General features: G+C 42.4%; 2 protein-coding genes and 1 long non-coding RNA gene across 3 annotated transcripts; 1 reads left to right on the forward strand and 2 right to left on the reverse strand.

The window, feature by feature from the left end:
* The first annotated feature begins 18,590 nt into the window (after nucleotides 1-18,590).
* Nucleotides 18,591-38,056, forward strand: LOC135497142 (uncharacterized). The gene is made up of 3 exons (XR_010448772.1): nucleotides 18,591-18,641; nucleotides 32,676-32,719; nucleotides 37,947-38,056. It is a non-coding gene; the product is annotated as an uncharacterized LOC135497142 (long non-coding RNA).
* A 12,069-nt stretch (nucleotides 38,057-50,125) lies between these two features.
* On the reverse strand, nucleotides 50,126-51,856 carry LOC135497265 (ATP-dependent DNA helicase pif1-like). Its single transcript, XM_064787027.1, has one exon. It carries the CDS (start codon nucleotides 51,854-51,856, stop codon nucleotides 50,126-50,128), a length of 1,731 nt encoding a protein of 576 aa, XP_064643097.1.
* A 43-nt stretch (nucleotides 51,857-51,899) lies between these two features.
* LOC135497266 (uncharacterized) lies at nucleotides 51,900-54,263 on the reverse strand. Its single transcript, XM_064787028.1, has one exon. It carries the CDS (start codon nucleotides 54,261-54,263, stop codon nucleotides 51,900-51,902), a length of 2,364 nt encoding a protein of 787 aa, XP_064643098.1.
* Between the last annotated feature and the right edge of the window lie 17,826 nt (nucleotides 54,264-72,089).

The raw sequence follows: 72,089 nt of genomic DNA on the forward strand, positions 1-72,089 counted from the left end.
ATATAAGACATGTTGATCAATTACTACATGAAATGGAAATAAAGGCCAAGTATACATGACGTCATGATCTAAACATCATTAACCAAAACCTGTGTGACACTATTTCGTGCAAACAACGCATGTTAGTTCATAACCTTGCACATACGGCTTACACGGCAGTGACCCACATGAGCCCTGAACATGGTACATCAATGCGCCGTTGTCATTCCTGGCGCCACCTTCGCTACCAGATTCCGGGGCGTTGTCCACGCATGCGAATTCGGTCCTTCCCTTGTGGCCGTAGTGCTCAGACATCAGATATCCCCAGTACTCCATGGTCCAGCCGGGAACACATTCTTTCGTGCCTGGTATCATAATATGAAACGATGGACATGGAAAAGTTGTTATTGTGTAACTTCTTTTTCTTTTGTCCAAATATTTAATGTTAAAGAGACATAACTTATGATTAAACACCATTCGCAGCAACAAGCAATTTTGCCATTTGTTAGACGATTCATTTGTTACAGGTTAATGAAAAGGACCCTACTTTCGCCTTCAGTTGAAGAATGGCCTAAACCCAATGGCGTAATTGGCATCTATTGTGGAATTAATTGATTATAATTGAAAAAGATTGCTGAAACATGGATTTCGCAAAGTGAAAAACTGAGTTGAACCTTTTGTAATGCAATGATTAAGCTACAGGTAAATCAGATCCCCGACTGACTGAACCGGACATGGGCATCATTACCCCAGCAAGAACCCAATGTAACCCCAAAATAGGGTCGTTTATAATGTTTGAGACATGTTTATACAATAACAATGCTGAAGCCATTGCCTGCAGTGACCTTGCTAATGATTTTTATGTGGGAGGGGCCAGGGACCCTGACTATTGATAAAGTCCTCACGATATTATATTCGTCAACAATGGGGCACAGACTTTCAGATATATTCGTGACTGACCTATATTACCAGTACAGTCCAATATACAGTAAATGCTCAGTTACCTCGGGATAGGCCTACTTCAGATCAACTTAGTTTTTGGTATAAAATGGGGCCCAGAGAGGGTATTCATGTAAAATGTGACACTGATTTTTTAGTGAATAGAAGTGTACAGGCCTATGGTTGATTGGTTTTCTGAAAGAGGACTTGAATGAGACGTGTCCTTTGCCAAGGCCTGGGTCTATTTCATACTATTGTAGGAGAAAAAGAATTAACCCTTTCTTGTTTTTTAGTGAAATTGGTTTCAGTCATTCAATACGCAGACCTCTGACCAGTGACAATGATTACAACTTTTATCCACCTTTTCGTGTTGTTTGTACGTTTGGTTGTCTGCATGGATATGCCTAATGATGGTGAGGGTGATATGGAAGGTCATCGTCCTGGTACGTCAAGGCGACTCCATGGCTACCCTGTGGAGGCACGTCTACGGCATGCATTAGACTGTCAGCATGCTATTGAACATGGTCAGGTTTTGAAAGTCGCAGAGTATGCAAGGAGGCATAGATTGGCCAATTCAACTTTGCGCGGATGGATTCAGGACATTGACCACCTCATGGACCAGGCAGAACACAATGCTCACAGTCGAAGGGTGCGCATTGATCATGATGGATTATGGCCTGAGGTTGAAGATGCCGTGCACCAGTCATTTCTTGAGAGGAGGCAGAGAGCTCTGCCTGTATCCAGGTCTGATCTTCGCCAGGATGCTGTTGTAGCCTTTGAAAATTGGTGGGGTGAGCTTCCTGTCGAAAGACAGGATGAAATGAGGCACCAGCGCCCTGAAAGAGTGAACTTTGTTGCTAGTGATGGGTGGTTGTCAAGGTTCATGGCCAGAAAGTGCATCACGTTTCGTCGAAAGACCAAGGATACTGCCACATTACCACGTGATGCTGAGGAGAGGGTGGCTAGATTTCAAGAGGAGGTACGGACTACTGTTCAGGAAAAAAACGTCCACACTATTTTTAACTTTAATGAAACTTTTACCCAACTTGATTTTCCGCCAATGTATACTGCTGCAACAAAGGGGTCAAAGAACATTGATGTGCGGACATCGAGGGGGAACCCAAAACTGGGTTGTACGGTTGGACTTACAATTGGGTCAAATGGAGAGAAAGCTCCAGCTCATGTCGTTTTCAGGGAACCCGGTTTTGTTAGGGAAATCAGAGCCCTGCATGACATACCAGAAAATGTAAGGGTAACGTCTTCAAGGTCTGGGTGGGAGAATGCAGGAACACTGCAGCACTGGCAGGAAGAAATCTTTTTTCCCTTTGTTGGAGACTTTAATCCAAATGAAATTTTGCTTTTGGTAGACAGATTTCGCCCAGATCAGGCCGAACAATTCTGCCAGCCTCTGGTTGAAGCTGGTATTTTACTTGATGACATCCCTGCCAGATGTACATCTCTCGCCGAGCCTCTAGACCTAACCGTCATGAGGGGGTTTAAAACCTTGGTCCGTAAGTACTGGAAGGAATGGAAAACCCAGCATACTAATGCAGATGGACAGTGTGACAAAATCCCTCTCCTATCAGTTCTAGGAATTCTAAGTCATGCATGGGCTGATGTAAGTCCCAATGCAGCAATTCGGGGATTCCAAGTAGCTGGACTCATTCCACGTGAAAATGGACAATACGCCGATGCTCAGGCGGAAGGAGGTCTTCTCCTTGATGAAGATGAACTGTCTGATGTGGCAGAGGATATTGTGTTTCATGATTACAATGAAGACAGTGACTGACTTGTAACAGAAGTCTGAATTTGTCATAAAGTGTTGACTTTTCGGCTCATGAGACTCATTCCACCAATCAATGTTGAAATTTGGTCTTTTTTAGTGTTGTAATGAGTTGTCTAATGCTGACTGATTTTGACTTTTCATTCAGTGTTAGGATACACTCCAATGCAGACAAGAGCGACCTATTCACTTTTATTCTATTACTCAATGAACTCCCAAGGGGTCTGACTTGAATAAACGAAATGAGCATGATGTTCTGACTTCATGTTAATTTAAACACCTATTGAAACAGCTGTCACCATAAATAAGTGGTCAACTTTCTCTCCCCCATAAAGGCCTCATATTATGTGTTTGCAAAAATTGGCTGATCCCGAGGTAACTGAGCATTTACTGTATATTTCTTTTTTTGACTGACCTCTATTACCAGTACAGTCCAATATATATTTCATTTTTCGTGACTGACCTATATTACCAGTACAGTCAAATACATATTCTATTCTTCGTGACTGACCTATATTACCAGTACAGTCCAATATATATTTCATTTTTCGTGACTGACCTATATTACCAGTACAATCCAAAGATACTATTTAGTCTGTATATTATTCTAGGGCTGGGGTGGGGGATGGGGAAATTCTCCAGTGACAAACTTTTCGATTGTCATTCTGGTAAAAAAAACACGTCCAAAGAAGAAATTAGTCTCATAACTTTTAACAACGCTCGAAAAAAACTTTTAAAATGTTCATGTGGCGAGGTGCCACATGTACCGACTATACCTGTGGATCTAAATATATATATGTCATCATTGAAATCCTCAGAGAAATTAAACCAAGACAAAAAAGGGTTCCATGCCTTTGGTTTCCATGTACCGCGAACGATGCTAACGATAGGATTTAGCTGACAGGATTTGGCCACATGAACCCCTCCCTGTCCAGAAGACGCGGGGGTCGTCAGATCAATTTGAAACCGCCATGGACATCACTTCTTCCCCTTTACAAGTCGGTCGCGATGACCTCCATGTGCAAACCATTTTTGCTGTGGATGCCCTGGTAACCCATGTCGCCTAACCAGACATAGCGCGCTGCCTGACTAGAAGTTACCGCCTCTGAGACCCAGGGTTGAGACACTGGGGTCTGCCCCTAGCTGACAGGTGGCTGGAGATCCATATCAAAGAGCATACCAACCGTACATAACCGGCTGGACTGGTACACCCTATCAGGCTCAGACTCCCCAACCGAGTCTATTGAGCGCAGCCGCAGCGCCAGCTAATATGGATGGATTTACGTCGTTAAATAACTGTCGACCTGATGAGCATTCGTTCACGGTACATAGAGTTTATCGGGGTTGGGGGCGAAGAGACAAGACCAGGAACTCCTATGGGGTCGCGGGCGCAATGCAACCCGAGGAACGAGATGCACCCAAAGTACAAACTCGAAAACAACTGGCTCATCCTTCGCCATAGGTGTCAAGTATGTACCACTTATACAGACAGGCGTCATTAACGTTGGGTAACACCTCACAAGGAGCAATACCAGCCTTTTCAAGACCTGATATTTAGCGAAAAGGTGCGACAACAATGATAATACAGTAAGTTCACAGTTTATCGGTGGTGAAGGAAAATATTTCTAAGTCAAATAGTAGGCCCACAAAGGGAGGCCTAGAATGGCAAAGCCAGTCAGATCACATCCATTACATAGGCCTTGCTTCTTTTCGGGCCAATGCACTTATCACCAAAGTCAGTGATCAATACTGGTAGTGATCTCTGATCAGTTTCACAAAGGCCATATAAGGGTAATTCATGGTTGCCAAATCCACCAGTTCCACATTCTGTGGTGGTGACACAGTCATTTGAATGATTTATACCATGTTGTCCCGAGCTGTTTTTTTTCGATTCTGGGCTACCTTGTCATCTCAAAGGCAGGTAGCCTTGGTGTAACGGAGATGGAGAGTGATGCTGATTCGCCTGGTGAAGAAACAGATAATGATGGTACGACAGAGATAGAGTGATGCTGATTCGCCTGGTGTAGAGACTGATGATGAGACAGAGATGGAGAGTGATGCTGATTTGCCTGGCGTAGAGACTGATTATGACGGTACAACGGAGATAGAGAGTGATGTTGATGGCGATGATGGACAAGTGGCTGCAGCTCCTGTTGGTCTTCCCCGAAGACACAACAGTTATACGGTTGAATCACGACTTCGCCATGTTTTGGACTGTGAAGCTGCAATAGAGCAGTATGGTGCCAAGTGTTGCAGAATACGCGAGGCAATACCGATCGTCAAACACAACGCTGAGGAGATGGATAAGCACGCGTGAAACCCTGATGGCGCAAGCAGAGCATGATGGATTTCGTAGGCGTGTTCGGCAGGATCACGAGGGTTGCTGGCCTGAGGTAGAGGAGGCGCTGCACGAGAGGGTTCTTGATTACAGACGGCGAGCATTACCAGTTACACGTGCTGATATGGTTAGAGATGGACTACAGGCATTCCAAGAATGGTGGATTGGTCTGGAGCCGCAGACACAACAGGAAATCAGGGAAAACAGGCCAGAAAGATTAGACTTTCGGGCATCTGCTGGATGGATTACTCACTTTATGAACAGAAAGAGGATTTCATGTCGCAGGAACACAAGGGACACGAGTGCCTTACCAGCTGATGCTGATCAACAAGTTGCGAGATTTGCTAGAAATGTGCGAAGGACCGTTTGTGACAAAGTGCATCAAGGCCATCGGTACCTCCGGGCAAGAATTATAACAAAAGCTGGTTAAAATAAACTGAGTGATTATTTACAAGAATAAACGTAGATAACGAATATTAAAAACCCAAGAAAAATAGTTCATATGAGCACGTTACTACTACTTCTGGCAACAGTCCAAAAATTCTTCTGGAGACAAGTGTTCAGTGTTCAGCAATATCAAAGGGACAGTTCCGGTGGGGGTATGAGCAACGAATTATGATAAACACAGGATGACATTCGGCCGGCCGAACCTCGAAGAGACACAGTGCAGGAATTGGGTGCTTCGACCCGGTATGCCCTCAGGCAGGAAGATATTCAAAAGGATATTAACGGCACCAACGCCAGGAACAGATTCTGACCACGTCCACGACAGTGGTCTAGCCGCGTTTCACTACGACTCGTATGGCACCCACGCCAAGAACGGTACACTGCAGTCTTGCAGTCACAGCGGCACCAACGCCAAGAACGGTACACTGCCGTATTGCAGTCACAGCGGCACCAACGCCAAGAACGGTACACTGCAGCCTTGCAGTCACAGCGGCACCAACGCCAAGAACGGTACACTGCAGCCTTGCAGTCACAGCGGCACCAACGCCAAGAACGGTACACTGCAGCCTTGCAGTCACAGCGGCACCAACGCCAAGAACGGTACACTGCAGCCTTGCAGTCACAGCGGCACCAACGCCAGGATATAAGTCGGAGCTCCTTCCGTAAAACAGATCCTGCTCGGTCCTCGGTGACTTCCAAAGTGACCCAGCCTTCTGCTCACACACCCCACATTAGCTCATACCCCAAAACATTTCATAACAGGGAGTTTCCAGCACAAATCACAACAGGCCTAGTTGAATCCTTATTCCTCCTGAATCACCTAACAATGTTACTACATGCAACAGAGAGTCAACTTCTAAAGCACAATTTTATAATATTTATAGGAAAGTCCATTACTGATGTAATACGCACATAATTCATGTTACCAAAAAAACTCTCAACTTCAACCAGCTTACCAATATAGGCCTACCTTAAAATAGGCTACAGGGTGTCCAAAAAAAAGAAAAGAAAAGGCAACTTCGCCACACCGTTGCTCGAAACAATGTGGATGCTGTATTCAATATGAATGAGACATTCGCGCAATTGGATTTCCCACCTCTTTATAAAGCAGCAACTAAAGGGGACAGGAATGTGGACGTTAAAACTTCAAGAGCCAATCCAAAACTTGGATGTACTATTGGACTAACAATTGAGAGTAATGGTGAAAAAATGCCGGCTCACGTGGTGTTCCGTCAGCCAGGATTCATACTCGAAATCCGGGCACTTCAGGACATCCCCGAGAACACTCGTGTTACATCATCAAGATCAGGATGGGAAAATGGGGAAACACTCCAACACTGGCTAGAAAATGTGTTTTTCCCATTTATGGGAGAATTTCCAGATAATGACAAACTGTTGCTTTTGGACCAATACTGCGCGCATATGACAGAGGAATTTTGTACGCCACTTATTGAGGCAGGGGTCTTGCTTGATAACATCCCAGCCCGATGTACCTCACTTTCTCAGCCTTTAGATTTGACGATAATGCGTGCTTTCAAATCTGCCATGAGACGGCACTGGAAAAACTGGAAACAAGAAAACACTGATGAAAACGGTGTCTGTCGTCGAATTCCTCTGTCAGATGTTTTGATCATAATCAGTCGTACTTGGGAGGATGTGCCTGCAGATTCTGCAGCTAGGGCGTTTCAGGTGGCTGGGCTGACGCAAGATAATGAGGGTAATTTTCGAAATGTTGGTGATGAACTCCTTGAACATGATGATGAACTTGAAGCAGATGTTGACACAGAATTTGCAGATGCTCCCAACGATGCTGGTAACGATGCTGGAAATGATGCTGGTAATGAATCTGATACTGAATCTGATGGGGAACTGATGTAGGGTTGAGGTAAACGGATTAATAACACTTTGAACAGGTCATAGAAATTGTTGTGGTCTTGGTCTTTTAAAGTAGGTCGCGTTATGATTACACCATTTCTAACCAGCTGATCCATGGTCATGTAATGCAGGGAATAAGCAGGCAACGTCAAAAATGATTATGCCATTAGGGCCTATCATCAGGGCATGGGGATTGCATGTTGTGGTCAACTTTAAAAGTGTCCAAAACCGCAAAAGGCTTTAATATTAGGCCTATAACTTGGCACCCATTCTGGGCCTCTTATTTTGGGTTTTATTGGGACTTTTTTTCCTGAACCTTTTGGGCACTGTAGTGTATATTGGGACTTTCAGTCAATCAGATTTCGACAAATACATAACGTCAGAAGTGTTAGAAACTTTAGAGCAGTTGGTAGAGCGCTCGTCAGAAATGGCAGAATGCGATGTTCGATCCAAAGCTCGTGAGTACGAATCCGGTTGTGGACAACATTTTTCTTTTTCTTTTTTACTCTTTATATTTTTTTTTTATAACGCGTTTCTTTTCCCTTGTTATTTAGATTTTAGATATTTTAGTTATTTCTGCTGCCTGCAACATACCTACAGAAAGGACAATAACGATAGCCCATCTCCAAGATCCAAGAAATAGTCCTTCAGATATCATATTGAGCATGAATATACAATGAGACTTGTCTCATGTGAATGGTCTTCCTCCAGTAGGAATATGTTTCTCTGCAATGAGACTTGTCATTCGATACTACCTCGTGTGTATTCCTCCAGTGTATTTTGATACTGTATGCTTCAAATTTGATCCTGCACAAAACAATACAAGCTTACTTCTAAGTTTCGTGATGACGCCCCGATGACGACACAGATTTATCGGATTCTGATTGGCTGAGAACCTGTGTACAAATGTACACTGTACTGCCCGAAAGGTTCAGGAAAAAAAATTCGCGGGCCGGCGATTAAGCAGGCGCATACAGTTAGATATTAAAATGGTAACAAAATGGCCGAAATTTATCTTCGCACACCATCTTTATACTTGTATAGGAGCTATAGGTAAAACTCAATGGTGACGAAATAGATTTTAAGTAGCCTAAGACTTTTGTTTGCTGCTGGTTTGCTGCGGCTTTCAGCAGCTTCCTACCGACGGCACAAGGATATCTTTGAAAGCCACCACGTGACCGCAGGGCCAATGCATTGGTGTCATTATTCACATATCATCTTCGTGACCACGCGAAAACATACTTAAAGCTGACATGCATGCATAAAAACCCAAACGACAAAGATAGAAAACACAAACGCCCGACCACCAGAAGACAAACTGCACTTGAAACATGATAGATACCCAGCGACAGGTCTCACTTGACTGCACAAACACAAGTTCATTGACGAGACAGGTCACAGAGAAAGAAAAAAACAAAAAATTATTCCTCGAGCGGGTTCGAACTCGTAACCCTCGCCACTTCATCCTTTCCGTCTTTTCTTAATTTGGCCGTTAGGGTTTTTATGCATGCATGTCAGCTTTAAACCTGGGCGTGGGATTTCCCTGGCCAGGAGGATAATACCTCTGCTTTTCACCATGCGCCGCCACTTATCCCAAATAACGATTTTCGCCAGTGTGCGAGGTAGTTTTGGACATGACCTGTGAAATTCAGGCAGGCCTAAGGTTACACCCAGTTTTTGTGCACTGTTTATTGCAGTTCAATGATGTATTTCAATTTTCCTGTTTGGACTGAGAAGTCAAGGTTCTACTGGAAGCCATTTTTGTAGGAAAAACCACCATATCTCATGCCACAGTCGTCCATTTAATAGCACTGAATACAAGAGGGGTAGGCTATCACTAAACCATGGTCATTTCATAACACAAGCCTGGGAACAACTGGCAGGATTTATCAAAGCTCTGGGATGCTGATCTCCGACTGATCCTCGATCGTCGCACAGTTGGCAGCACAGAGATGAAATGAGACGATTGGTGATCACTAAATCCTAAAGGCCAGATGGAGGTAATTGCGCATTGCGCAGATGACTTGTGCCATTCTCTGTCGTTTTTATTCAATAGGTCACTGGATCTTGGATCTGTACCATCAGCATGGAAACATGCTAATGTGATTCCGATCTTTAAGAAGAAGGACAGGAATATCGTTGAGAATTATCGCGGGGTGTCCCTTCTTTCAGCAGTATCCAAGGTCATGGAAAAATGCTTATTCAATCATGTGTATCCATACGTTGAACCATTATTAAACCAGGGTCAGCACGGTTTTCGTAAGGGCCGTTCTACAGGGACGCAACTGGTGGAAATATTCTACAAGATAGGCCAGGAACTGGACAAGGGTGGCGAAGTCGACGTTCTTTACCTTGACCTATCCCGTGCGTTCGACAGTGTCCCCAGCAACCTCCTGTGTCATAAGCTCCGCAGTTTTGGTATTCATGATCAACTCTTGAAGTGGTTCGGGTCGTACCTGAACTCACGGACCCAAAAGGTGGTGCTTAAGGGGGAAGAGTCTACGCCCGCACCCGTTCTTTCGGGTGTCTCCCAGGGCTCTATTTTGGGCCCTCTTCTTTTCTCCTGCTATATAAATGATTTACCGGATGTTCTTACGGAAGAAACTCTTTCTGGTCTCTATGCAGACGACGCTAAATGTCTTCGCATTATGCGTGATATATTTGACTGTATCGCCTTGCAAGGAGACTTAGACGAGCTTGCTGTTTGGTGTAAAAAGTGGGGTCTAAGTTTTAACAAACCTAAATGTGTGATAATCTCTGTTACTAGGAAGTCAAACCCCATCCTATACCATTACAACATGGGCGGAACTCTGCTTGAAAGAGTACGAGACGTAAAGGATCTAGGTGTTATTGTTGAAAGCGATTTAACTTGGAACAAGCATGTTGATCAAATTGTGTCTAAGGCTAACTCAGCCTGGTACGCGGTCAGAAGGGTGACTGGAAATTGTAAAAAAATTGGGTGATATGAATAAAGACTAGCAAATGCTTTTATCTTAAACTCCATGTACAATTTGCACCAGACCTTTCTGTACAAAATTGAAGTAAAAGCATTTGCTAGACTTTATTCATATCAGCCAATGAGTTATTGAAAACTATGTATTGCAGTATTATCCGTAGTAGACTGGAATACTGCAGCGTTGCCTGGGATTCTTCGTCTAAACGTAATTTGTCACATTTAGAAGGTGTTCAACGTCGTGTAACGAGGCAGATTTTGGGCAATGAGACTGTTTACACAGACAGACTGTCGACCTTGGGCCTAAGTTATGCCGTTGTCTTTCCGCAGGGAAATATTGGACCTCCTCTTTTTTCACAATTGCTTGACAGGAAATTTTACTTTGCCCCTGCATGATTTTATCGAATTTTATTCAAGAAGAGGGGACGACTGTCTTTTACGCCTTCGTTTATGTAGGACTGAAACGTTTTTAGCATCTTATTTTAATAGAACTGTTAACCTGTGGAACGACCTCCCACGTGACTTGCGCGTCACGCACAATCACAATTGTTTTAAACGTCTTGTAAATAAGTTTTATGATAACAAGTTTTATTCGTTCGATGTTTACAATAGTTGCTCTTGGGTAGGCTTTTGCAGATGTGCTAGCTGCAGGCCTACGTGAGATGTTTTTTTATACTTGTATTTTTATTTTGGTGCTAATTACTGGCAAGGGAAACACATTAAAGAGGCTAATTTTTCGCTTAATGGGTTTCCCGTCTATGCTCTGCTGTTGTTCTATTACCGCTTAGAAAAGTTTAAATAAATAAATAAATAAAATAAATAATTATGATATGATCTCAACCGCCCGACCTGATGACGTCATTACTGGAATTCAGGATGGGAAATACCCCAAGTATTTACATCACAATGGCGGCAACTTCAGTTCTGAAGTAATCGATGAGCTAGAAGTTGCCACCCGGAATTCCGGTAATGACGTCATCGGGTCGGGCGGTGGAGATCATATTATAATTACCTCCCTCTAGCCTTTAGGATTTATGCAAGTATCAATTCGTGTCTTGTATCCCCCCTCCTCAAGGGTACGACACCTAATCACCCTATAACGACATCTTAAGGCTCAAGCATCACCCTTTTTTCACCAATGCTACTTTTTTTTCGTCAAGACATCACCATCAACAATATATCAGTTATCACCGTCATATAAAGTAACCGAACTAATTTTACTGGGTAAGGCTGTATGTTCGACAAGACATCGACACATTAGCATCCTTATTCTTTCCAGCTTCGCCAAATTTTCACTAAAGGAAAAATAAATACTACTCAAGCATCGGCAAAGATTGGTGGTGATAGCTTAACTACCCTTGAGGAGGGGGGGGGGGGTACAAGAAACGAATTGATACTTGCATTAGTGATCACTGAGACGATTGGTAATTTCTGCCATGTCTTCATGTAAATGTCTCTGAACTTCGATTGTATGCCTTATCTTTCTGATCCGATCAAGGTCCTCATCATACATATCACATGTCACAGTATCAAGGGCTGATTCGTTCAGAGATAGAATGTGTTATGAGCACGTGACACATTGCGCCAAGCACGTGGCGTGTGACGTCATAAAACATGGCAGACATGACCGATCGTCTCATTTTCTTGCTGCCAGAACGATATAGTACCATAGATAGGGTATGGGCTAACAGTGTCCTCCTTTCAAAGGTCAGCTGAGCCAAGTGTGGAAATATTCAGAACAGCAGTGGCGGATTAAGGGGTCCCGCATGAGTCATCCCTCTTTGTATTTTAGGGCACCTCTCCTCAAGAACCCTCCCCCTGATTTTCAGGATTGCACCTTCGGCTCTATCATGAGTTCTCATTGGTGGGGCAGCGCCCCCCCCCCCCCCCGCTCCTTTCCCAAATTGCTGGATCCGCCACTGCTGCAGAGATGAGAAGTTTCAAAAGAATACATGTATGTGCGATCAGGGAAGTTTCGATAGAGAAAAATAACTCACCATGGTGGTGTTCACGTCGTATCTTGTGATAAACCGGTTGGGCAGCATTGGGTGTGCTAGACAGGACAACGTGTCTGGCGTCTGCAAGAAATGAAAATGAAAAGATTAGATAAGATTGTACATTGTATAAGACAATAGTCGCAAAATTTGGGGAGAAAAAGTTGTGGAGAAATCAGGCTGAACTCACCAATGTTGAACCAGTGCTTCGAGTACTTGGCGTCGACACAACTGAACGCTTGTGTTCCCAAAACCGGTGTAACATCTGTGGTTGTTTCCCATGTGTCAGTGTTTCCAAACAATAGGCAGCTAGAGAGACCATGACTTTTCAATAGGGGGGATACACAGAAAAACTCGTCAATCTATTTTTGAGCGTTCCCAAACAATGAGGGGAAACACTCAAAAACAGAAACACTCAAAAACATTACACCGGTCTGTCATACCAGAAGCACAGCCAAATTCAACGCCCCGTATTGAGTACGTTACGTCAGAGAGCTTACCAAACCACTCATCTATTCAAATTGTGATTTTCAATCAAATTCATTGACCCATACACGAAAATGCTCTCGATATAAAGCTGATTGATCAAATACTGAGGTCACAGTCGGATGAACAGGAGTCGGACAACAAGTGACATAACTTCGTGGAAACTTGGCTTTTGTGGTATTTTTAAACGAGTCTACGTGACGTAACATGATTGTTGAAATTTATAGCCAGTAGTATTCACACATGGCAAATTTTTTAAAATTCAAGTTCAAGTTTGCGCACCGAGCGATTGAAAGTGGTCCGTTTTTGCGTACGTTGGGTGCGCTCAGATGAATTGACAGCTAAAGCTAGATTTACATGTATACGTTGAAACGGATGCGTGATACGTTTCCATTTCCAGCATCCGAGTTTCCGATACACATTTATACGTAATATCGAGCGCTTTATTAAGGGCAAAACTTTTCTATAGATTCCCATGCATTAAAGCATTTTTTTGAATCGTGGTAATCAGCATGCTTCGGATTGTACAGGAACGGACGATCTCGGACAGCGTTCACCAAGTCCTCCACGAAATTTTTCTTCAACACTGTCTTATTGGCATGGTTTCGTAGACAAGGGTCGACTTCAAGGAAAGTATATCCCAAAATGATGTCATTTCAAAGGAATTTCTATCCGTTCACGTGCCTCATAGCAAGGATGCGTTGGATTCGACCAACTTATGCGCTTAAACGAAAAAACCCATTACCTACATCAGCCCACCCAACTCTACACTCCTGACGCAGTGGACTGGTCTCGTCTAGGGGAGTCTATCCAACTCCTAATCAACATAGATGAAAAACCTAGCACGTTCACCATGCAGGACCCTCCAAAATCCGAGGGGTCATAGACCAGTGAATTCCCCCTCATTACATGATTGCAATGTCCATTTATTAACTCACACAACGTAGTGAGTGTAATGGTTACGTATGTATATAAAGTGTAAACAAAATTCATATATCCATCATGTCCATCGAATCTGAAAAAATTTGTGCAGACCCATGACAATTCTGATTCCGGTACAGTTTGTCGCATTCCATACGGGCCGCGCTTGCCGATCCTGCTTTCACGACGCACCGCAACCACAGTTCCCATGATTCCCATTGTTTCCTTCCTCGTGACGCAATTATTTCATGACGTCATGAGCCATTGACCATTCACGCAAGTAGATTTATTCACACCGGCGCCACTGAAGTGCGGGTGTGGGACATCATGTATTTAAAAATCGCCTGCTAGAACATACAGGACAACAACGTCGGCGGAGACAGTTGTGACATTTCATTGCAGACGAAGTAAACGTCCTCTTCTTCTCGATTTACGTACTTTACTTCAAAAAAGTCAGTTTTAACACTACTGCACAAATATAGAGTGGTCATAATGTTCCATTTGGATAGAGATTTGACGGACTGATTTGGAAATTCATTCCAACCATGCAACTGTTTCAGAAATGAGAAACAGCTCCTGGGTGTCATGACATGCATGGTGTGTCTTGCCTCTGCATTTTTGTACTCAGGCATGTCAGAGGGTTTTCAATTTTCATATCATTGAAGAAATAATTCATTCGAATCTACAAGTATATCAATCACATCATTTATTTAAAAATCGTCTGCTAGGACATACAGGACAACGTCGGTGGAGACAGTTGTGACATTTCAATTTTCATTGCATAGAGATTTGACGGACTGATTTGGAAGTTCATTCCAACCATGCAACTGTTTCAGAAATGAGAAAAAGCTCCTGGGTGTCATGACATGCATTCAATTATTATTTCACCACAAAGAGCTGCTTCTTCCAGCAGATATGAGACAGCTACCGGGGCGGGGACTTTTTCTTTATGGGGCCTGATTGTTCAGCGTCTCCAAGGAATTCTATTTTTAGAGTCCAATGGGGGGGGGGGGGGGGGGGGGGGCTTCCCCCCAATGTACTGACTAAAACCTTTCACTTTCAGAGAACGGGGGAGGGGGTTTGGGGGACTCATCCCCCAATGTACTCGCTATATATGTCAGAAGGACGGGGGTTAGGGGGGCTCCCCCATGTCAAACACTAGAGATTGCTCTTTACATATTAACTCACACAACATAGTGAGTGTAATGGTTACGTATGTTGTAAAGTGTAAACAAAATTCATATATCCATCATGTCCATCGAATCTGAAAAAATTTGTGCAGACCCATGACAATTCTGGTTCCGGTACAGTTTGTCGCATTCCATACGGGCTGCGCTGGCCGATCCTGCTTTCACGACGTACCGCAACCACAGTTTATACCACGTCGGACGTGATTCCCATTGTTTCCTTCCTCGTGACGCAATTATTTCATGGCGTCATGAGCCATTGACCATTCACACAAGTAGATTTATTCACACCGGCGCCACTGAAGTGCGGGTGTGGGACATCATGATTTTAAAAATCGTCTGCTAGGACATACAGGACAACGTCGGCGGAGACAGTTGTGACATTTCATTGCAGACAAAGCAAACGTCCTCTTCTTCTCGATTTACGTACTTTACTTCAAAAACGTCAGTTTTAACACTACTAAATCCAGATCCAGTCACGTGATTTCTAGTAACTGCCAAACTCGACCCAGTGCCGGAACTGTGAAGTAATGATGTAGGTCACGTGGTCAGAGTGCAGGAGTTCCCCTTGGGAGTTCCCGTACCGCCTGGCTATCCGATTTAGCATCTACCGTTCCGGAACGACATCAGCGCCTCTAGTGTCAAGATCGTAAATTTGCCATTCTTGATTTTGGCGCCAAACGAATAATATGTAAAGAGCAATCTCTAGTGAACTCACACAACTGTTTGACGTGGGGAGCCCCCCAAACCCCCGTCCTTCTGACATATATAGCCAGTACATTGGGGGATGAGTCCCCCAAACCCCCTCCTCCGTTCTTTGAAAGTGACAGGTTTTAGTCAGTACATTGGGGGGGGGGGGGGGGGGAGGCCCCCCCCCATTGGACTCTAAAAATAGAATTCCTTGGAGACCCGGAACAATAAGGCCCCATAAAGAAATAGTCCCCGCCCCGGTAGCTGTCTCATATCTGCTGACAGAAGCAGCTCTTTGTGGTGAGTTAATAATTGAATGCATGTCATGACACCCAGGAGCTTTTTCTCATTTCTGAAACCGTTGCATGGCTGGAATGAATTTCCAAATCAGTCCGTCAAATCTCTATGCAATGAAAATTGAAATGTCACAACTGTCTCCACCGACGTTGTCATGTATGTCCTAGCAGACGATTTTTAAATAAATGATGTGATTGATATACTTGTAGATTCGAATGAATTATTTCTTCAATGATATGAAAGTTGAAAGCCCTCTGACATGTCTGAGTACAAAAATGCAGAGGCAAGACACATCATGCATGTCATGACACCCTGGAGCTTTTTCTCATTTCTGAAACAGTTGCATGGTTGGAATGAATTTCCAAAATCAGTCCGTCAAATCTCTATCTAAATGGAACTTTAAGACCACTCTATATTTGTGCAGTAGTGTTAAAACTGACTTTTTGAAGTAAAGTACGTAAATCGAGAAGAAGAGGACGTTTACTTCGTCTGCAATGAAATGTCACAACTGTCTCCGCCGACGTTGTTGTCCTGTATGTTCTAACAGACGATTTTTAGATACACTTCAAGACAGTGGCGCCGGTGTGAATAAATCTACTTGCGTGATTGGTCAATGGCTCATGACGTCATGAAATAATTGCGTCAACAACGGGAATCATGGTAACTGTGGTTGCGGTGCGTCGTGAAAGCAGGATCGGCAAGCGCGGCCCGTATGGAATGCAACAAACTGTACCGGAACCGGAACTGTCATGGGTCTGCACACATTTTTTCAGATTCGATGGACATGATGGATATATGAATTTTGTTTACACTTTATATACATACGTAACCATTACACTCACTACGTTGTGTGAGTTATAAAAAACCCGTTAAAACAATAAAGAATATATCAGCTACAAAAATTCGTTATTAATTAACTGGTGAAGAAACATACACAAATATCTTGGCTAGCAGGTGGAAAATGCAATTATTAACTCACACAACGTAGTGAGTGTAATGGTTACGTGTGTGTATAAAGTGTAGTTCATATATTGGTGTAGTGTAGTGTAGTTCATATATAGTTGGTGTAGTCAAGTGTATGGTGTCAAGTATATGGTGTAGTCAAGTGTAGTTCATATATAGTTCATAAATTCATATATCCATCATGTCCATCGAATCTGAAAAAATTTGTGCATACCCATGACAGTTCCGGTTCCGGTACAGTTTGTTGCATTCCATACGGGCCGCGCTTGCCGATCCTGCTTTCACGACGCACCGCAACCACAGTTACCATGATTCCCGTTGTTGACGCAATTATTTCATGACGTCATGAGCCATTGACCAATCACGCAAGTAGATTTATTCACACCGGCGCTACTGTCTTGAAGTGTATCTAAAAATCGTCTGCTAGAACATACAGGACAACAACGTCGGCGGAGACAGTTGTGACATTTCATTGCAGACGAAGTAAACGTCCTCTTCTTCTCGATTTACGTACTTTACTTCAAAAAGTCAGTTTTAACACTACTGCACAAATATAGAGTGGTCTTAAAGTTGCATTTGGATAGAGATTTGACGGACTGATTTGGAAATTCATTCCAACCATGCAACTGTTTCAGAAATGAGAAAAAGCTCCTGGGTGTCATGACATGCATGATGTGTCTTGCCTCTGCATTTTTGTACTCAAACATGTCAGAGGGTTTTCAACTTTCATATCATTGAAGGAATAATTCATTCCAATGGTATATCAATCACATCATTTATTTAAAAATCGCCTGCTAGGACATACAGGACAACGTCGGTGGAGACAGTTGTGACATTTCAATTTTCATTGCATAGAGATTTGACGGACTGATTTGGCAATTCATTCCAACCATGCAACTGTTTCAGAAATGAGAAAAAGCTCCTGGGAGTCATGACATGCATTCAATTATTATTTCACCACAAAGAGCTGCTTCTTTCAGCAGATATGAGACAGCTACCGGGGCGGGGACTATTTCTTAATGGGGCCTTATTGTTCAGCGTCTCAAAGGAATTCTATTTTTAGAGTCCAATGGGGGGGGGGGGGGGGTTGGGGGGGGCCTTCCCCCCAATGTACTGACTAAAACCTGTCACTTTCAGAGAACGGGGGAGGGGGTTTGGGGGACTCATCCCCCAATGTACTGGCTATATATGTCAGAAGGACAGTTGTGTGAGTTCACTAGAGATTGCTCTTTACATATTATTTCACCACAAAGAGCTGCTTCTGTCAGCAGATATGAGACAGCTACCGGGGCGGGGACTATTTCTTTATGGGGCCTTATTGTTCAGCGTCTCCAAGGAATTCTGTTTTTAGAGTCCAATGGGGGGGGGGGGGGGGCTTCCCCCCAATGTACTGACTAAAACCTGTCACTTTCAGAGAACGGGGGAGGGGGTTTGGGGGACTCATCCCCCAATGTACTGGCTCAATATGTCAGAAGGACGGGGGTTTGGGGGGCTCCCCCATGTCAAACAGTTGTGTGAGTTCACTAGAGCTTGCTCTTTACATATTAACAGCGTAGAGACTACTTCAATGGGCTGGGGGGGGGGGGGGGGGGGGTCATCTGACAACGTTTTTGGTGCATTCGCAGTTCCCGCGCAATGAACTCAAAAGACGGCCACCATGTTACAACTCCCGGTCGGCATGGAAAAACACTAAAACGACTGCAACAGCATTATTATTATTTCGAGTCTCTGAAATTATATCCATTTCAAACTTATTTTCGGTTAAAAAACACTGATTTATAACGTAAAGGTAAGCCTAGTTGGTAAAGTAAACATTTTAGAACCCGTCCATCGAAATGAATTTCAAATCTGATGTGATATGATCAAGATATCGAAGTTTCGAACAGTTTTTCCACGTGTAACGCTACAGTTACACATGTAGGCCTACAATGCAATGCACTATTGTAAAATGTTGTCAATAAAATAGACAACTTAAAAAGCAAACGCGCATGTTGGTCTAAAAATAGGCCCGAAAAATGGGAACAAAACAAACAAAAGACCACTCCATGACCATGCTCATTGTGAAAAATAATATGGGGAAGGCTCAGGCCTTGAATGCTTGATAGGACTGGTGAGCGAGAAGACTCGGGTGGTGGTGGTGGTGGTGGTGGTGGTGGTGGTGGGGGGGGGGGGGGGGGTATATACTTAGGATGATGCCATCATGGCAGTTGACCGAAGAAGCAGTTGGCTAGCATAGCACACAATGTTAAGCGTGAATAGTTTGAGGGTAGCGCGTGCGTTTGAGTTAGTGTGCATGCGCTTTCTACAGAAAATTGATATGGCTTGTGTTGTGGACTTCAGGTTTCAGGTTTCACGGTAGGATCTTGTCATGGAAACGGGGAAATCAACATTGAGACCAATGTACTTTCAAGATTATTGCATTAATATGAGGAAGGCTCAGGCCTTGATAGGGAGCTCTTCGTGAATAGGGCTGGTGAGCAAGAAGACTCGGGTGGTGGTGGTTGGGAGAGGGGGTATATAGTTAGGATGATGCCATCATGGCAGTTGACCGAAGAAGCTGTTGGCTAGCACGTCAATGTAATGATGGCGAGTAGTTGGTGGTTGGGAGAGGGGGTATATAGTTAGGATGATGCCATCATGGCAGTTGACCCAATAGACGCTGTCGCAGTATAGAAAATAGGTGGGGAGAATGTGGAAAACTAAACACAACAGGAGAAGGATAGGTATTTTTGCCCGGAGATAGGCATTTTTAGCCGACCCCCTGTCCTGAATAGTTATAAGGCATAGAGGTGAAATTTTTCAAATATTGCGTTATACAGGGTGTCTCATGCATTGTGCTACATCAGTCTATGCATGACTGTATGTCTAGACGACGTTGAAACTTGGTCAGATGTATTCTACAAGAGACAAGCTATTCAGAAATGTATAGGTTTGTGTGAGAGTAAGGTACTGCCAAGTCTACAGCCGCTGGAACAGGGGTATGCATGAAATGATGTCGCGTCATTTTTGGAGGCAGGTAGGCCTGGCCTCCGCACTGGCTAGTGAGACCTGAGGGTAGCGCGTGCGTTTGAGTTAAGCTAGTGCGCATGCGCTTTCTACGGAAAATTGAAATGTTGTGGACGAGTGGTTTCAGGTTTCAAGGTAGGATTTTTAGCTCAGCTGACAAAGTCAGCGGAGCTAGTCAAATAGCTAATTGATTGGTGTTTGTCCTTCCATCCTGCCATCCATCTAGCCATGTTGGGCATTTTGTAACCGTACAGCCGAGGCACTTCAAATATGGTTTTGTATATAAACACCGCAGAAAATATTGCTTACAGAAAAAAATTTGGGCGATTCAACTCAAATTCAGCTCCCCAGGGGGCAAAAGGCGTAAATGAAAAAACAATTTTTTGACGCTCTATTCGAGCAGATAAAAGCTTGAAATAAAGTTGAAAATGTCTTCATGATACAGAAGTTTTGATATAAAATAGATTAGTGTGGATTTATATCACCAGTTGGCGGTAGTGAGCAAAACTGTTGTTTGACCCCAGATGACCCCGCTTTAAATTTCCCGCCGCGAACTGACATGAAAACCTCGAACCAGGGAATACCGGACTGCTGGTATTGCCAGTGCATTCACTGTATGAACGGCGCGTCTGGGGTAAATTGACGAGGCGGCTCGACCCTCCACTGCGCGGTCGAGGTTACCTGGAGTACTATTATCAAGGAATTGGCGGTGACCTTTTTATTTCTACCGGAGCGATGATTTTGTAAGTGACAAATTTTCTTATTTAAGCCTTTACGGAAATGTATTTTGGTACGAATCTTCACACGTTTATAGAAAAGATCAACGAGAATGTGTTCAAATGCCCTCATAACGATGAGTTCAACGGAATTTGGTCAAAACAACCTTTGAATGGAGTCAACTTCCTTTGCGAAATTGAAGCGACGACCTCATTATTTATCGTAATTTATGCAGATCTGAGTCCAGCTGATGCGGCGGGCAGAAAATGCATGCTGCATACCGTCTGCAGACTGGGGGTTTTCTCATGAGTCAATAGAATCTAAGGTTTGGAATTAGGGGACCATATCAGTAGTTGCTTTGCGCCAACTTTTTTTCAAAGTTTGTTTTCTTATTAGACTTATAGTTGAATTACCTGTGAATCATCTTGCAGGAAGATTTTTTTTGGGTGTGCATGACAGATGACGTACTTAATACAGAACATGTATTATCGGCCTGTTGTGCCTCGTGCGCCTGGTTGATTGGCCGGCAAGGTTGGGTTCGTTTCAAAGGCAGCATTTCATGATAAAAAGTGCTGAATGACATGGGTAAATATAATTAAAGATAACAGAATGAAGAAACCCAGGGAACAGAAAACCATTGTATATCAAACACCCACCTTGACAGTTCTCCTCTGTCTCTTGATGTTAAGTGAAAATACCGGCCTCTTTGACATTCTAAACAGGTGTTGTTAGGCCAAATAAAAAATGTTTTCAGGCAAATGTTTATTACTACAGTCCTGGTCACAAGATACATCCTAGCTGATTAGCATCATGTAGGCCCTACGTGCTGCTAAATCCGTGCGAGTCACACATATACATGTAGCGTGCCAGTGGATGCACTTGGTTCACAGTTAAAGGAATTTAGGCCTACACCCCAACTCGTGGTGTATCGCAAAGCCTGTTTGCACAACGGCCTAGATAATCTTTGTTCTACCGTTTGGCATATACCTAAAATGGCCTCTTATTTTTTAGTGTGAAAATCACATGGCAACTGTTGAGATGGTCCCCTAATTCCAGATCTTAATTTTAATACATAAGTTGGCTGAAAGCAACTGCTGATATGGTCCCCTAATTCCAGACCTTAGATTCTATTGACTCATGAGAAAACCCCCAGTCTGCAGACGGTATGCAGCATGCATTTTCTGCCCGCCGCCAGCTGATGGGCAAAATTAGCGATGGTTTCAAAACAGTCTCCCAGACATGGGGCAATCTCTTCATTATCATAATGGGATTTGGAGGCATGTTTACAGATTTTACAAGTTCGAGACCTGTAAAACCTAAAACTCGCATAGATCCCCATAGATCCCCTCTATTTGTCGAGTTAGCGCCCCTGTAAAATCATGCATTTTCGGACACTAGAACGAAATCTTCCTGCGGATATCGCGGTTTCGGTGATGATTTAAGGAGAAATTGACTGTTCTTAGAGTTGTATGGGACAGAAATGAGTTCATACTTCATGAATACATGAATATATTATGATATGGGCGGGCTTCTAAGTCAAAACAGTAACAAACTCAACTGCATCTCTACCGTGTATCGCGTAGTGCATTGCCTAGTGTATTTCGTAGTGTATTTTAGCGTAGACATTATTTCCACACTTTGGCCACGCCAAACGTCTTTTTTATTCGTGGAAGTTAATCTGCTCTGTAAATTTTATTTTACACAGGAAGAATCCATACAAGGTATTGCAATATTTCATGTCTATTGGTGTATTTGTGTACAGGAGCGCCAGACAGTGAGACGTGGAGATGTGTTTAGTGCTGGTGCTGTCAGTAGACTGAATCTGATTGGCCATAGCGATCAGTAATATGGGTCGTGATCACGTGATGTGACGTCACCGCGGTATCCTCCTTGGCTGATGGGTGATGTTCTGAGTTGTGTTCAAACTATTGGAAACTTCGGAAATTAGTTCTATTAGTTCTACTATTCTGCAGGAGTATATTATAGCCATTGATGTTGACAGCTAAAAGCACGAAAACTTTGTTTATTTATCAAACTGTATCGAGTGTTATCGAATCGAATGGATGTGTCGATCGTCGGGGCGGATTGATATGTGGTTGTGCGTCCAAGGCGATTAGGTCATTCAGTTAGTTTGAGAAAGATCATGATCATGAAGATGCGTGTTGTGTTATCATAACCGGAAAATAATTTGAAGTTATTAGTGGTGTTGTCATTGCCATTTTTTGCATGGAATGATAGTTCGAGAGCTCTCATCGACGTATTCAGCATTGGTGGAAAGTAGGTCCGGATTTGGCAAGCACTGTACAATCACTTTCCATCTTGACGTCTTGTAAATGTAATAATCTTTGCCAAATCAGTGATTCTTAATCTTATATAATTTACTCCATGATTGCAATCAGCCTTTGTTAAATTCCAATCACCTGCAGGTCAGGTCAATCTTTTAACAATAAAGTTAATTTTCTTAAGCACCTCTTTATCTTACTTCTTCACATAAGCTGCGCTTACACCACGAAATATTGGTGGACCAATTGCACTTACACCACCACATTGCCGCGACAAATTGGTTCGGCAATCCATTGCCGATACAAATTGCCGAGCGAATTTGTCCCACCAAGCTTGATGGTCCAAATTCGCCCGGCTTGTTGAAAGCTCGGCTTTGTCGTGGTGTAAGCGCAAATGGATCGGCAATTAGCTAGTTAGATGGTTCGGCTCCAGGTGGCGTTTTCGAAATGGCGCTTTCTGCTTATTGTTTGCGCGCCATCTGTAGCCGGATTTTATAACTAGCTGCAGCGCTGGTGTAAGCGCTTGGTGGATTTTCGATGGTGCTGCATTGGTTCCCGAACCAAGATTGGTGGTCCATTTTCAGGTGGTGTAAGTGCGGCTATACAGGGCATCCCAAACACTTTGCTAAATCCACTAAACCCCCCCCCCATTTCAAGTTGGTATTGCACCAGACCCAAGCTCAATGGTACAATGATCATGTAAGTGTCCAAATACCTTTTCAGGACATACTAGTATGAGGACATCAGTTTTGATACCAGAAGGAAAACCAATCCTGTCTGTGTGTCACTGTGACATAGATCCTGGCTCTATTGGAAATGTCGCACTCGCACTGCATTACTTCATGTGATGTCACTTACATCTTTCACAGTTGACAAATTGAAGCATCCATGGTTATTGTAACTATATATAGTCCTTGCCAAATCTATCTAAAAGTATCAGTAAAACTGCTAAACTATGAATTGTATCTGCTTACTCAGCTGAGCGCCAGGCCCTTGGGCCTCTTGTGTCATGGAAACGGGGAAATAGACATTGAGACCTATGTACTTTCAAGATTATTGCATCATAAATGGAACCAGACCGTCGACATCTTGCCACACCCCATGATATTGACGAAATCGTCGTCGAAACGGGCAGCCCCGGACCGATCATGTTGGTGCATGCGTACTACGGAAAAGTTAGCAGACTGAAAATCTTTTGCGGAATTTTGCCAGTTCAAAGCACGATTTCTTCGCGGAAAGAGAAAAATAATCTCTGGCAGCGATGCAGATTGTTGTTTAACGCTTTACGATTCGCCCCAGGGTATCGTCACACTTTGATTCGGCCCTGTTTTGACGAAATCTTCAACCGAACAGTGGCTTCTCTGCGTAAACATCGTAGCGTCCCGCTAAATTGTTTTGAAAAAGAAAATATCTCCCCAGGTAAATTGCTGTGCATTAGCGTATATGATTCGCGTGCAAAAATGTCACCTGGGTGCAGAGGTTTTCTGGTTCCGGTCAGCCGGGTCAAGTTTTTTTCGTTGACGGTATACACACACACATTCGACCCTTAACCATAAAGCTCGCTTAAGAGCTCCCTATAAATGGGACCAGACCGTCGACATCCTCCCACACCCCATGACATTGACGAAATCTTCATCGAAACAGGCAGCCCCTGACCGATCATGTTGGTGCGCATGCGTACTATGGAAAAGTGAGCAGACTCGAAATCTTTTGCAGACTTTTGCCAGTTCAAAGAATGATTTCTTCACAGAAAGAGAAAAATAATCTCTGGCAGCGATGCAGATTGTTGTTTAATGCATTTCGATTCGCACCAGGGAATCTGCACACTTTGATTCGCCCCTGTTTTGACGAAATCTCTAACTGAACAGCGGCTACTCTGTGTAAAAATCATCGGTCCCGCTGTATTGTTTTGGAAAAAGAAAATCTCTTCCCAGGTAAATTGCTGTGCATCGGCGTATACGATTTGCGTGCAAAAATTACACGGTCTGGGCGTGGAGGTTTTCTGGTTCCGGGTCAATTTGTTTTCGTTGACGGTATATTAGGGTGTTCAGGTCACGTGACTTTTCACGTCCCGTCGGCGAATTTTAGCGTCATGCACGAAAAATGACTCAAAAAATTTCACCTAATTGTAGAAAATCGATTAATTTCGGCGTTTTATTGTTGATGTATGAAGAAACCAAGAAGACCCAAGGTAACCAGGTATCTAATCTTTCATTCTTTCAAATTTCAACGAAATTCATTCACTATTTGCTGAGAAATTACAAATTACGCACAACTTTCGCCGCGGCTTCGATCTTTGCGACCGCCATAATGATATGCAAATAAGCGCGGCATGGGGGCGTGGCTACCTGTCACTTGCTACTCAAAACTTTGGCGCCTTTTCCGCTAATGGGTACGTGACCTTTATAAATTATTTCAACGGAAATGACCTCTGCTTCTCAAACTTTTGAGGTTGGCAGAAACTTGTGCCGATTTTGCTCAATATTTCCCGATTTTAGACGTTTCTAAGTTTTGGTAGCTCGTATAATCATATGTTCGTCCTGCATGAAACTTCATAGAAGTGATAATAAGAAGAATTAAGTAGTCATTATTGATATCGTGAACAGTTTTAAAAAAAAAAGTTTGACAGTTCCCGCAGAAAAAACAATTTTAAAATCCAATTAGTTCCAACCCTGCCGCGTGGAGCGCACGGCCATTTTTCTCAACATCCGGGTACTTCGTCAATTAAATTAAGCTTCTCTGGTCAGCTGTTTCCAATGTTTTGATATCGTTTGGGAAGGTTTCTGTAAGGTTTTGAAGGTTTTTCAATCTTTTTAGCTCACCTCTTAGCAGAGGTGAGCTTATCCCATACCGTGGCGTCCGTCGTCCGTCGTCCGTCGTCGTCGTCGTCGTCGTCGTCGTCCGTCGTCCGTTAGCAGGGCACGTTTCGTAACTGTTAGAGCTATTGAGTTGAAACTTGGTACACATGTACCCTTTTGTAATGACACCTTGGAGACCAAGTTTCGGTCCGATTCGTTTCATGGTTTGGCCACCAGGGGGCCAAACGTTAAAAGTGAAAATATGCAATATCTCCCTTAATAGTAGTCGGGAAATTTTGAAAAAAATATGGTAGGTACTTCTAGCAAAGGTGCATCATATATCCTCCGGGTTTTTGATTTGACCTCCTTTTCAAGGTCACAGAGGTCAAATGGTGTAAATTGGCCGTTAGGATGTAACGATGGCACGTTTCTAAACTGCAATGACTATTGATACCAAATTTGGTACACATTTACCCCTTAGTCAGGTGATCTCAGGGACCGAAGTTTGGTCCAATATGATTCACCACTTGACCACCAGGGGGCAAAATCCAAAAACCTTAAAAATGTGATTATTCCTTAACTTCTTGCCCGATTGCCACCAATTTGATATCATGGATATATCTAACCACCATACAGTATATGTCACACAGGTTTTTAATTTGACCTTCTTGTCAAGGTCACAGAGGTCAAATGGCGTAAATTCGCCATCAGGCCGTAACTATGGCACGTTACTTAACTGCAATGACTATTGATCACAAATTAAGTACACATGTACCCCTTGGTCAGGTGATCTCAGGTACCGAAGTTTGGTGCGATCTGATTTGCCGTTTGGCCTCCAGGGAGGGGGGCCAAATCCTAAATTCTTCAAAATGCCATTATTCCTAGTAATGACTTGCCCGATTGGCACCAATTTTATATCATAGGAACATCTAATTCTAACAACCATTCAATGTGTCACCCGGGTCTTCTTTGATTTGACCTACTTTTCAAGGTCACAGAGGTCGAATGTACTGTAAATTGGCCATTTTGGGGAAATTGTAATTGCTTGGACCTACATTAAACCTAACACTACATGACACAAGACCATGCTCTTTATCCATCTTTCCTCCACATGAGGTGAGCACAATGGCCCTGGCCATTTCATTTTAGCTAGTGACAGTTACCCTAGTCCCTTCTGGACACTTCTTACGTTTGACTGTTGTGAATATTTAGCTTTTGTAGCGAAAATTCAGTGAAAAAATTGTAATTGTATTTTTTCTTCACTTCCTCTCTTGTCCTATTCATATTGTATTGAAATATCTGTTATCTGTTGCTTTTCTCATCTGTCATCTCCTCTCTTCAGCTACTCTTCTCTCTGATATTGGTCATGGCTACCTATGGTGAAGCATATAAGATTTGGGAGCGTTGGAACTCCTCTGGTGACAGGCAAAGACCAAATGGTTATATAACACTTGTGTCGCTCTTTACTGAGGCGTATCCTCAATTTAAATCGTACTGCACCGATGACTCCAAATCAAGAACTCTTTCTAGTAAAATACAGAAAGTAGAATTTGACTTTCGCATGAAAATAGTCAAAAACAAGAAGGACAAGGATGAGTTTTTTGCGAGATTGTTTGCCGTCCCTGTCGCCAAAGGCATTGAACCTACGGCTTCTGTAAGTAGGCCTGCAGGTACCGATGCAAACGGTGACTGCATTCGTAATCGTAACCGACAGAATGCTATTCAGGTTAGGGGTTTGAAAAGAAAATTGAAAGAAATGGAACAAGATCAATCTATGAAAGAATTAGAAGTCATCCAACTTGAAGCTGCTCGTGATCAGGCGCTAGCAGTTGAGCTTAAGTCCCAAGCGGATAGGGAGAACTTGTCTTCGAAGTTCAATGCATTGTCAGTCCATCACACTGAAGTGAGAGCGCAAAATTTTGAAATTCTGACTGAAAATCAAACCCTCCTATCCTTGAAATACCAGAGTGCCAAAAACAAAGAATCAAAGGATAAGTATTTGTCAGAAAAAAATCTTACCTTAAAAAAGCTGTCCCGCCGCATTGTCATGATTGTTTCTCTTGATAATTGTAAAAGCCAATTAGAACAACAGAAGCAAATTATTGACACACTGCGCCGTCAAGTTGCAGAGAAGGAAAGTTTTCTGATGGAGAAGGAATTGGTCCTTGGGCAATCCAAGTCCAAAATTGTTGAGCATGAATCCGAAATTTCCAAGCTGCGCTCAAGAATATTCAAGCTTACCAGAGAATTGAAGGTCGCCTGTCCTTCTGAAGTTCAGGTAAGAGACAATGAAGTTATTTTAAAACTCATTGATGAAAAGAAAGACTTGGAGATAGCCAATAGAGAGCTACATCGCGCTGTGGCTCTACTAGAAGACCAAGAACAACTGGTTGAAGTCTTTGAAAATGGCAAATTCAAAGATGCCCTCCGTGAATGTATTGTCATCTTGGTAACAGATTGCAAGGTGAGTCTTCGCAATGTCTCCAAGTCGATCAATAGCGCTTTAAAACTTGCCGGTAAAAAGCTTGGCCGCGAACCATCAATTGGTGTCATGCAGCAAATCCTTGGTGAAGCAAAAGTTGTCATCAACCAGCAACTTGAGGACGAGTTAGCTGAGTCTTCTTGCATTGACCCATTGCAAAATATTGGTCACACTTTGCATGGTGATGGTACAACTAAATTCTCAAAGAAGTATCAAAACTTCCAGGCTACCACTTTGGAAGGTAAGACATTATCTCTCGGCCTGCGTGAACAAGCAACTGGTTCTCCCCAAGACACATTGGATAACTTCATATCTATAGTGTCCGACATTTGCTTACAAGTGAAAAGATCTGAGCCAGAGTGTTTGAAGAGAGTAGCAGAGATCATGACTTCTTTTAAGAACACCATGTCCGATCAAGGTGCCGCCAATCCGTTGTTTAATGCGAAATTTGCTACTATCCGTGAAGAGTTGTTACCAAGTGTCATTGACAACTGGGATTCACTACCGAGGGAAAGCAAAGATGAAGTCATCAAGTTGGGCAACTTCTACTGCAAAATGCACATGCTGGTGAACTTTGCAGGTGAGTGTGATAAGACCCTGCATGTTTTTGAAGAGCTGGCCTATGACAAAATGCCCGACTTGGGAGCTGCAATTCAAACTGCTGAATCTGGTCCAGTGCGCTCTATTAGAACCTCGGTGAAATTGCTCCACCCTCGCGGCTCCGATGAAGCTGGGATAGCTAGCTATTTTCAACCGTTCTTGACGGTAGTTGATAAAGCTTGGAATCAGTGAAACCTTGGAACCAGTGATAAACCTTGGAATCAGTCCTTAAAATGCATAAAAACATGAAATAATGCCATGGGAACCTAAGGTGGTTACGAATCAATATTTGGAGATTATTTTTACATGATCAGATCGGAATTTGACGGTAGTTTAGAAATCAGTCGCATATCCGATTCAACAATCTATATTTTAGAACAACCCAGTCATACCTCGCCTCCAGTGTACATTACTGATCTCCCAAATATGGGCATTCACGTCACGACACGCCCACCACACACCCATAATATGGACCAATCAGCGCTCCGCTTACTACGCCACCACACGGGGCCTATTTGAGCTTCGGAGCGGTGTGATCATACAGGGTGATACAGAGAAGATTGACTACATCATGCAGTACCGGCTGGCACTTATCCGTACATCACCTTATACATGACAAGAAACGTAGATGAAGGTTTATTACCGAAGGTTTTGAAAGGGTTTGGAGATGAAAAATGTGAACAAATTCCTTCGCTGTGAGCGATTTCGTACATCTTCATGTAGGCCTGCACATCGAGGGATGTAGATATCTTTTCGTGATGTCACCAGTTCTAAGCGGTTTTTTTCATTCACGTGTGTGTTTGTCCTATGATCTCGTGCATCTAGTACCGAGCATAATACTTTATCGTCTATGGAATACAAAACAATCATAAAAACTAATTTTTGCTTCCATTGAAGAGAAATAAAATATTTTAACGACCACAGCGCATTGCCAATTGATGACGTCATCCTGCACATTAAAAATGTTGGCTTCTGAACTAAGGTCTCACTAGCCAGTGCAATGGCCGGGCCTACCTGGCTCCACAAATGGCGCGACGTCATTTCATGCATACCCCTGTTCAAGTGGCTGTCGACCTTGCAGTATATCACTCTCACACATAAACCTATACATTTCTGAATAGCTTGTCGCTTCTAGAATACATCTGGCCAGCTTTCATTGTTATCAAGTAATTCAGTCATGAGAACATGGGGGCAGCACAATACATGAGAGTTTGAGACACCCTGTACATCGATGAAAATTTTGAAAATTTCACCTTGCCGCCTTATAACTTGACAATTAACATGGATGGTGAAATAATATTTTTATAAACTTCTACTTATCACCTTGAGAAAGCCAAATAATAACAATTTTAAATTTTGATACCAAAATAGGGTGCTGTTGCGGCTTTTCTTTGAGCATTTTGACCACGAAGTCTCATCTTGAGAACATGTGCACTCTGACAGGAACCAGTTCATGTCAACATCCGATTGAGCTATACATAGCATGCGAGGCCTGGTCACTGCGGACGTGCACAGAAGAAGCTGATATTTTCCTCAAATAATCGTCAGAGCTACCTCTTCACAAAATACCCAGGACACCGACATTTGAACATGCAGCAATAGCGATATGATAGGCTCATCTGTATCCATGGTAATCGCCTGAGATTGAAGAACTTTTTTTTTACCAATGGGACCAATGTTGACCTGATCACCACTGGCTAGTGAGACCTAACTGGCAAATTGCTATCAATAAAGTCAGCTGGGACGAGACTGTCAGTTGGGAGGGTATAAATCGTGGAAGGAACGCACCCGATTTCCCGCGCTATTTGCACAGTGATTCCATGGTTTACATTGAATATTACAAGGTTTATCAGTGTTTCCAAGGTTTCACTAATTCCATACTTTATCAACTACCGTTCTTGACTGTAAATGGCAGAAAGAGCCACATCTCTGCGTTTGAAGGCAACCGGTTTAACATCGTGTACGAGGATGCCGCCGCTCTGTATCATCATCGCAATGATATATCCGAGTTCTTCGTTGTTTATGGTAAGGGAAACAGACTTGTTAATTCTGTCCAAGAAGACCTGGACAAAATGCCCAATATTGCTGGTATGCGTGCGCTGGGCATACTGTTCAAGCTTGTGACCCAACCATTCGAAGGCATGTTAAAGAAGGGTGGCAACATTCTTTCCACTAATCCGTACCTGGAGCAGCTCCAGAAGTGCCTGGAAAGATTCTGTGAAGATGCATCTCCTCTTTTGCAACAGTTCGTGATTTTCGATGATATTCCACAGATAAAATATGAGGTGTACTGGAGCCTTTTCGAAAACTCGAGTGTTCAAATGGACTTGTTGACACAGCAAGCGTTAGAGTTAATGTGCTCATCTCTCTTACTTATATTGGAGAGACAAGCAAAAGATCATCTGCTAGGTGGTAAGTACAGTGATGGCTCTCTCACAGTTGCTCTCCGCAGGCAAGCTGCATCAGTACCAAAGACAAATATCGTGTCAGAGAGGGACTTCGCTGTCCTTGATTATCTAATCCGCCTAAAACCCGCCGCAAATACTGACCTGTATGAGACAATGATCCTTTGGACCGCCAATAAAACATCAGAGTGGCTTGATAGTAAAACTGATGGTGAAAAGGTACAAATCTGGGATGAGGCAAGAAAGCAGCTTCCTGATATTCGGCGGAAATATAGGGAGAGGAAAGAGCAGATTCGGAGGGAAAAGATTAAAATCTTGATGAGTAGGAAAGAGAAGAAGGATGCTGGTGAGATGAAGGCACAGGATGATAGCATCAAACTAACGAATGACCTCGCAAATTATGGAATGGTTTGGACGACGAAAGAGCAGGTAGACCAAATGGTAGATGAATTCACAGAAACATCTGAAAAAAAAGCAAAAGATGCTCTGATTGCTCAGTTGAAGTACCGTAAAAAGGTTATAAAATGTAAGGGTGAGGCAAAGTTGTTTTACCAGACTCGGAATTCCAAACCCTTGACTGTAAACGAGTTAAAAAAGAACTTATTAGAAGTTCTAGAATTGAATGCAAATTTTGAGAGTGTGGAGCCCGATACTCCTTATACCATAACGAGCCCCGCCGCACGGGAAGAAACAATGGCCGTACAGAAGTCGAAGCTTCATGCCAGATTAGCCGAACAACGCCACAAAAGAATAACCGAACTCAATAAAGAAAAGCTGCCGTTGTATCTGCAAGATCCTACCAAGCTTGAGGGCAAGAAGATCAGCCATAAAACTCGCGATTCACCTGGAGAACCATTCGAGTGGTTCTCTGCCACTGTAGTTCAAGTTGAGGAGGAAAGTGACACCAATGTGATAAAAACTGAGTATCTGGTCAAGTACGACTTGGATCCTGATGACACATATGCTTTCCCTCTTCTTCAAGAATTAAAGAATGGATCTCTAATTATCTATGAATGACACTGTCTCTCGCGCTGCGCCGTCTGGTCATTTGTTCTGTCATATCAGTTCCTGTGTGTACTGCATCTATCCTTCCACTTCCAGCAATCCGAATTTGCCACTTGTTTATAGCGAAGTTTCATCCTGTATCTATCACTTCATTACTCCTTCGAATCCACTAGTGTTTTCATTGTCTCAGTGTCAGTATTTCAATCGTTGTGGTTTCAATCTATCCATGTGTTAGGCCTGATGTTGATCCTAAAGAGGAAATTAACCTCAAGGCGTCTTGCCTCACAGGGGATATTTGATCACTTTCTGTTTCTCTGGATTTATTCTGTGTTGGCCTGATGTTGATCCTGATTTTTCAGGCGTCTTGCCTCATGGATTAGATTCTCCGTCCGTTTTTTGGTTGTCTTTTTCCATTCTGCCTGATTTTACAGTTTAGGCCAGATGATGATCCCACTGAAAGTATATAATCTGTATTGTGATTTAAATTATGAAAATATCGAAATTTACTTTTAAGTTTCATTTTTGCAGGAGAAAGAATCATCAGCTGTTGGATTGATCAGAAGCCATGGATTGTAAGTACAAGGTAGAGGTATCGGGCATTTGTTCAGCCAATTTGTACGGCAACTGTAACCGTGACTGTTGCAGATTCACCCACATAAAATCTGGGCGAATCTTCGACAGTCACTGTCACCTTGACATAATGAAAGAGAAAGGTTTGAATATGGAGAGGCTGCCACTCCCCCCAAGGTTTGGTGGCTGTATAGCAAATTTTTGCCATCCGTGGCGTTGGGATCAAATTGCTGGGCTCCAAAAAATTGCTGGGGGTCTGTTGGAATACATCCGAAATCGGCTGATCAGTTCGATTTGGATGTATTCCAACAGATGAAGGAGATTATTGTGAGCAATGTAAAAGTCATTGCAGTTGGGGAGGCAGGGCTCGACAAGAGCTGGCACTCACATGCTTCTAACCCATGTCAAGGGTATGTGTTTGCCAAACAGTGTGAACTGGCCTGTCACCTCAACCTGCCTCTTATTGGCTCACCGTAGGGGAGTCTATACGATACCGCAGTGTCCGTCGTCCGTCGTCGTTGTCGTCGTCGTCGTCGTCGTCGTCCGTCGTATCCTAGTTCAAAAACAGTGGCACGTTTTTTAACCGCAAGGCCTATGAACTTAAAACTTTGTACACATGACCCCCTAGGTCAGATGACCCGTGACACTAAATTTCTGTCCGATCTGATTCTCTACTTGGCCACCAGGGGGCCAAATGTGGATATCTAAAAAGTGTGATATCTCGCTTATTAGTGACTTGTTTTTGATAAAACTTTTGTGGTAGGTACTCATAGCAAGGATACATCATATATCTTACGGGTTTTTAATTTGATCTACTTTTCAAGGTCGCAGAGGTCAAATGGCGTGAATTGGCCGTTTGAGTGTAACTATGGCACGTTTCTCAACCACCAAAGCTATGAGCTTGAAACTTGGTACATATAACCCCCTATATCAGATAACCTCTGGTGCTGAATTTCAGCCTGATCTGATTCTTGACTTTGCCACCAGGGGGCCAAAACAGAAAAAGTAAGAAGTGCAATAGCCTGCTTATTAGCAAATTGTTTTTGATGAAATTTTTATGGCAGGGACCCCTAGCAAGGTTACCTCAGATGTTGCACGATTTTTCGGATTTGACCTACTTTTTAAGGTCGCAGAGGTCAAATGGCGTAAATTTGCCGTTTGAGTGTAACTATGGCACGTTTCTCAACCGCAACAGTTATGAACTTGAAACTTTGAACAAATGACCCCCTAGGTCAGTTGACCTTTTACACTGAATTTTGGTTCGGTCTGATTATTGACTTGGCCACCAGGGGGCCCAAACTCAAAACTCAAAAAGTGTGATTTCTCGCTTATTACTGATTTGTTTTTGATAAAAGTTTCATGGTAGGTACTCCCAGCAAGGATACATCACATATCTTACGGGTTTTTGATTTGACCCACCTTTCAAGTTCACAGAGGTCAAAGTTGAAAACTTTACCGTTCTTGGTACGTTTTGTCGTTGTTCAATGTAAAGAGTTTTAATTTTGTGTAATGATGCATCTAAGAAGCCACTATTTGTATGCCAAGTTTCAGCCAGATCGGAATTCAAATATGGCCGAAATTGCATGTTTTGTGGGTTTTTCCTCGTATTGTGGCAATCCAAAGGTCGTGAGTTCAAACCCCGGTCAAGGACAGCCAAAAATATTATTATTTTTCATCTTTTCCTTTTTTCTTTTCTGAGTTCTATCTTACATTTTCTTCATTTTTTGATTTATTTGGTGCCATAGATTTAACTAGGCGGCCATCTTGGAAATCGTTTTTTGCCGATTGCTGTAGTGTAACGAGTGATGAAATTGTTATGGTAAGGTGGATGTGTCTACATCACATGTCACCCTGGTTTGTTATTTGACCTACCTGTCAGGGTCACTGAGGTCAAAGTTAAAAATATATTCACCATTGTCATGGAGTGGCACGTTTCTTCACTATCATTTTCACCTAGACTCTACAAGCTTGGAACCACAAGTCTCGGATTCACCACTTGGCCAGGGCCGGCTCTGAACTGGTCACAGATGCATGTATAAATTATGAGAGGCCTACATACTGTAGCACTTTCTGTAACTGTCCACTAAAAATACTTACGGTGAGCACAATGGCCCCTGGCCGTTTCATTGTTCACTGCAGGAATGCTGATGAGGAATGCTTGGCGCTGATGAAGGATGGAAAATCGAGCGCCTATACCCATGTTTTCAATATCAAGGAACATTTTTGGAGCATCAGAAATTCGGTCAGATGGCGGCCATCTTGGATTTCAAGGTGGCCGCCATGTTTTTGACATTCCTCTGTGTCTCTAACACTATAAGTGTCAGAAACAAAATTCTAACGCTTACTGCGTCTACAGAGTATATGTGAGTCATTAAATAATAGACCCCCAAAATACGCCCCCTAGTGGCCGCCATCTTGAATTCCAAGATGGCCGCCAAAATAATCTAGTGTCGTCTATATCTCCCGTTCTAAAGCACTTAGGATGGAAAAACGAGCGCCTCTACCCATGTTTTCAATATTAAGGAACATTTTGGAAGCATCAGAAATTCGGTCGGATGGCGGTCATCTTGGATTTCAAGGTGGCCACTATATTTTAAATCTGTGAGAATGCAATTACATCAGTCACCATTGCATAAAATTGTTCACCTTTTTAAAAGGAAAGCATATCACACCGGTCCCTACGAATGTCCATATAAGGGTCTGTGTCAATGTCTCAATGATTGATATTTTCAAAACAGAATGTCCATAATGTCTCAAAATGTTAATGATTGATATTTTCAAAACAGAATGTCCATGTAAGTGTCTATGTCTATGTCTTAAAATGTTAATGATTGATATTTTCAAAACATAACATCCCTAAATCGCTAGACCTTATAGCAACTGCAACCACACTTGCAGAGTGCAGTACAACCACCGTCAAAGTTCTTCTTAAAGCATTTGCAGTTTCCTTTGCATGACTTGGTGCATTTACAGGAGATGAGTTCGTGACATGCCTCTTCAGCTGCAGGTAATGTTGTCCACTTCGGCTTGTTACCACTCTGAGATGGTTTCCAACCCCATTCAGTTGGTGTCGGTACCAATGGACACTTTTCCAAGGACTGGCCCCAAACATGTCCTGCCTGGTAGGTGGCTCTACTGACGTGCTGTACAAGGGCGGCCCTCGTTGGTGGTATGTTGTCGATGTTTCTCGACATTTTCGAGAACAATGTCATCCTAGCTGAATTCACAGACACTTCGTCACTTGTCCTGCAGTACAGCAACACTGTAAACCATTCCAGTTCCAGGTCACCTTCTCGTGGTTGACTGGGGATGTATAAACGCGAGAATGAGGAGCAGTCGCTCTTCAGTTCGGTTAGCTTTTCCTTGTCCTTTGATGGGGCCTTCTTGTTAGGCCTGCTGAACAGCGGGAGCGCATTTCTTGGTATTGTGGCACTTATTGCTTTGTCGTTTTTTAACAGTCTTTCATTGATGAAGGTTGAATACTGTTCGTTCCCGAGTTGGTGTATCCCTTTCATGCTACTCGGCATTATTTCTTGAGTATCGATGGTGAGAAGGTCATTGCTACGATCAAGAAACGGATTCCCCAGTTCCTCCATGGTAGTGACGAAGGCACGTACGTCCTCGGAGAAGGTCCTCTGTCTGCTGTCGCTCTGCTCATGATGTTTGCCATGGTCGCTGTCGGGGTGTGGGTCAATACTGTCTTCGTACTCTGCAATGATTGCGGACAACTGTGGTCCTGCCACCATCCAGTGTCGTAGGGCTCCAGGGTTCTCGGTTAACCCGATGGCTCCTCCATTTCCCTTGACCAGCGCATTCATCTGCTCATGTGCTTGGTCGAGTCCGATTGCAGAGAATGAATTTCCATTTTTGAGGTAAACGCACCACCCATGAAATGTTCATAAACCTCTGGACATCTCTGACGGAGGTTAGTCATGTCCCTTATGTGCGCAGGAATCCACCGAGCATAGTGCATATGGTCCAAAGCAAAGAACCATGGAGCAAGTTGAGCCATAGACTCAACATACAAATCGAAGTCGGATGTGCGGAGGGCTCGAACGAAAGCCAGGAGATTTAACTCTAGTTCCAAAACTATGCTCCAGAATTGAAACATGGGATGGGAAAGACACATCTTTTCGCACCATGCAGTGAAGGCCGAATCAGAGAACGTATCACTATCAGCTGAAGTTTCTTCTTCCATCTCAAACGCTTGTCTCTGAAGACAATACAGCGATGCAGCAGTGATTTGATGAGCCCTCCGTGTCTTCGTTATATGCGAGGCACGAATGAAACTGGTGTGATATGCTTTCCTTTTAAAAAGGTGAACAATTTTTTGCAATGGTGACTGATGTAATTGCATTCTCACAGATTTAAAATATAGTGGCCACCTTGAAATCCAAGATGACCGCCATCTGACCAAATTTCTGATGCTTCCAAAATGTTCCTTGATATTGAAAACATGGGTAGAGGCGCTCGTTTTTCCATCCTAAGTGCTTTAGAACGGGAGATATGGACGACACTAGATTCTTTTGGCGGACATCTTGGAATTCAAGATGGCGGCCACTAGGAGGCGTATTTTGGGGGTCTATTATTTAATGACTCACATATACTCTGTAGACGCAGTAAGCGTTAGAATTTTGTTTCTGACACTTATAGTGTTAGAGACACAGAGGAATGTAAAAAACATGGCGGCCATCTTGAAATCCAAGATGGCCGCCATCTGACCGAATTTCTGATGCTCCAAAAATGTTCCTTGATATTGAAAACATGGGTATAGGCGCTCGTTTTTCCATCCTAAGTGCTGTAGAACGGGAGATATGGACGACACTAGATTGTTTTGGCGGCCATCTTGGAATTCAAGATGGGGGCCACCAGGGGGCGTAATTTTTTGGGGTCCATTTTTTTTAATGATCCTTATGTGCTATAATACCCCTCTGCAAAATTTCATGCTTTCTTGAAGAAGTGAACGATTCTGCTGAAAAATCTCCCTTAGCCGCTCTACTATAGTCACTATGTCATGAAGGCCTTCTCCCTCTGCTATATATATGGAGTTCCCATAACGTTCCCTCAATTTACTTTTGAGATATTGATTGCCGTATTGAAGAGAATCTTCACCCCACAGAAATTCTTTCATTTTATTCCCAAGGGCAGAAATTGTCAGTTGTTCCTCGTCATTAGCCTCTAAATAAGAACACATCTTTGAAAACGCTTGCTCCTGGTTCTCATCCTTAGGTCTTCCGGATTTTCTGCGCTGTGCCGTTGGTTCATCCCTAAATCTCTGTGGAATGCCAAGCCCTGATCGAAAGTTTCCGTCACAGGAATGATGATATAGACAGTCAGCCGCATGTAAGTCGCCACTGTAGTAGTCGATTCGACCTTTCACAGCAAAACTCCACTCATCAGAACGATCTACACAACACTGCAATATTGTTTTAACGAATGAATCTGTCTTAACACAACTGTAATCTGAACTACCGAACACAACCTTAGTTCCACAGAAAAAGCAATCAGATTTGCTATCAAAAGGTCCTATGGATACCCGTGCACTTCTCTTCAGTGATGTTGTTTCACCTTTACTTTTGTTTAACGAATTTCTAATGTCTCGTGGGTTAGTGTCCCACTTACGACAATCTGAATGAACTTCACCTTCCACTGGCACCTTTTTCACGAATTCGAACTACATCGTCCTGTACCTCAGTTGTTTTCCTACAGATTGGACATATTTTGTGGTCGAGGGTAGTGGCACTCATTTCCAAACCTGAAAGAAATGAATAGAATTACTATCAGGCCTTTTAATTACATGGACATCTATACACCCTGTATTTTTTACCATAATTTGGGCACACTATTTTGCAATTTGGACACACTTTTCCATGAACGTTCAAAGCAACCTTTACTAAAATTTATGAGTTGTTGACTGCATATTGCAGTAAATGCATGATAAAAACACAAAAGGAGCAACTCATATAACATTTTCAGACCAAAAACAACGTGTAGAGCCCTAAAAACTAAAAAAAATCATACAGAATCTACACTAGGATATATGACACCAATATATTTACACATTTGGCTTCCCATATGGAATGAAACAAAGAAGCACATGCCATGCATGTCAAGGCTCTGATAAGTCATTAAGTCATTAATCTTCATTTTTTTCTTAAATAGCATAAGTAATTAAAGTATTTGAACTTACCTGTGGGTTCCATGGTGTTTACAAATCATTGAGAATACTCTTGATGTAATGACAAGTCACTGTATCAGGGTCAATACGCAAAAATAAACATAATTTGGAAGATGAGTTTCTTTTGTTTTTCTTGATTAATGTAGATGGCAGCACTATCAATGTATAAGGGCAATAATTAAACCAAAATTAATATAATGGATTTGTCTTAAGTAAATGGGTGACAGCAATTTATGGGATATGAGCGGCCATTTTGGGTGCCATCTTGGGCACCATCTTGGATTTCCTCATGTTCTAATTATTCAATGGTGGTTTTAATGTTTTCAGTGACTTCCTTGACCCCTAAAACCTAGGTGTAGACACCCTAATTATGATTCTAGGATGAATAATAAGGAAGATACAGGTATTTTAAGGTATTGGCGGCCATCTTGGACGCCATCTTGGATTTAATGATTTTCCAGCAGTCTGATTTTGGTAGATTTTTAGTATGATATTCTCCACATCCAATACTATTAGAAACAGTTGAAAAACCTTTTCTAGCAATTTTTTTGGGGTTGGGTGGTAATTTTTCATAAATTTACCCGACTATGATGAGTATCACGAATGGATACCCGGGTTCTTGACATTTTTATGAAGACTGCTCTTCTGCGAGCCAAAGCAACGCTCACTCTTTTAACTGCTCTGCTAACAGTTGACTGATGAATGTGAGTGTGATCACCCACAGTCATCTGAAAGGCACCCGTTCCATAAAACCTAAGAGCAATCAAAACTTGCATTTATGGAGGCAAAGCATGATTGCGCTCTGTTTCATGGTGGATATCATCTGCCACTAAATCAACAATGTATCGCGTGTTTTCTTTGGTGAAACGAAACCTCTTATGAAACTCGTCATCATTGTAATACTCAAACGGGTTGAGACGATCTCTAATGACCCTCTCTCGTCTCAACTGCCTCCTGGCACGAAGTTCTTGCAAATTTCGAACATTACCAAAATCATCTAACAAATCCTCCATAATTCTCTTATGTCTGCAGTCTATCTCAGTTTCAAACAAAAACCATGGTACAAAACTAGTAGGCTCAATGAATCATAATGAAAAATCTATATCACAGGTCGCAACCGCGGATTAATGAATACTGTGAGTGGGACAAAAGTAAACTGTTCAAAGTTGTTGCATAGAGTAAACGTTATTATAGTCCAAAGAAGGCTGATCCTGTTTCTTCACAATCTCCAATTTCAGTAAAGCCTTATTTTGCTTCATTTCCATTACTTCCATTTTGGCCTGATGTAGTTCCCGCAGGTTAGCCATTTTAAGCTCATGTTGTTCCGTGGCAAATTGCACAAGCTGGTCTTCGGGAGAAATTGATGCAGTTTTCTGCTTCTTTGCTTTCGGCTCGGGAGTGTTTCGCCTCGACGATCCTTTGGACGTGCTAGGTACCGGCTGTTGTGGATGCGCTTGGAACGAAAGTGCAGAAGGAATGGATAAAATTCGTATTTCGTCGTTTTCCTGGGTTTCTTCTCTGAGAAAAAAGAAATGAAAGGGCTTAAGAATTTTTATCCTTCCCTAAAAATATTGGAACTTTATTTTCCACCTTAATAGCCTACTCGAACTGTATTTGGGGGGGGGGGGCAGTCTTTCAGTCTGGGGTGGGGTGGGGGCAGGCAGTCTGTTTGGGTTGGGTCGTATGAGGTGGGTCTTAGCTTACCTTAGTATCGGCTCGATTGGTAGGCCTAGGTCTGGGACATCGTCCGGTGGCTGAGAATCATCGTCGAAGGGATTGGTGTACTGTTTAAATTCGGCAGGTATCAGGCGATATATTTCTTCATCGAGTCCCTGTGGTGGGTCTGGTGCTGGTCCACCCCCAGTTTTCTGTCTCTCTTTGTTAAAATCCGAATATGTCTTTTTTGCGCCAATTTTCATCGTTTTCCACTGATCTTTGAGCTGTTTTTCACTTCGTAAGTCCTTGTACCGAGAGGAAAATGTTTTGTACACACTGGCCCATGCACTAGCCTTTTTCCGATTTATCCCCGCATCAGTTTTTTTGTCTTCGATTGTTTTCACGTGGTCCCTTACACAATCTATAAAAAAATCCCGCTCTGAACTTTCTTAGTTCTTCGCACGTTTTCTTGTTGCAGCAGGCTGTGTTTTGGCAGGTTGTGCGACTTCCTCGCATTGAACATGCTGACGACCTATCTTGGAGCACATGTTGTCCGTGACAAGGATAGGCCTTTACAGTTCTGAAACCAAACTCTATTGTGATTGACATTAGGTCGAGTGTGAATTGCATATAAAAATAGATTTCCTTGCCAATTCACTCCAATACCATAGATCAACGCTAAACCATGTAATAAGCTATTCTCTGTATTGTCATACTTTGAATAGTTTCACTTCGTTATATGCATAGCAATTTTCCTACACCACGAAGAGGGGAATACCAATTCTCAGAATAGGCTAAACCATAGTATAGTAATGCCTCTTTTATGCATTCGGGCCCAGATAAATAACATCCACTTGCTTACCCTTATCTAGAGCTTCTCCCCACTGATGGAGAACATCAACCATTGTGTACCCGTGGAGCGTTTTGCTCGAAACCCGTGATGTGCATCATTCAAATGATGTAGGATGGCAGGATAAACTTTATTATGAATTAATCTCTCTAGGACCTTTGAAACAACAGGTAAAAGTGACACAGGTCTGTAATTATTTACCTTGCCCTTATCCTCCTTTTAGTTCAGTAATCGTCTCGGACGCCACCTTCCCACTACATACCAGATCATGGATACTGTTCTGCTGGGCCGCAACCTGCTTTAAATCCTGCTGATGGAGTTCCTGCAGGAACAGAAGCTGCTCCTGTAACTCGACCTGGTCATTGGCTGCTTCCTCAACAACTTTCATGAGACCATTGTATGCATTGTTGAGGCCATTATAATCTCTCCGCAGCTTCCGGAACAGGGCAATAATATCGGGAAGGTGGGTCGCATCTAAGGTGGTCATCACTGGTCAACAGAAAAAAAATCAAAGTCTAAGCAATTTGATTAAGATCTGGTTTGAAAAACCAGGCCAGTCCCCGCCCCGCAGCACGCCTACCTGGTTTGGTGTTGAATGCACAATAATACAAATTCATAGCAATGACACAGACAAAGCGAAGCAAAATAAAAGGAAGGACAAGTTTAACACACAGAAGACTAGACATGGACAGTGCAGGTTGGCGAATAGGTGAGCAAAGCAAGTGAACCACAACCAGTATTATAGACGGTGGAGTGTGCATGATGAGAAAGTGTACTTCACCTTGAATATATGCAGAGACAATAAATCACTTGAAGTTGAAAGAAGAAAATAATAACATGACTTTTTATTCCAACACTTTCTTCTTAATATACAGCTGAAATTGAGAAATTGCGGCGATTGAATACATACACTCTTCCTGGCTTTCAGCACACGTTTTAGTTTTCGCTGCTCGGACTGCGGACATCTTTTTTCTTTTGTTTGATCCACCTGCCGTCTCTTCCAGGCTTTCTCTTTTTCTGGCCCCCTGCCATGTCATGATGACCAGCTAGCTGTGCCTGTAACAAATTTGTAGTAGACATAAGAAACTAAAAGAAAAATGAGGATATTTTCTGGCTGGGCAACTGAAACGTCAACAACACAAAATTAGAATAAAATTAAATCAATCACCTCATGTCATCAAAATCAGAAATTATCTTCCACAAAATCTGGGCCTAAAGCTTACTATAGCATGAAATGGTTGTCCTCATCACACAATATGCATTGTAAGTGCAGTAATTAAGGAGGAACCAGATAAAATCCATTTGCCATGCATTGTTTACATGTTCACACGGTGTTCCGCCGTAACACAATCCACATATTTTGTGACCCGATCTGGCAAAATGAGTCACATTGACCAACATTCACAAAATGAGTTATGGATATCTTTCTCATGATATCCATAACTCATTTTGTGAATGTTGGTCAATGTGACTCATTTTGCCAGATCGGGTCACAAAATATGTGGATTGTGTTACGGCGGAACACCGTGTGAACATGTAAACAATGCATGGCAAATGGATTTTATCTGGTTCCTCCTTAATTACTGCACTTACAATGCATATTGTGTGATGAGGACAACCATTTCATGCTATAGTAAGCTTTAGGCCCAGATTTTGTGGAAGATAATTTCTGATTTTGATGACATGAGGTGATTGATTTAATTTTATTCTAATTTTGTGTTGTTGACGTTTCAGTTGCCCAGCCAGAAAATATCCTCATTTTTCTTTTAGTTTCTTATGTCTACTACAAATTTGTTACAGGCACAGCTAGCTGGTCATCATGACATGGCAGGGGGCCAGAAAAAGAGAAAGCCTGGAAGAGACGGCAGGATTTATGGGGCCTACCATCAGGATCATGAGATGACATGTCATGATGTGTTGGCTGTTCGTTGCGTGCATGCAATGGCATGCATGCACAGATGCAATGCATGTGTACATGGTGTGCATTTAGTATTAGGCTAGGCCTACACCGTCATATCGACAACAAAGGAAATAAATGATTCCACAAAAGGGTACAATATAGCTAGCCAGCAGCTATGTACGGGATGTCGCGATGTGAGGGAATCTGAAGGATCAGTGTGTGATCGTGAGCTGTCCAGAGCCACAGAGGCAGAGTGTTTAGGGCCTACTATACTTGCCAATTATCCAATTCTAACGGGGGCTCGTCATCCTCATCCTGATCCATTTCCGACTCGTCAGCAGATTCCTCTCCACTTTCATCTGTCTCTGGCTCATACTGGTACGGCGATATCCCAAGCTCAGCAACTTGTTGGTTCTCATCCAATTCTGCACTGTCTAACTCGTCAAATTCGTTATATTCGTCCGAGCTCCAATTGATTTCACTAAACATCGACGCCATTTTGAAAACCTGATTCCCTGCAACGCGTCACGGCTCTCATTTACATATTGACCTATATTCATGCTATTTCTAGGGCGGCATTGAGATTTCTCGGGGAGGAGGAATTTCCATCAGATAAATCAACCATTTCCGAAAAATCGCCTTAGAATCATAAATGAACAATACCATCTGATAAAATGCAATATCATCACTTTCCTGTGTGTGGAAGATAGATGGTAGTCGGGTTTTGGTCTGATATACGACTTTAAATTGCTCTGCCTCTCACTCTACAGAAGATCTTCTAGCTGGTGATCAGCATGTGGCTATTGATGTTAAAACGTCACATGGTGACACACCACCAATTTTGATCTTTTTACCTCCCTGCATAACTTCTTTGACCGGGTTAGATGTCTTGTGAAATTCATTACATCCCTGACTAGGGAAGGTTTGATTGTAAGCATCACAGCTCATCCAAGCCTTTGGCTAATTTTGGTGGTTTTTGGCTCCTTAAGGTTGCCTTCCCTGCCCCTTCCTCAGAATATGCAAATGCCCAGGATGTGTTTCTTTTAAACCATCTGCATGCCCCATGGCGGTAGTGAGAGCCTGATCATAAGCATAATGAATCTTTGTTTTCGATGCGTTTTATACGCACAAGATATTTCAGCGTGTCGTCGAAACTCATTGTTGGAATGATAGTATTTTTTGGATTGATACGGATGCTTATGATGATGATGATGATGAGGATGCTAAATAGAAAAAGGCACAATAATAATACTAATAATAAAATACAAACTTTATCACTTACAGACTTACATAAACGCACTTAATCATTAGACATGTTCATTGGCCAGACACGGGTGGCATTACATGAAAAGAAAATCATTAGCAGGAACTAAATACAAGCAAAGGAAATGATACGTTCACTTAGTGCCTGTGAGAGCATGATCACAGCAATTGTACAGACTAAGGTGTATTCTTGCCTTAGAAGGCATAAACTATTAATAGCTGAAGAGCAGTGTGTAAAAATTGTCACTCATGTAACGCTTCGTGAACTGTTACAATTTTGAAATATTTTCTTCTCCTTAAATCTTGTCAAAATTTCATCTGATTCTATTCAGAAATACAAAAAACGTTATGTTGCATCATCAAACATAGTGCGCTATTTAGCTCATTTTGAGTAAATTGAATTCTAAGATTCATCATAATATTTTCTAAGTCTTGCCTCTTCCAAGTCATTGAATACTAGCAAAAATGAATCTCCAATTGTTTTGTATAAATCAGGCACTCTCTAGAGAACACTTTGAAGCCTGTTTGTCATTGCATCTTCAATGTTTTCTGCCTTGACAATGTAGGAGTAAGTCCAAGACAACACACCAAGTAACGAAAAATATGAAAAAAATTGATCAGTGCGTGTTTCAGTTCGGAGTACAATCATCACCACCTAGTCCAAAACTTTTTTTTCTAATCCGAACGAACAGTGCTACTGCTAAAACATTGGCACTCAATATATTTCCAGCAACTTTATGTTATATTCCCTGTAGAATTCACACTAAGTTATGATTTTAATACATAGCATCCTTAACCCATAGCGGGGCAAGCATTTAATATTTCTAAACACCTGAAAGGGGCAAGGCATTCAGGCATTGGTGACCAAATTCATGAAAATAATAACAATAACACAATAAACCAAGATACACCCAATAAAGTATACATTAAATCTAAAACCCAGGTATTATGTGGTGTTGTCTTATGAGCGGTTTCCACAGTAAAAAATCAATGATTCTAGCTATCATAATTCATGAGAAATAGCCAAAAGTAGTTTTCTTGCATTTAGGGATCACGTCCAAAGTCCGCACGCGAATATTCGCTGCGCGAGTCGGGGCGAAAATTCGCCTGGTCGAATATCGCCACACTCATTCGCCTCCAAATCGCTCCCTGCTTCGGCGATTCTATTATGATCAGGCGAAAATTCAGACTGAATAAAAATCGCAGGCAAAAATAATAATCGCGCCTAATTCGCTCTCACCAACCATCGGAACGTAGCGAATATTAGAGGCCTACATGTGTTGTAGTATGCGTATTCCGACATCAGCTGATAGCAGACCGAACAAAAACACAAACTGGAATTCCCGGTCAACCTGACTGCAGTAATCATATACATCACATCTATCCACGAGGAGCTACACAAATTTGGCACAGAGGTTTGAGGTTCTTAGTATTATGGTATGTATTCCGAAGGATTGTGGCAGAATGTACCAAATCATACAGCTAATCATAGTTAGGCTTATGTTTCCGAGTCTCAGCCAACCAATCAAGATCATTGTAGTATCCGGTTATCCTAAACAGCGTCAACCAGCGCCCACCAGCATTCACCAGGTTTAAAGTCGGGTATAAAGTCATCATATAAAATTTTGTGGCCAAAACGTAATACATACACCATAAAAAATACATTTCCTGAAAATTTCATGCTTATTTCGTTTATGACCATTATATTTTACTTTGATGGCTTTAATGTATGTATGTGTTTAAACCTGGTGGACGCTGTTTAGTATGACCCGATTTGTTTACGTGACTGCACTTTTCCGCCAATAAAACAAGACGAAAGTCGTTGCAAAATCGTTCCGAATATCGGACAAGCATGCAAGAGCCACCAATTTCGTAAAATCGCTCCATTATCGCCTGGAGCGATTTTGGGGGCGAAATGAGACAAGACCGCTAATGAATATTCATAGGTTGGAGGGTCGAGGCCTATCAATTAGACGAGTGCATGTTTTTTACTCTCAAGTACGTATTTGGAGAGGTATTGAAAAAATATTTGCTGTGGCAGATATAAAGAAATTATTTGATGAAAAAATTAATTTCGAATTTTGCTAATTGGGTAATAGGGGGCGTGTTTTGAGTTTTTTCTGCCAGTTGGCTGAAAACAGTGGAAATATCAAAGTCTGTCTAATTTGTCGATTATAAAAAAATTTCCGTGGTCAATCACCAATTTCCATCGCACCAGTTACTCGCAAGACTAACCCGTATATCATATCCGAATTTCAGTTTCACTACTTGACGCGTTCTTTGATGCGTCGCGGTCAAACATTGACAATTTAACTGCTAAAAGGCTTAAAAAATCAATTGTGGTCTTGTCTCAAATAGAAGAATTGGCGCGATTGTGGGCGAATTTCGCATCTGACATTCCGGCGATTTCATATTATCGCCTCACATTCGCCGGTCGATTTTCGGACAGATTTCGCAGGCGAAATACTGTAGGGTGAATTTCGCCGGCGAATATCGCGTGCGGACTTTGGACGTGATCCCTTAGCGCTCTCTGGGGCGGAGCGTAGTTCAAAAATCGTCAAAACTGCCAAAAGGCACAATGGCACCATAAGACCTTCAAATACCCAAAATGAAGATACCTAGCATTTGTGGTTACGGAGATAGGCTTTGGAAACGAGTTCAACGGACAGATGGACGGACAGACGACACCAGCCTTTATTAGCTGAGGGGTCAAACTGGTTGTCTTAATCCTCATATGAGAGGTCATCTGACATCTTTCTGGCGTGGAGCCTGGTGGCGGAGCGTCAGCATCAGTTGGTGAAGCACCAGCAGCTGCAGGTCCAGTGCCAGTAGCTGGAGGTGGAGCACCAAGCACCAGTAAGTACAAGGCCAGTGGCACAGAAAGTGAAGCAGCATGTCGACTCTGTTCCACCAATCACTTTGGTATTATCTATTTCTTTCCGTGCGGCATCTGAAAAAGTTTTTATGCTTGGATGTGCTCTGTTGTTCTTGTTGGTCAGCAACATCTTCATTGGCTGGGAGTACACCATCTATTTTGAAGCGCTGGTGTACATTTTGTACAGAGAGGATCAATAAAAATTTTACACTTCAAATGTATGGTCAAAATCTTTTATAATTTTGGATATACCCTTAAATATACATATGTACTTAAAGAGCAAGCTCTCTCGATTAATTTGTTACCAGCAGATTTAAAATCCTCCATCGTTAACTACCCAGGACAGATTTTGTACACTGTGCCAGTTGATTCTATTCACCTGGCACTGTGTACAGGGATTATGCCAATGAAAGTTGATTCTATGGTTCTCGTCAGCAACTTTTAGGAAATGGGTGAGGGATTTTCATCATCTTTCATCAGCACATTTTTAGAGTTCTCGCCAAATGGCACAATGGCACCATAAGACCTTCAAATATCCAAGATGAAAAGGCCTAGCATTTATGGTTACGAAGATACGCTCCGGAAACGAGTTGAACGGACAGATGGATGGAAAAATGACACCAGGCTTTATGGGCTGAGGGTTAAAAACTGGTTATCTTAATCCTCATATGAGAGGTTATCTGACAACTTTCTGGCGTGGAGCCTGGTGGCAGAGCGCCAGCAGCAGTAGGTTGAGCACCAGCAGCTGCAGGTCCAGTGCCAGCAGCTGGAGGTGGAGCACCAAGCAGCAGTAAGTAGAACGCAAATTGCACAGAAAGTGAAGCAGCATGTCGACTCTGTTCCACCAAACACTTTGGCATTATCTATTTCTTTCCGCGTGGTATTTGAAAAGGTTTTTTATGCTTGGATGTGCTCTGTTGTTCTTGTTGGTCAGCAACATCCCCATTGGCTGGGAGTACGCCATCTATCTTGAAGCGCTGGAAACGAATTGAACGGACAGATGGACGGACAGACGACACCAGCCTTTATGGGCTGAGGGGTCAAAACTGGTTATCTTAATCCTCATATGAGAGGTCATCTGACATCTTTCTGGCGTGGAGCCTGGTGGCGGAGCGCCAGCAGCAGTTGGTGGAGCACCAGCAGCTGCAGGTCCAGTGCCAGCAGCTGGAGGTGGAGCACCAAGCAGCAGCAAGTAGTACGTCAGTGACACAGAAAGTGATGCAGCATGTCGACTCTGTTCCACCAAACACTTTGGCATTATCTATTTTTTTCCGCGTGGTGTCTGAAAAGGTTTTTGTTGATTGGATGTGCTCTGTTATGCAAGCAAAAAAGAAAAATGACACACTTCCAATATGGTCAATATCTTTTAGAATTTTGGATATACCCTAAAATATACATATGTACTTGAAGAACAAGCTCTCTCGATTAATTTGATACCACCGGTTTCAAAATCCTTCCAAGGTTGACTGCACAGGACAGATTTTGTACACTGTGCCAGTTGATTTTATTCAACTGGCACCGTGTACAGGGATTAGGCCAATGAAAGTTGATTCTATGGTTCTCGTCAGCCACTTTCAGGAAATGGGTGAGGGATTTTCATCATCTTTCATCAGCACATTTTTAGAGTTCTCGCTAAATGGCACAATGGCACCATAAGACCTTCAAATATCCAAGATGAAAAAAGGCCTAGCATTTATGATTACGGAGAAAGGCTTCGGAAACGAGTTCAACGGAAAGATGGACCGACAGACGACACCAGCCTTTATAGGCTGAGGGGTCAAAATTGGTTGTCTTAATCCTCATATGAGAGGTCATCTGACATCTTTCTGGCGTGGAGCCTGGTGGCGGAGCGTCAGCAGCAGTTGGTGGAGCACCAGCAGCTGCAGGTCGAGTGCCAGTAGCAGGAGGTGGAGCACCAAGCAGCAGTAGGTAGAACGCCAGTGGCACAGAAAGTGAAGCAGCATGTCGACTCTGTTCCACAAACCACTTTTTTTTTTCGCGTGGTGTCTGAAAAGGTTTTTTATGATTGGATGTACTCTGTTATTCAAGCAAAAAAGAAAACTTGCGATTCTTCTTGTTGGTCAGCAACATCCTCATTGGCTGGGAGTGCGCCATTAATCTTGAAGCGCTGGTGTACATTTTGTATAGAGTGGATCAATAAAAATGTTACACTTCCAATATGGTCAATATCTTATGCATTTGGATATACCCTAAAATATACATATGTACTTGAAGAGCAAGCTCTCTCGACTACTGTATGATTCCACCTGTCCCGCCAGTTTGTAAATTCTATAGATCGGGTATATTATACAAAGGGGTACACTAATAGGTAGTACTGAGTGAATGGAGTGTAAATAACACACGCTGGGGTCACGGTCGCTGGTGTGGTGTGCACGGATTAAATGCGCAATTATGCGTTGGCTTGTACACAAGTGTCCTGGATACGGGGTATCCAGAAGACCTGCTGCTGTAGATCGGCTGAACTTGCAAGGAGACTAATTACTGGTAGAAGATGAAGCCGGAAGACAAGAGTATTAATTAACAAGTTTACTAGCACTACCTGCGCTCTGCGCGATTGCTGGGTAAATGAGGGCTGTAGTGATGGGGGAAATGTTATGTGCAAAGGGGTTGTCGGTCTGACTTACAGAAGTTGTGGATTTGGCGGTTGTTCTTTAGATCTCGAGTTTTAAAGTACTTCTTGGTAGACAACATTTTGGGTGATTGCATTCTCATTGTGGAAGCCTTGTTTTGTTGTGGGATTGATTTGTACTGTTATATCTGTGAAGCGACGTGATCTTGAGAAAGCTACGTAGAGCTGTCCGTGGCTGAAGACAGGGGTTGGAAGGTACAATCCTACTTTGTCGAAGGTTTGGCCTTGTGCTTTATTGATTGTCATGCAGTAACTGACTCTGATTGGGAACTGTGTTCTTTCTAGAATAAAGGGCAGGTGAGCATCTGAAGGGGCCAATTTAATCCTTGGTATAAGCACGTAATCGCCTTTGTTGGCACCAGTGAGAATCTCTGCGTCTATAACGTGTGTGTGGAGGTGTCTGACTATAAGTCTTGTTCCATTGCATAAGCCCTTCTTGATGTCCAGGTTACGGAGGAGCATAATGATGACGCCTGGTTTCAAAAGCAGTCTGTGTGGTGGCATGCCTGTGGGTGTGATCGAGTTGAGGAATTCCAGTGGATACTGTAGGGCTTCGCGTTCATCTTCGCATACGATCTTGTCTGCACTTGTGTAGAGTTTTGTTGTGCCTGGTATCTTGTGTGTGATTTCATCATTTATTCGAAGAGCATGTTCGTTGGTGGGAGTGAGGATGACAGTGTCTGCTAGAAGTCTTGGATTTTGTATGTTGCTGAACACTTCGTCTGCAATATTTTGTGTGACCACTAGTGCGAGTAACCATTCTGCAAAGTGCTGTTCATTGTGCTGAGTTCGCATGTTCTTCGTGAGGTGGTGTATCTGAAATATTGGCCACAGAGGTGAGCGCTTGAGGCAATTTTCGACAATGACTGCTGGTGGCTTCCTCGGAACAACGGGCAGGACTTGTCGGAAGTCTCCTCCTAGGATGAAAATTTTGCCTCCGAATGGAATGTCTGTCTCTGTGATATCTCTGAGCATCCTGTCTATGGCTTTAAGGGCATTGGATGGAATCATGGATGCCTCATCAATGATGAACATTGCCATTTTCCGAAGATATTGGGCATGTTTGGAAGTTGGTTTTATGTTGCAAACACTGTTGTCTGGAACAGGCACTGGAAGTTTAAACAGGCTGTGGACTGTACGTCCTCCATTCAGTAGGGTGGCTGCTATTCCTGTCCAAGCGCATGGTGCAACAACCTCTCCTTGACCGCGGAGGCTGGCAATGAGCGTGTTGTAGCACATGGTTTGGCCTGTTCCCCCTGGGCCATCTAGGAAGTATGCTCTGCATTTCTGTTGTTGGTGACTGGTGATGTCTGCATGGTCTTGAAGGATCTGGTCGACAAACTTGCGTTGTTCTGTGTTGAGCATGTTACACAGTCTTGTTGCTTCCTTACGCTCATGTTCCAAGTCGTACTCGGGAACAGTATGCAAATCTGGTACCTCTGGGTTTGTGTTTGGTTCGGGAAGGTCGAAGTGACTACATGTCAAACTGTTCTGCTCTAATATGGTGCTGATGTGGGCAAGGGCTCTGTCATCTGCTCTGTCAGGTGGCAAGTGGTGGAGGTCCAGGAAGTCTTCTGTCATTGCATCTTTGTGCTTTTCCCAGAGCTGGAGAGCATTTTGTGGGTTGCAGTAGATCAGGATTGTAGCAAAGAGGGTGCGAAGTTGTTGTGGCATTTGAAAGGTTGTGGCCTCAGTCATGGCATGGTCCCATTCCCTATCATCTGTTAGAAGCTGTCGACGTATGCATGCATCCTTGAATGTTTTCATTATTTCACCGTCCACTGTTTTGAGGTCATTATAGTTTGTGGCACTACTTCTCTGAATCTTTGGGACTAACTGAGTATATTCGTGGCAAAACCTTGTCCCCTCCTTGTTTTCGTTGAGTCCAGATCTTTTTGGTTTTATTCCAGACATAGTGAAGTGGGAACTCTGTGTATAGGTATGGTGTTGGTTGGTTGCTGTTGACTCTGAAGTAGGCTGTGAGCATGGTGTCTTTTTCTTGCGCTGCTTGTGCTGCTTCTTCATGGGCGCCTCGTTGGAAGTAAACTGGCTGCTGTTGTGGTAGGTGTATGGCTAGTCTATATACTGAATGCGACTGTTCATGGAGTTTAAATTCAGATAGCCTCCAGAATGCCTCAGGAGCACTGACATACCTGGTGTCAATGAAAGTATTAACCTCATCGTGTGTTAGTTCATTTGTCTGAGTAAGTCTGACGTTTGCACAGTCATGGCCCTTGTACACGTATTTGAATAGGTATTTGACAGACTTAATCGAAGTGCATGCCTCAATGTTGATGTGAGCATTGTACTTTTTGGAAAGATAGGGATTGTATGGGACAATCCACCTGTTGTCAATTTCTTTGTTTCCTATAATGATAGTGCGGCCATTGTCTCGCCTTTGGTACAGGGGATATCCGTTGACTGCTAGTGCTGTTTGTTCTTGGAAAGACTTTGGGTAGTCTTTGGAGCAGCTGCCGTCAACCATACAGGGAGAGGCGTAGTTAAGGGCACCACATGGACCGTGAACCATACTTGTTTTGATGATGTTGAATAAGTCTGGTTGTAAGTCTGGATCTGGTATTTCTGCAGATATGAGGGAGTCAATGTCAGCTGGTTCTTTGAGCTTACTTTCTTCGCTCAATATGATTAATAGGTGGCAGTGAGGTAGACCCTGTTTTTGAAATTCAATGACATAAACGTAGGCGATTGGGATTCCAAGGACATGGTTGTTGCGAATGTCATGAAGCAGTTCCTTTAAATGTAGCTTGAATACTCTGCTGACAATGTCTGGTCTATCATGAGGTTGCTGGTTTGGTAGTAATGCATCTTTGATGTCTTTGCACTTGGGGTTGCATGTGAATGTGAGAAAAAGATCTGGTCTTCCATATTTGGATACAATGGCCATGGCGTCCTGGAAATTTTGTTGCATACATCTAGGAGAACCTTGAAATGATGAAGGGAGGACGACAATTTTGCCTGGGGCACGGTTTTCTTCAGCAGCTTGATTATTGATGTGGTCCATAAGGCCTTGGTACATTTCCACTCGCAGCTGCTTCTGGTTTTGTAGTATCCAGCCAATTCTTGTGGATTCTGTGCGGACATATGCATCAACGACATACTGCTGGAAGAGTTTTGCACCATAGAATATAGCATTGAAGCCAGCTCTTACAGCAAGTCGGTGGGCATAAAACTGCAAGCAAGAGATTTTGCAGTACCGATCAGTTGCCCTCTCTGCTGTGTGTTGCATACCAGGATACCACCCTAAAGCGCCTCGTGGGAAATATAGTGGGTAAACCATGGGGTCAATGTTCCCCGATAAATATGATATTTTACTTGGGTTATGATCTTTTGGGTAGATCAAAACATCACGATTGGCAGGTGGGGCTCCATCTGGCGACACAAAAACAGCTGCAACTTCATCCATACGGGTTGGATTATTGTAGCGGCGCTGATCATGGCCGCGCATGATATTCATTGTTACAGTAGGGATTGGGGTGTTGTTCCGCTGTGCTGCAAGTGTCTGCTCCTCTTCAAGTTCATGCATATGTCTGTACGCGGCTGCGTAGGGGTTGATGGCGTCAAGGGTCGTTGTCAGTGTAGCCATGACATCTTGACGACAATTTGCATTTGGTGGTTGTTGTAGTCGCCCTTCGATTGCTTGACTGGCTTCTAGTATGTACAGTTGGCTGTAAGTGTGTGGAGTATCGTCTGGAGGATGTAAAGAGCCTGCTCGATGGTACAGCTGTCCGTGAAGTCTAAATGTGTATGGGCCACGTCCTGAAGGGCGAACTACATGCCCACCAAATGAGGCAAATGAGACAGAACTATTGTACTGGCGAATATTTTCCATGAAGTTTTTGGACTGTGCATCATTTGCCATGAAGAGGTTTTGTAATTCAGGCGGATATGGAGGCAATGGTGGTAATGAGACTTTACCATTGTGGCAACAGTTGAAGTTTTCAGAGCTGAAACGTAATGCAGCACAGTCTTTGCAAGTTTCACTCATAGGACCAAGTCTGAAAGTTTCAATCTGCGATGGGAATTGACGGGCGATAAACCTTTGGGGTTCTTGTTGTTGCTGTTGTGGCTGTCGACGGCGTTCTTGCTGGTTGAGACGGTTCCGACGGCGTTTGGCTTCACCTGTTACTTGGGGTGTCCACCTTCGTCTGGGCATATTGAGCAGTTATTCCTGAAATATGCGTACTGGGGTAATTAGGTGTATTCAATTCAAAGGATTTTAATGATTATCATTTGGGGAAGTGGTCAGCAGGACTGTATTTACTTCCTCATTTTCGTTAATTATTGATTGTTTGGGGTGACATAAGGGTGCTTGATGAATGGTGTTAAAAGAAGAACCACGATTCGATTGCAATCAGATTTATTTACTAAAATATTTCGTACAAAAAATAGAAAAGAAGTGTTTGTTAACTTGTGGATGCTATGTACAATACTATGCATAAGTTTTGCAACATTGGTTCAGTATAGTATGTTTGGAGGTAAACAGTTCTGTGAGTTTGAAATTTGGGAATTTGAAGTTCAACCTGCTTTCTACATGAAATTGAAGCCCCAACTGTTGTTCTTAAAATTAGGAGGGAACGGGCTTGATAGGAAATGGGAGGGCTTTCCCAGTGTTGCAAAACTGTATGCACATAGTAGCATTAATCTGAATCTTGAAGAAGCAATCTAGAAGAAATTAAATGTCTGTGTTGGCATTGTTGTTGTCTGAATCCTTGTCATCACTGTTCACCAAGGCCAGAGCCGCCTCTTCAGAAATGGCATCAGTCATGTCAGTGGTCGTGTTGGCATCGAGTGTTTCCATAGATGCATCGAAGATGCTACTGATGGAATCATCGTCCATAGCGTCAGCAAAGGGATCAAACTCCAACTGAGGTTTGGATGGTGACGATGTGGAGGCAGCTGATGCAGCGAGACATTTACGTTTCATTGGGGTGGATGTTGAGGCACCTTGCCTAGGAGCAGATTCTACTGGGGCACTCATGGCGGCATTAGTTAGCATCGCAGGTAGGCGGGCTACTTGACGTACCATTCTATCTAGTTTAACCATTAGATTTTTCTTAGCTTGAATGTTGTATCGAGCCTCTCTTGCTAGGGTCGTAACATCATCAAGGAGGTCTGTTGTTTGTTGAAGGAATTCAGTCCGAATTTCAGCTATTGCTTGGACCGACTGTGCATTCGATCGCTTCTTCATGGGGTTTTTGGCTGCCTCGTTGTCCATATCGGACAAACCAACCTGCACCAACGCCAGCTGGGCGATAAACCGTTTACTGACCTCGTTTATTTTCTTGTCTAGAGCGGTTGTCATGTCTATAAGATTGGGGAGTGGAGCGCTGAACGAAGCCATCTGAAATAAATGGAAAAGAATTTGGAAACTGGGTATGCAAGTTCTGGTGCACCAAAGTTCAAACAAAAGCTTTGCTAATCACTCTAAAACAATACAGTATAAATACTCTCTGTCTCAAAAAGACACTCGTATGCTCGCTCCGTGTGTCCGACAATCACTTATTTACCGATCTACTTTCCACAATGCTCGGCCTGCCTACGTCCTACAATCGATCAGTTTTCAGAATCGCATGTATGGCCTGCGTACGCCGACAATCGACTAAGTTGAATTTAGTTTACTGAAGAAAAAACACAAAATAATCAAGCGTTGCACGGTACTTTTGTCTGTTAGGCCAACAACTCACCTGAATTGACAATATAGTGTAGCGGCCAAGGCTCAAAAAGGGCTCTATTTAAGGAGATACCCCTACCGGAGGTATAACAAGCTGGGATTGGTCTCATTTTGTTCGTATGGATCTCTAGTTTCTGAAAAATGATGTTGTAGTTGCAGGAACGTTGTACAACATGCTGAATTAACCCCTTCTGTGCGGCAACGAGTGAAAAAATGACGATTTTCTTTAATCGCTTAGATGAGAGAATCAGCCCCTCTAACGTCTACTATGGCTGGTTATATCAGTGTATATCATTGAAATGGACCTCTAGCAATATATTTTAGGTGGTTTTATGCTAGCAGGGTGGTTACAGGGCCAAAAATATGCCCAAAATTTGAAAATTTTTGACAATTTTGACCAAAACGAAAGATATTTTCTTATATTTTTCCACAGATACTGTATATAACAGTGTTATATATGATTTAATTTGTCAGCTAGGATGTCTCATTGATATAAAAATTTGTTTCAGCATATTGAAATGGGTACAACATGGCCGTTTAACCCCCTACTTGCGACAACCCGTAAAATGCCGATAATTCATAAATATCCGTTTTTGATGAAATAAAGCCCCTTAATGCCTACCATGGCCGGTTATATCAATGTATATCATTGAAATGGACATTTAGCAATATATTTCCTGTGGTTTTATGCTAGTAGGGGGTTAACGGTCCAAAAATAAGCCCAAAATTTGAAGAAAAAAATGAAAATTGTGGTTAAAATTAAACATATTTTATTGTATTTTGCTTAACATACATGATATAATATAGTGTTGCATCTGATTTAATTTGTCAGCTGGTATGTCTCATCGATAGAAAAGTATGTTTGAGCATGGTTAAATGGGTACAATGTGGCCAATTAACACTCTATTTGTGGCAAGACATAACAATTAAATTTTTCATAAACATCAGTTTTTGATGAAATAAGCCTCATTAATGACTACCTGTGTTGGTTATATCAGTCTTCGTCATTGAAATGGATATCTAACAATATATTGCAGGTGGTTTCATCCTAGTAGGGGTGCCACGGGCCCAAAATTATGCCCAAAATTTGATTTTTTTTTAAACAATTTTGAACTGAAAAGAACCATATAACCGTAAGATAATGTAAAACAGTGTCTGACCTGATTAAATTCATTAGCTGGGAGTTCACATTGGTTAGAACATATGTTATAGCATGGTGAGTAAGTAAAGAATGACCAAATCTACCCCCTGTTTACAGAGTAAAACTATCTTTCGTAAAACGAACGTCATCGGTATGTCCATTGCAAGTTAACTGTCTACATGTCCATCTCCATTTCATCACCTTCTTCAGGAATATTATACTGGTTTTGACAGTTTACACAACCACACGCCTCTATGCACCATAGTTTCGCAAGAGCACAAGGACATTTCTTCTCATCCAAACAGTCTTTATCAGTGCAGTAGAGATGGGTCAGTTTCCGAACCTCTATTGGAGCAGCTGCTTGAGTGAACATTGTCTGAGTGATACCTCCACCATCACAAGCAGACCAGCCATGACCAACTGGTTCTACAACCTCTTGGTTTGCGATGTGACTTTCACACCATATTTGCGTTTGGTACTTTGCACGAAGTACATGTTGTTTAAACGAGTCCTCTGTTGGGGGGAGCATTGCTGCTGCCTTGTCCGTCGTGGTAGCCATCTGATACCGCAGTTCGTCAAGGGTGTCAATACCCTTGGCCTTCTTTCCATATAAAAGTAAAGCATAACTGCGAGCCACAGTGATGTTCACCTCTAGGTTTTCGGAATGCAAAGTCTTTAGATCTGTCAGCGTGTCCGCATTTTTTAGCAGTGTAGAATAGGCAGTTTTTTTCCCTATTCTGTTCAATGAGCATGTAGTGTCACATCCTGTTAGGGCATGGGCAGCAGGCAGACACTGAGATACTGTTGGGCCAAGTTGGTTTGCAATGAGATGTACTGGAATGTAACGTTCCTTCCCTGAATGTCCAGCATACATATACACAAGATCAGCTAAGTGGCCTCTGCTGAAGTAATAGACCATCAACACCAATACGTCTGTGTCGTCACAACGTATTATGATCCTATCAAAGTCCTTTGAGAGACTGCAAGCGTGCAAGATCATGCGGGTATCAGCTTCCTCCTGGTTGCTATACAGACTTTCAAGGGATGATGCACAAGATGAGGTAACCTCCTTCACTAGTTCTCCCTCACTGAATCCTCCGGCCAAGACAATGGATTTACCGTTTGGGATGAATTCAGCGGCATGCTCTACGATGAAATGCGAGATATAATTTGCAAGGCTAGCCTTGTTGCCAGCTCCTTTCAGAAACTTTCGATAGTTAGGCACATCCCTGCCTCCCTGGATCTGATACTGTGACTGGACGGAAGAACCACGCCGTTCTCTCTCTGTTGTTTTGATTGAGGGCTTGTGATCATACCTATCAAAGACAATCGTCACACTGGTCAACTCCAAGCGTTGCATATTCAGAAGTCGCACTGTACGTTTCTGAACGACTTCTGCCAAATCCTTGAATGTTTTGAACTGGTTCTCGTTCAGTGCTTGAAGCATTGCCATGCCATCAATGATATAAGCTGATGAATTGGATTCTGGTATCTGTGGCAGCTCTGCTAACACCTCAGTGCAATTAGATTCAAGCTTGTCCGTCAGATCAGATTTGGTTGTCTTTCTCATCGATCCGTCATCATGGAAGAGTGATGGTGCTATCGCCGCCAGTTCGTACTTGAGAACGTTCCTCATGTCGACATCGCGAATCCTGGAGACTGCCAGAAGCCGTCGAAACAACACCTCGGTGTCAATGATCAGCTTTCGATCCTTGTCATTTGGAAGGGCTTTCTTCATATCTGCGAATGTTGACACAGTTTTCTTCTTTAATGCGTCCCAAAAATCTTTTGTTGGCTCATCTCCAAGTCGTTCCTTCACAAAGTTATCAAAGATAACTTTGCCTTTGTCTGGGATGTCCTTCAGTGAATCCTCAACTTGTGGTGATGCCATTTGACCTGTGGTAATATTCAGCAGATTGTCTGGAACATCTTCGAGGTCAAATGGATCCTGGCACTGGCTTTCCAGGTATTCCTTCATGTCGTTCACGTCTTTTCTGTCCTTGTTCATACGGGCATTTCCAAGCTCTTCGGGCAGTTTTCTATTCGTTCCAGAGTTGCAAACAAGATCCTTAAAAGCCTCTGCATATTCCCCCGTGATGTGTCGTGTCAGAAGCCAGCGAAGCAGGGCACCTTTGCGTAGGGTAAATCCGATCACGCCTCCCTGGCTCTTTGCCTCTCGATTGATTGTTTGCTCCAGAGCTTGGTCTGTCGGGACGCAATTGAAAGCTCTTGCTGCTGTCCTGCGCACAACAAATCCTCCCTCCATCATGTGGCGGTACATCAGGGGCTCTCGTTCCTCCAATTGATTCATCTCTGCAATGTACACAGGGGTGTATCGTGCATAGTTCACACGCCCAGCAAGGATGAAATAGGGAACCGTTTCCATCACAGCTTCAAGGTGCATGAGGAAGTCTGCCTCCCTATCTGCGCGTAACAATCGCAGCAATATATTCCCTGCCTCAAGAAAGCTATCCCAGTAGGCAAATGTAGCAGATTGACATCTTCCTTCTTTTCGAAAGCGAGCTATTGTATCTAACACGGACTGGGGGATCATGCCCTCTGCCTTCTGACAAGCAGCTGCACAGGCGGTCGCATCCTTTGATTTGAAGGACTGATCAAGATCGTGTACAAATTGCTTGGTTTCGTCAGTAAGCCAGGGCAAACACTTCTTTGTGGCAAAGGACTCAGCTGCGATCAGAAACATGTGTGTTAGCACTTCATGAGCGAGACGAATACCTCGGATTGCGCGGGCATACTGCTTTCCCTGGAGCATCTGGTTAGCCGTGGCTGCTGCATATACATCAGATGAGGTTAAGATATTGAGAAGTCCACCATCTCCGAATAATTTGCCAATGCTAGCGAGGAAAGCCATTGTCAGATGCATACCTCCGAGTCTCATTGTTACTTTGCCGACTAGACGCTCTGGTTTGCTCCACATAATCTGTTGTGCCTTACTGTAGATTGCAAGGTCTGCTGTGACGAGTATGTGCTCCTGCCCTAACTCCTCGGCTATGAGCACAAGTCTCAACAACGTTGTGAACATGGTGGAAAGATCAGATGGTGAGGCATCGATGAACGGCAGGTATCGAATCCTTGTAACTGGGACCGTCTTCGTACACACAAGGGCATTGAAACCACTCCACGCCGGAATATTAGAGTTATCATCTCCAGAAGCCCGTGCCACTTCCCAAATCAAGTCTTTCATCACGACACTCGTAACTGTTTTATTGTCCGAGTGATAGGTTACTGTTGGAGCTGGCTTTTTAGCCGGCTTGCGATACCCTTGGATATGCTGCTCCCTATACTGTGCAGTGTCCAGTGATTTCTGTTTTGTGCAAGGAATTGAAGACGATTCTCGAGTTTCTTGAGTTCGTTGATACAAAACAATTGCCATGGCATGGGTGGTATGTTTCCCATCGATTGTCTCCTCATTTTGGTCGAAGTTATCAATGGCTGCATCAACAATTGATAGAATGTTTTCCGGGTCAAACTGTGAAATCCCACGTGGTATCTTGACGTCAGACGGCCCTGATAGCTCATCGACAGCTGCCGATGTTAGAAACTTTCTGACTTGGTCATAATTGACAGAATATCCAAGGGAACATAAAACATCTATAAGTGCCTTACTCCCATGGTCATGGTGCGTCTGGACCCCAAGACCAAATGTAATGGGAGTCTGTGTCCTACAGGCCAAAGCAATGGTGCTGTGGCAGATACCCAGTACCCTCATATCAGCCTCAGTTGGGGGACAATGCTTAGCTTTATCAAAGAAATTCTTCGACGTGCACCATGCTATAAAGTCATACAATGTATCCGGAACAAATTTCCTGCACTGCGGTATGTTGAAGTCTCCACTTGGAGAATATTCAGTGGTTTGATAGGTAATTCCTGCCATTGAATTGCGAAGGATACCAGCAGCTCGATGAAGGATGGCAGCATCATCCAGTTCATTTGAACTGTCACTAATGAATTCACATTCACCGGATTCATTGATCTGGATGTTTAGTGCGGCAGCTTTTTTCAGAGCGTCACCAACACTCAACTCACTCGAACAAACTAGATCGGACTTGCCAGCTTGGGCTATGAATAACAGTTTGTCGTTAAACCGTTTCTTGAGCTTATCCTTAAGCTTCCACGAGGGATAGTCACTTGGCTTTACATTGGTACCAGTTTGATTACCTTCATTGAGTATCTCAATGAATCGTTCAAGTAGAGAGGACAGTGTAACAAGCTTTTTAGTTCTTGAGAGTAACGTGTTCTCGATTTCCTCACTCAAAGATAGAACAGCCTTATCATAATCACTCAGACACTTCTGCCCCTCAACCTTGGCTCGGTCAGCCTTGATATTTCTCGGTGTAACATATCTACTGTAACATGTCCTATGGTATTTGGCATCATATGCAAACAAGTCTGGATATGACAACATACGCATATGAATCTTGTCATCAAGTCTTTCTAGGGATGCTGCAATAATGCGTTCATGAGTGGAAGCCCCAGTGCCGGTAGTAATATTTGTCAACTTTTCTTTCCGAGTGTTTGATGTCCCACAAATAAAACAGTCAGTTCTTATGTTAAATGAAGAAGTTTCAGTTCGCCGAAGCCGGTTAGGACCACTCTCCACCATGTCACTAGCAGTGCTAACTGTTGCACTCGTTTCATCATTTCGTACGTACTTTAGATTACTCGCAGATGTGTACCAAGCTCTGCACTGGTTGTGATATCTCACTGTAACATTTTGATTTAAAATGTCATCTTTGATTTCAGAGAGCGCTACATTCACATGATCTTGACGTTTTTCCGCAGCCTGAATAATAGCTTTGATTCCCTCTAACGTTGGATTTTTAACAAATGCACGGTCTGCATCCAAGGGGCAGTTACATATCACACAGTCGTCATTGCTGCTTTTTCGTCTTTTCTTCTCAGGAGGTTCTTGGATAACATCCATTCTATTTTCTGAAAAAAAGGGTCAATGTCAATACCGAAATCCAAAAACTTCAAAACCGGCTAGGCTGCTGGATCAAGGTGTTAAACATTTTAGTGCTATTTGTTAATTAATTCACAATAGGCACCCCATATGGCACATTGTTTTGAAGAAACCTGCTCATTAAAATCAGTCCTTTTGATTAAATTTTCAACAACAGTGCAAGCATGCTTATAAATTATATCAATTGTATGAGATCCTTACCTTCTACTGGCCTAAATACCAGAGTAATTACTTGAGGACCATCTCTCTGTGGCCAGTGATTATCTTTTTATGTGAAGAAAGCATTGACCTTGAATTGAAGCCATTGAAACAAATTAGCAATTAGGGTGTGCTGCCATCTACAGACAAGTACGCAAACTGAAAAACCTATGGGAGGCTGAATGTGTCACACACCTGTCAGTTAATCCTAAAGTTTAGGCCTATACACAAGGGGGTTATGGATCATGTTGTATCATTTCTAATATGCTTAAACATACTAATATATCCATGATATAACTTAGCTGACAAATTAAATTAAAAGAAAAAACGTGTTTCACTTTGGTCTAAAATGGTCCAAAATTGTCAAATTTTGAGCATATTTATCGGCCCGTAACCCCCTACTGGCAATAAAACACCTGAAATATAGTGCTAGAATTCAACTTCAATGAAGTACATTGATATAACCAGCCATGGTAGGCATTACGGGGGTGTATTTCATCAAAAACGGATATTTATGAATTATCGGCATTTTACGGGTTGTCGCAAGTAGGGGGTTAAACGGCCATGTTGTACCCATTTCAATATGCTGAAACAAATTTTTATATCAATGAGACATCCTAGCTGACAAATTAAATCATATATAACACTGTTATATACAGTATCTGTGGAAAAATATAAGAAAATATCTTTCGTTTTGGTCAAAATTGTCAAAATTTTTCAAATTTTGGGCATATTTTTGGCCCTGTAACCATCCTGCTAGCATAAAACCACCTAAAATATATTGCTAGAGGTCCATTTCAATGATATACACTGATATAACCAGCCATAGTAGACGTTAGAGGGGCTGATTCCCTCATCTAAGCGATTAAAGAAAATCGTCATTTTTTCACTCGTTGCCGCACAGAAGGGGTTAATTCAGCATGTTGTACAACGTTCCCGCAACTACAACATCATTTTTCAGAAACTAGAGTTCCATACGAACAAAATGAGACCAATCCCAGCTTGTTATACCTCCGGTAGGGGTATCTCGAAATTTTTGAGCCTTGGCCGCTGCACTAATAAGTGAGTGCTATAAATGATCGGTGCGTGGTTCAGAGAAATCGACGTGGCTTATGGTGTAATTCCAAACGAACCGGGAATTGCTCCAAATTGCCGAAGACACCTCCGTTGAAATTGACGTGGCCACTCTAGTTTTACCAACTTCTCACAGATGGCGTGACAGAAAATTCACGCACTGCCAACGTTTTTCTGAGCAACACTTTGGTTCCATGAAGATGGCGTGATAGTTCTGGACACTTGAGACATAATATGGCGTTGGTAGATTCAGACGACAGCACGGCCCACATCAAAATACACGACAAAATAGCGCCTTTCGAACATATTTATCTTCTTTTCACTATACCGTCCTCATTTGTAGCCATTAATCATGACTTCAACCAAATTTCGTCCTACTTGGTGCCCAAATAACTACAGAGTTTGCGCCACAAATTTCGCCAACTCAGAAATAATATATAAGATTGTACTTACAGTCACAATCAGTTTGTACCGTATTTTCCGGCGTATGACCCGCGGCTTTTTGCCCTCAAACAGGCCCAAAAAGTGGGGGTGCGGGTAATACAAAGGTGCGGGTCTTGCGTGGATTCTGAGAGGGATAAGCCCCAACCCCAAAGAAAAAAAAGGGGACCAAACTGGTTACTTGATAAGGATTTATGTCCATCGTTTTCGCATTGTTTTCAACCAATATTTCCGCCATGATCGCATAGTTTGTGATGTCTCCGCTAGGGAAAATAGTTACGGCCATGCTGGAATTGATCCACTTTGGTTAACAATTAAAAAAAACATGGCGGTTCTAGGATGTCAACATCAATGAATGGCTTACTTTTTTTGGAGGATGCGGGTCTTGGAGCAGTGCGGGTCATAATCAGGTGCGGGTCTTGCGTGGCTTTAGGTAATGGTCAAAGGGGGTGCGGGTCATAGGGCAGTGCGGGGGATAATCCGGAAAATACGGTACTATCCCTATCTTGCAGAGTGCTCTTAATATCCTTAATCCTGGGTGGGTGGCAACAAAGAGAAAATGTGTCCCCGCAACCACCGCTTAAGTATTCAGGAGCCGAGCCACGAGTCAAGAGTCTGGCATTTTTATGAAAGGTTGTTAATTAAAGAACTGCCAAGGCCATCTGATATGAGGGAGTCCAGAAAGAACTGACCATGTCAGGTACCCCCCTCTGGTAGACATATACCAGCAGAAAGCCGTGATCGGACAGCCACGTACCAGGTGACCACGACCTGCTCAGCAATACTTTTACGAGCGAAACTAACCAGCTTTCCCTTTAAGACATGACTTACGAAACTTTGTTTATTAGACTCCGAACGCGTGAACACCAAATATCGACATTATTACGCTTCCACAACGTACATACAGCTTGTATTGAGGACTTAGGACTATTAGATTCCTCATTGGACTATTCGATCAAAGTATTGGGAAACTCAGAAGTTTTCGCAGCGAATGTCAAATTCGTTCACGTTTTTAGTTCGCGTTTAGTTAGAGTATAGTTCGTTCCGTTAAACCGGTAAGATAAGTTTGTACTCTCGAGAGATGTTTTGTTTGGACTGTCGATATGACGCTGGATTTCATCCGTAAATATCGAGAAAGGGGAGAATGTTTAGATAGTGTTGTCTTCGGCCCGTCACGGCCAATGTAGAAGTGTTTTAAAGAGTTTAATAATGAGAACATCAACGTATTGTTTTAGCAGCGAATGTCGAATTCGTTCGCGTTTTTAGTTCGTGTTTAGTTAGAGTTATAGTTCGTTCCGATAAACAAATAAGATAAGTTTGCACTCTCGAGCAACGTTTTGTTTGGACTGTCGATATGACGCTGGATTTCATCCGTACATATCGAGAAAGGGGAGAATGTTTAGATATCGTTGTCTTCGGCCCGTCACGGCCAATGTAGAAGTGTTTTTAAGAGTTTGATAGAGAGAACATCAACATATTGTGAAAGCTGCCTTTTTAGCTCACCTCTTAGCAGAGGTGAGCTTATCCCATACCGTGGCGTCCGTCGTCGTCGTCGTCGTCGTCGTCGTCGTCGTCCGTCGTCCGTTAGCAGGGCACTTTTCGTAACTGTTAGAGCTATTGAGTTGAAACTTGGTAGACATGTACCCTTATGTAATGACACCTTGGAGACCAAGTTTCGGTCCGATTCGTTTCATGGTTTGGCCACCAGGGGGCAGAACGTTAAAAGTGAAAATATGCAATATCTCCCTTAATTGTAGTCGGGAAATTTTGAAAAAAATATGGTAGGTACTTCTAGCAAAGGTGCATCATATCTCCTCCGGGTTTTTGATTTGACCTCCTTTTCAAGGTCACAGAGGTCAAATGGTGTAAATTGGCCATTAGGATGTAACGATGGCACGTTTCTAAACTGCAATGACTATTGATACCAAATTTGGTACACATTTACCCCTTAGTCAGGTGATCTCAGGGACCGAAGTTTGGTCCAATATGATTCACCACTTGACCACCAGGGGGCAAAATCCAAAAACCTTAAAAATGTGATTATTCCTTAACTTCTTGCCCGATTGCCACCAATTTGATATCATGGGTACATCTAACCACCATACAGTATATGTCACACAGGTTTTTAATTGGACCTTCTTGTCAAGGTCACAGAGGTCAAATGGCGTAAATTCGCTGTCAGGCTGTAACTATGGCACGTTTCTTAACTGCAATGACTATTGATCACAAATTAAGTACACATGTACCCCTTGGTCAGGTGATCTCAGGTACCGAAGTTTGGTGCGATCTGATTTGCCGTTTGGCCTCCAGGGAGGGGGCCAAATCCTAAATTCTTCAAAATGCCATTATTCCTAGTAATGACTTGCCCGATTGGCACCAATTTGATATTATAGGTACATCTAATTCTAACAACCATTCAATGTGTCACCCGGGTCTTCTTTGATTTGACCTACTTTTCAAGGTCACAGAGGTCGAATGTACTGTAAATTGGCCATTTTGGGGAAATTGTAATTGCTTGGACCTACATCAAACCTAACACTACATGACACAATACCATGCTCTTTATCCATCTTTCCTCCACATGAGGTGAGCACAATGGCCCTGGCCATTTCATTCTGTTTATTTGTCCGACAATATCATCAAAGTAAGCATCTTTTACGAAAACGAATGAAGACTGAGTGAAGACAACTCACGAACACCATCTTTTCATGAAACGGGTAACCCAACCATCGCTCGCACCAAAGTTTGAACGTTGAGGACGGTCTCTTTGGATTCGTGTGCGTTCATACAGTGGTAGGTTGTCCCTCCATCTATCGAATGCGATGATGGCAGCATCTTGGAAGTCTTCTCTGGTCACCGGAAGTGCGTTTCACCGTGACTGAAGGTGGCGTCATGGACCATCCTCTTAACTTCCGGCCAGCAACCATCGTGGTTTTCTCGAACTCGCCTTGCCTGCGGGGCCGTCTCAAGCTTTTCCATCAGGTCGTCGATGTTGCTTATCCATCCCCTCAGCGTTGTGGGTGGGATACGTTACCTCCGAGTATACTCGGCTGCGTTTAGAATTCGCCCCTGCTGGATGAAACCCTGGCAGTCAAGGACATGTCGCACATTTTCCTGAGTCGTATAGGAACGCAGTTTCCTTGGTAGCGGCCGCTGTTGGGCGTCTTCAGGGTTTGGGTCCATTGCCAGAGTTGGGGATAATATCAATACAGCGACGAAAAGTTGAGCGAAGTTCATCATGACACTATATACGGCATAAATCAAGAATGCACCAATCGAAAACCCTACCAATGGGCCTATTACTAAGAGATAACCCTCATGTAATTTTATTACGAATACCTTAGTGGCTTTATTTCAAATAAAGGACATTGACAATGTTGAGCAATGTTGTAAGACTCTGATCTACGATGTCAGCAACAAGCCTTGGACATCATGTCTGCATGTGATGTAGATTTCAAATCCTAGTTATTATGGAAATTAGGGATCTTCCTATCGGTACAGTTGTCTGCCTATAGACCACCCTCATACACATGAGCCAATGGTCGTAACTTTAGAGAAAAGGCATAGGTACCTCCCCAACGACGAGGTAACTGCGCGAGCACAGTATAATTATATAGTGTTTCTGGACACTGTAACAGTAGTAAGCCACTGCTGGGTGGGCAATAACATAAAGGGGGTATTGGGATGCTAGGGTTGACCGGATGGTGGTCAGAACTGAGCTGACTTGGGTATGTCCCACTAGTTGGACTGGCAGGAAGCCTTCCAGGAGCTTCTTGATGCCTAGGATCCAGGACTGACTTGTCATTTCGACCTGTTGTAATGTCAGCAGGGCGTCGGCCATATTCCTGGAAATCAATAAAGGTACCTTAGAATATATGTATTGTGGTGGTAGGAATCTAGGTAATTCTAAGCTATTTTAACAAAAGCCCTTACAAGCCTTTTTGTCTCAAATTAGCTTAGAAACCCCTAAGAACCAGACACCACAATACATATATTCTATCATTCATGAGATTCCCAGTGAAGCGTTGCAGTGAAATGGTAAGGGAATACTAGAGTTCAATGGGTTAATGTAATCATGACTTACTGTATTCCAACAGAAAGTACACGTCAATAGCTTTCCAAGGATACATCATTGCAAATATCCGTTAAAAACTAGCAGAGAAATGAACCCTTGAAGTTCGCACATCTTGATAGTCCCAGCGTATTCCAATAAATGCTGTAGGCCTACAAGACAGCTGTTACAGTGATTAATCATTGTTGCTTGAATCTATTGAAAATATTTTTGACAGAGTCTGCATGTACATGGTAACATATGTTACCAAACAATACTCACGTCCCAAAGTATTACAATGGTCTATTGTTCGTTAATGCGTTTATCCGACAGAATTTCGAGACATTATTTTAACGACGCAAAAATAATTTTCAGCGCTGAAAATATTTTTCGAAAATTCTGTCGGATAAACGCATTAAGACACAATAGGCCTTTTCATGTTTTTGACAAGCAAAAATAATTAATGACTGCAACATCTGATATGGCCATTGTAATTTGCAAGCACAAATAATTAATGACTGCAACATCTGATATGGCCATTGTACAACTGAATATCACTATGGTTTAAAGGCAAATGTTATTCTGTCCATGGAGACATGATGTTAACGTCACACTTCCTCCATCTGGTGAGATTATTCCATTAAAATAAATGGCCTTTTTACTGTCTTCATTAACCAAAATTCAAGGAAAAAATTCAAGTAAATTAAATGTATTATCCAATAGCAAATCAACATAAAAGTAAATTCACCTATGACTTCTTTAATTTAGAAGTAACTGTCAATACTAATAACTTCTTCAGACTACAAGAAACTAAGATAACACCTGGGTTTTTGAGCCTGAAAAATAAGAAAGACTGTCTGCTACTGGAAAAGAATCCATTATCGTTTTACCAGAACCAATTTAACATGGCTGTTTGGTTTGCTACAACAGGTTGTGGTATTTCAATAGACGATCACTTGAATCACAGTGACCCATTGTTAAGGTCAATTTACAGGTTTCATGTTTACTATCAAATATTGAAGATCATGAAGAATCTAGAGATACCAATTCCAGGTGAAAGTGATTTTAATGAGACAAACAATAACATTAACCGTAGGAAACTAGGAGGGTTATTGAGTGAATTTGGTTTAAAAGACGAGTACGATTTCTCGGTGTTTGAAAATAACGGTGGTTGGAGGTCATGGAATGTACCGGATTACAACCCGAACATAACTGATCCCGGATATTACATCAATGATTCTAAAATCAATTTCTTCCTCATGCAAGTTCATGAAAATAGAATGCCACCGATGTTCAGTAAAGACTGGGATGCTGGAATGGCTAATTTCAAATATCCAGATATTTTCATCAAGGATCATGTCAGGAGACACAAGAATGTATTTGATGTAATTACACAAAATGAATGTCAAACCTATCAACAATTCATGATATTTAAATCAAATGGTTTCTCTAATCCTGGAATAGAGAGGTTAAATGATACAATAAGAACATATGTTTACTGTATTCTGGGTGCTCAGGCGTTGACCAGAACACCAATAATTGGAGTACCGGGTACAGAATTGGATGCACAGAAGGAATTTAACAAACTATTAAAGGATTCGATTAATCAACATCCTGATATTCCCACTTCAATTCAAAGATATCAAAAAGCAGTGAGTGACACTCATACAAGACTAGATTATGTAATATCACCAGGATTGTATGTCATAGGATCAAATATGGTACTCGTTATTGGTAAGCTGGATAACTACAATAATAACATTTTAATAGCACCAAAAAATGCTAAACCCGGTAAGAATGACATTAACCACAAAAAGACCTTACCACCACCACTGATGGAAGGAAATAGTTCTAAGAAAATAAGAGTTAAGAGTAGCGTTGGTACATCAATGACGGACTTCGTCCTGAGAGCAAAGCTCGAGACCAGTCATAAACCAAATAGTAATGTTGATACACCAAAAACAACTGAAACCTCAAAGAATACTCCTACTACTACTAAACTTGACACCAAAGTTGAGAAGGTGGATGATACTCATAAAACAATTAAATTCATGCTTTACTCAGTTGTTGGTACATTGATTGTTTTTATGGTTAGATAAATAAGTAATTATGGCTGAAGGAGGTGAAAATTATGAAATGGATGATTACGATTCACAATCATCATCATCATCATCAGGAACTTTTGAACAAATTCAAGAAATGAGAAAGAATGATTTAATTAATCAATATATTCACGCAAGATACAACACAGGTGAAACCAATAGAACTTTTCAAGATGACGGCACAACATACAACACAGGAGGTGAATATATCCAAATGGATGAGATAGATCCTAATACAGGTGAAACCAATAGAACTTTTCAAGATGACGGCACAACATACAACACAGGAGGTGAAAATCTTACTGATGAAACTTCATTCAGTACACCAGAAAGAGTAAGAGGTATTGTCCCTGAATTGATGGAAAAGGAGTTAAGTTACGATACAATAGAGGATAAACTTGATAAAGCATTGGGAGGATCAATCTGGAATTATGACAAGAAAAAATTGAGTAATCTTTCACCACACATTAGTTACAATGGAAACAAACTTTATTACAATCCGAGAAATTCTGAATTTGATTTGATAAAAGATAAACGAGGAAACAAAAATTTATTTGAATATTCTGATAAAAATGGAGAAAAGATAAAGTTAATTCCTTTAACTAAGGATAATGGAAGCTTCTATGCTGAAGGCACATTAAAGAATAAGTATGGTCTGAGATTTGCTGACATGATTAGAGGTATGATTGCACCTGACCCACCAGTAAGGGAACCTACATTAGTAACCCCTGAAACACAGGCAGTAATTAATGAGGTAAACAGTTCAAACAAACCAATAGATAAACTGATAGATTCTAATGATGATGAACTTAAATCACTGGGTTTTACTGAATATGCCTTGAGAGAACTTAGAGGGTTAAAACAGGCTGGTGATAAACTAGCTGCAGTAAAGAGGGATAAGGACATGCAAATACAAGAACTAGAAAATCAACTTCATAATTTAACAAGAGACTATGTAAAGTCTGTAGAAGAAGATTCTAAAGACACGGTGGAGTTGAAAAAGCAAATAGATGAACTAAATGACAAATTGCATGAGGAACAGTCAAAGGTATGGAGGTTAGACAATGACAGGGAGTCACAAACTAGAAGAATTAAACGTTTAATTGTTGATGTTCTAAAGAAACCAGATTCAACTATTCCTCTGAAGGACAGAATAAAGTTACTTTTTAAGACATATGGTGTAACTATTAGCGCCATAATAACAGCTGTTGTAATGACATTTACAACTCTAGGTCTTAGTATCAGTAGTGCTTTAAGTGGTGCCACTAAATCTGTAAAACCAACTCCAGGACCAGACCCAACTCCAGGACCAGACCCAACTCCAGGACCTACACCAGAACCAGGACCAAAACCATCAATACCAGATAAAGTAAAAGAAGGTCTCAAGAAGTTTGCTGAATGGCTAAAAGAACTAGCCAAGAAATCAGCTGCGGCTTTACCGGGAATCATCGGTTCTATCGTATCATTTCTCCTGAAAACAATTGGTGCAGTTGTTGGCTTTCTAGCCGAACATCTGATCATAGCAGTTATTGCTATTGTGAGCTCCATAATTTATGGTTTAATTGGGGGTGTTAAAGCCTTAAAATCACGTAAAACAGTAAAATCACGTAAAAGGTCTTAGGTGACCTTCTATCAAAACAATGTTTAAAAAATAATTATTATGTAAATATGAATAAATACATCTCATTAAAAGACTATTATTCTAGTGAGTCGGACTTCGTCCTGAGAGCAGAGCTCGAGTGGAACAATGAGAATCTTAAAGGATACATTCGTCCTAGGGTCATGGATAGAAATTTTAGTGAAGAAAATGTCAGCAAGAATTATGACAGTGGGAAATTTGATAAGCCTACTGAGACAATCAAAGTAGTCCTGCCAAGAATGAAAGAATATGACGTCAGTACCAACACTAATGCTCAATTCTGCCGTAATTGACACTTTTTGAGTATCAAAAAAACTTGAATTCAGCAAGGTACGCAGCTAAAACTGTGAAGTATCAATTCTGCACCAATTGCAATTCGACTACTTACGACGATGATTTTAAAACTCTTGAGATCAATATTGACAACAAGACACGTTACTTTGACAGTATTCTAAGGAAACTTGGATGGAGTCGGCTGTCCGAATCGGCAGTTAAGTATTTAAAGGACTTTGTGGAAGGGTATTTACAGTGCTACTTTTCAAGTCACAGAAAATGTCTTAGTAAGCAGAGATATGAAAGTACTCTTCAGTCAGCCCTAAAAATGGGTATTAACACTCTCCCCTCTAAGTTATGTAACCAAGGGTTACATGGTGAAGCCATGCTTTTTAAATTTCACTG

This window comes from Lineus longissimus, chromosome 12, assembly GCF_910592395.1.
Source record: "Lineus longissimus chromosome 12, tnLinLong1.2, whole genome shotgun sequence".
In the NCBI taxonomy this organism is placed as follows: domain Eukaryota; kingdom Metazoa; phylum Nemertea; class Pilidiophora; order Heteronemertea; family Lineidae; genus Lineus; species Lineus longissimus.

What these genes read in the sequence shown, in the direction of transcription:
- LOC135497266 (XM_064787028.1), bottom strand. Translation starts at nt 54,263, where the DNA reads ATGCCCAGACGAAGGTGGACACCCCAAGTAACAGGTGAAGCCAAACGC.
- LOC135497265 (XM_064787027.1), bottom strand. Translation starts at nt 51,856, where the DNA reads ATGAAAACATTCAAGGATGCATGCATACGTCGACAGCTTCTAACAGAT.